This window comes from Lycium barbarum, chromosome 3, assembly GCF_019175385.1.
Source record: "Lycium barbarum isolate Lr01 chromosome 3, ASM1917538v2, whole genome shotgun sequence".
NCBI classification, from domain to species: domain Eukaryota; kingdom Viridiplantae; phylum Streptophyta; class Magnoliopsida; order Solanales; family Solanaceae; genus Lycium; species Lycium barbarum.
Window position 1 is genome coordinate 132,411,572 of NC_083339.1, and position 72,089 is coordinate 132,483,660.

The 72,089-nt window shown below is 34.5% G+C and overlaps 4 protein-coding genes across 8 annotated transcripts; 3 read left to right on the plus strand and 1 right to left on the minus strand.

The window, feature by feature from the left end:
* Positions 1-15,291: 15,291 nt before the first annotated feature.
* On the plus strand, positions 15,292-20,378 carry LOC132632615 (short-chain dehydrogenase TIC 32 B, chloroplastic-like). Its single transcript, XM_060348606.1, has 8 exons — positions 15,292-15,638; positions 17,062-17,293; positions 17,409-17,488; positions 17,984-18,140; positions 18,241-18,319; positions 19,108-19,195; positions 19,576-19,622; positions 19,883-20,378. The coding sequence occupies exons 1-8, from the start codon at positions 15,416-15,418 to the stop codon at positions 20,063-20,065; spliced, it is 1,089 nt and encodes a 362-aa protein (XP_060204589.1). The 5' UTR covers positions 15,292-15,415; the 3' UTR covers positions 20,066-20,378.
* A 321-nt stretch (positions 20,379-20,699) lies between these two features.
* LOC132632616 (kinetochore protein SPC25 homolog) lies at positions 20,700-29,176 on the minus strand. Of its 3 annotated transcripts, none has more exons than XM_060348607.1 (8): positions 28,771-29,176; positions 28,463-28,528; positions 27,018-27,164; positions 24,302-24,415; positions 24,029-24,118; positions 23,829-23,951; positions 22,815-23,251; positions 20,700-21,346 (listed from the first exon to the last, which is right to left on the minus strand). In XM_060348607.1, exons 1-8 carry the CDS (start codon positions 28,937-28,939, stop codon positions 21,296-21,298), a joined length of 1,197 nt encoding a protein of 398 aa, XP_060204590.1. In that variant the 5' UTR covers positions 28,940-29,176; the 3' UTR covers positions 20,700-21,295. The 3 variants fall into 3 exon arrangements, with proteins under 3 accessions (XP_060204590.1, XP_060204592.1, XP_060204591.1); XM_060348609.1 differs by having other exon boundaries at positions 20,700-21,228; positions 28,771-29,175; XM_060348608.1 differs by having other exon boundaries at positions 22,815-23,230; positions 28,771-29,173.
* A 385-nt stretch (positions 29,177-29,561) lies between these two features.
* Positions 29,562-33,795, plus strand: LOC132632617 (pentatricopeptide repeat-containing protein At1g80550, mitochondrial). Of its 3 annotated transcripts, none has more exons than XM_060348613.1 (3): positions 29,578-29,696; positions 30,679-31,203; positions 31,643-33,795. In XM_060348613.1, the coding sequence occupies exon 3, from the start codon at positions 31,724-31,726 to the stop codon at positions 33,134-33,136; it is 1,413 nt and encodes a 470-aa protein (XP_060204596.1). In that variant the 5' UTR covers positions 29,578-29,696; positions 30,679-31,203; positions 31,643-31,723; the 3' UTR covers positions 33,137-33,795. The 3 variants fall into 3 exon arrangements, with proteins under 3 accessions (XP_060204593.1, XP_060204596.1, XP_060204595.1); XM_060348612.1 differs by lacking the exon at positions 29,578-29,696 and adding an exon at positions 29,721-30,543; XM_060348610.1 differs by lacking the exon at positions 30,679-31,203 and having other exon boundaries at positions 29,562-29,696; positions 31,643-33,794.
* Positions 33,796-61,342: 27,547 nt separating this feature from the next.
* Positions 61,343-66,440, plus strand: LOC132632618 (uncharacterized). The gene is made up of 5 exons (XM_060348614.1): positions 61,343-61,559; positions 63,892-64,119; positions 64,408-64,492; positions 65,803-65,878; positions 65,976-66,440. Exons 1-5 carry the CDS (start codon positions 61,557-61,559, stop codon positions 66,025-66,027), a joined length of 444 nt encoding a protein of 147 aa, XP_060204597.1. The 5' UTR covers positions 61,343-61,556; the 3' UTR covers positions 66,028-66,440.
* Positions 66,441-72,089: the final 5,649 nt, after the last annotated feature.

A 72,089-nucleotide genomic window follows, 5' to 3' on the forward strand; every position in this document is an offset into this window, starting at 1 on the left:
GCCATGTTCACCGTCAAAGCGCACCCACACACACGCAGAAAATCATCCTTTACAACAGAGAAAGATTGTCAACCTGTTGATGACCTATCATGCGAGTTTTGGGGTGCTTGCTGACAGCAGGCTCCCATAGAAACATGGTGAAATCATCTGATCCTAAGAAAAAATAGGATTTAGTAGGGTTTTAAATTTGTCCAGCTTTGCGCGTCACTATTGAAAATTATCAAACTGACAAAACTGAAAAAGACACACCTGAAGCTTTGTGAAATGTTCACTTGGATCCTTAATATTTTTTCAAGCATTTTGCCAGTCAGCCAAAATAATTATATTCGCTAGTCAATATTTATTTATATATAGATTGTTATGTATCAAAAATGTATATCTTAGGTACATTATACATTGATAAACAAAAAATATGCATTTGGTGGACGACTATTTATGTCAATTTCTCATTATAATCTCATGTCCTATTTGGGATAGATAATATTAAGATTTTGATATAAAATTTATATGGTGTTAGCTAATACAAATAACTAAACATGAATAAATGCAATCTTAAATTTAATATCTGATTAACATCCTAATCCCCATAGCCAAACGACCCTTAAATGATATACTGCTCGTGGTTAAAAAGCATTCATGCTTAACATTTTGTTAACTTGAAATTTACCAATAAGGTTAGATATTACTAGTAAATCTTTGTTGTGAAAGTATAAAAATTTAAAGGGGTAAAATCACGGATGCCCCTTCAAATAAAAAAAATATCTGCCCACACCCCCATAATTTTCATGCCCCCAGAAAAAATTAAAAATATTTACCCAAGATGCCCCCAGTTATGATACCAACATGGTATATAAATATACTGAGATAGTATCATGGAAGATGCTTCAGTCCTTCTCTTAGTCCTCCATGATACAATCATGATATATACCTATACTGAGATGGTATCATGGAAGATGCTTCAGTCCTTCTCTTAGTCCTGTATGATACCATTATGGTATATAAATATACCGAGACGGTATTATGAATGATCATGTTCATTTATTAAAAATGACACACTTTTTTCGGAAAAAAAAAACTCTATGATACCATCGCCTTATACATATACCGTGATGGTATCAAGCAGTCCTTCAATGAGACACTCCTGAGGACCATGGTACCATCATGATATATAAATATACTAATATGGTATTATGGAGGATTGTTTCAGTCCTTCTCTTAGTCCTCCATGATATATAAATATACTGAGATAGTATCACGGAGAGGAAAAGGTTTTGGCCGAGGGGTATGCCGAGTAAATATTTTCAGCCGGTGGGGGTATAAGCGAAACCAATTTGGAAGGGGGCATGGACGGGTAAATATTTTGATTTTGAGGGCAAATAGTGATGTTTTCCCCAAATTTAAACTCATAGAGGAGGCTTAGAATAAAAAGGAGGAACATGTTTGTACAAACTTGAAAGGGGCAATTCGCAGGAATGCCCTTATTTTGGGGTGTTCTTTAATTTTTACCCTTCGCCTAACATCATAAGGTTTGGGGTTCCAACCCTGGCTCAGTAAAAAAAAAATCGCAAGGCAGAGTTTTGTAGTAAAGTTAGGGCTATTCCGGCCAAAGTTAGACCTGCAGACAGAATTTTGCATGCTTCAGCCAGAGTTTCAAAACTCTATCTTAAGGTAGAGTTTTAACTTCAAAATTCTGCCTTATCTTCAGGCAAATATCTGCCTTAAAATTCTGAATGAATTTTAAGGAAATATCTATCAAGAAAATGATAAAGGTTGAATGAATTCAGTTTCGCAATCACTCAGCTAACCAAGAGATGCTAACAATGAGATGATGCATTATCATTTAGTTGCATGAACGTTCGTATCTGTAGCTTCATGACGAGATATCAAGCACTGCATCTTATGAATTTCAGAGGAACTCAAACCTCAAAGTCACGACTGGCCACATAAATAGGAGCAGAGGGCTGGACATTATTAGTCTACTCGCGAGGCAAAATTTTAGGCAGAGTTTTGAAGACAAAGTTCTGCCTTGCGAATATAAATCTCTGCCTTGCGAATTTCTTCTTTTTTCTATTGAGCTAGAGTTCGAACCCAGAACCTCGGGGTATTAGCCGAAGGGCAAAAATTAAAGACCACCAATTTGAGGGACAAAAATTAAAGACCACCTCAAAAGAAGGGCGGAAATCCGCGCAAAAAAAAAAGACTTAGAAAGCACTCCAGTGCGCGACATTTTCACAAAACCTTTTTAGGCTGCCATTTAATGTGATTTTTAACCCGGTGTGATAGTTGGCATACATAAAAATTCATTCAACTACTTTAATTTTAGCCTATTGATATTGAGTTAGCTCATAACTGTTACAAAATTTAAAGAGCCTCAAGAAAGGCCATATCATGCAAACAATTCTTCCAGTTCTAAGCTGCACCAAAGGGGTCATTTGCACTTTTGTCCATATTTTGTGCTGGTCTTTAATTTTTGTCCTTCAAATGGCTTATCTAGAAATAAAGGAGTCATAAGTTACGCATCATAATATCCACAAGTTACGCCAACGCCCTTAAATCCACGAATTATGCCAGCGCTCTTAAAAAACTTACGGCCCGCTAAGTGTAAGTTCGATTTCGAAGGTACAAAAATTAAAGACCAGCCATTTTGAAGGGCAAAATTAAAGACCAGTCCATTTGAAGGGAAAACCGTGCAATTACCCCGTCAGACGGACTATGGGCCAGTTCTAACCTATCACACGCACCTTTTTTGATGATCTTTTTCACTTTGCTCATTATTCGTTATAGTAAAATCCTCATTTGTTTTATCTTTTTGCTCTCTAATTTCAGGTCTAGCTGTCTGTTTTATTATTCTTTTCTATATAGTTTTCAAATAACATAAAAACATCAATATAGATGATTGGTTTTTGGTGTGAGCATTATCTATTTCTCACAACTCAAGTACACCAATTACTCTACTGAACATAACTAAATATTAGCTTCAGTAGCCGTGTTAGAGCAGGCTTGATGCCTTCCACTATTTTCTTTGTTGCTCAGATTATATCTACCTAAGCTAATTTGATCTTACTTTAATCTATTTTTGGCAAATGGAACTGACTTTAACTTTAAACCCAGAAGTAAAATAAAATTAAAGAGTGACCACAGATTGTACCCCCCCACCCCCACACCCACGCCAAACCCGCTTTATTACGAAGTTTGAATTAAAATAAATATATAAGTTTTAAGATATTATCTCTAAATTAAACAGTACTGGATGGTTAAAAAAAGTTTGTTTTCTCAGAATTGAAATGTGTCAAATTTATCAATATTTAAAATTTAATGAATATGAAATTCAAATAAAATAATAACTAAATATTATATCAATTTGAAAAAGTTTAGAAATCTTGATTTGAATAATATTGTAAAATTGTTTGCTTGATGAAACACACTCCAAAAGTTAGCGGCGATTGATAGCGGACACCGACAACTATCAGTGGGGGTCGATGAAGATGATTATGAGACGGTGGATAGTGTTAGTGGTTGGCTATGGTGGTTAGTCGCAGTTGTGCGTTGGTAATTTGAGATGGTGATGATCAGAGGCGGATCCAAGATTTGAAAGTTTCGGGTGCCACACCGCTGTGAATAGTAGCTTACAACAACGGTATCCTAAGTTGCTCGAACTCTCCAAATATGTTGCCGCACCAGTGTCGTATTCTTTAAAAATGCACTACTTAATTTGGTAAACATGGAAAATCCTTGGCTTGTTGGTGTAATTTAGTCTTTAGTTCAAAGAGGTTGAGGGTTCAATTCTACTTAATTGCAAATTTTTAACAATAATAGTTCACTTGAATATTTGTCAAAAAAAAAAAAAGGTCAAAGCAAGGTTCGAACCACTAACCCCTATTAGCAAGATTAAAATTCTAACCAGCAAGGCAGAAAGCAATATTTAGCTTTCTTGTGTGCATCCAACAAATTACTAATGTCCTAGATGCACATCATGCTAAAATTGCTGGGTTCGAACTCGCGTCCTAGGATAGGAAAACCCAACTATTAACCACCGGCACCATACGCTGCATTGTTACTCTGGGTGGCACGGGTAATATTTATACCATTTCTCATGCATATGTACATGTATATACGAAGTTTCAACCGAGACATCCGAGTGCCGTGGCATCCCCAACCTGGTACACATATCCGCCCCCGGTGATGATTGACAGTAATAGTTTTGTGGTGGTGGAGTACAAAATGGTAACAGAAGGTCACCTTCGCACTAATTTTTAAGTAACAACGTCTTAATAATTTTGCATTTTGTACAAATTAAAACAAATGTAGCCTTGGTGTCTAAAACCATATACACTAGCTGCCTAGCTTTGGTTTAGATTTAAGCTATGATTTCTTTGCACTAATGTTGTAAGAAAACAAGACCACAAGAAAGTTGCTGCCACCCCTCACCTAGAAAATCAAGAATAAAGATTTGGCATCACACAAGTCCAAATATAATTATCCCTATGACATCATACCGCCTAAAGAATTGTCCCTAACTTCTCTACTCTTAGGTGACAAAATACAATCATTATTTATTTTAATTTTTTGATGAACCAGTTCACTTTTTTACTTCATGAGCCACATGAGCAAAGTTCCCCAAATCCAACCCTGGCTCACACAAAAAAGAAATCTTAAAAACCAAGAAGAGAAAAAAGGCCTATGCTATAATATGTCCGCCATTAAGATTCAAAAACACTATATGGGAGATCTTTTTATAAGATTGTCACAAGATCTACATTTGTACCAATGCCTCCATTTCACCACTCAAACTCCATAGCCTTTTTACCTTAGCACATGTTAGAATAATTCCTATTTTATCTCGTTTTTCTCTTAGGAAAAATGTTGGTCATTAGGAGGTAGCTAGTATTCAATGGATTTCTAATTTTTACAGGTTTTAAATTTTTAAAAATCTCATCCTACTTTTCCTGTTGGATAGAGAAGCATTACCATATAAAGACAAACATTTTATTCGCTAATAGTAAAGCAAAACAGGACCACCAAAAACTAGTCAATTAAGAATTAAGTAATGTTAATTATATTCCTTTCATTGGAAGCTGTGTGTGAAAGAGATCGATCGATCGACAAATTGATAGTGCTATCATTAGTATGTCCCGCTAATTCTCCGTAATTAACTTCGTTTGACACGTGTTATTCACTGGTTGGCCGTGGGCACGTGAGGACTAGATAAGTTTTTTCTCTTTTATTTTGTAGTGTGTTATCATTATTATGACTAAGGAAAAGAAAAAGAAGGCCAATTTCTAGCTTTGTCGGCAGTTGTGTCTTTAAACTGTTACTAATGGCATCAAGTCAGGTGGTAAATTTCATTGCTAGAGGGACACAAAGTAGTTACCCTTGGCCCATGGTAGGTTTCAGTCTTTCCCATCTTTTTCATTTAGAGCCCGTTTGGATTTGCTGAAAAGAAGTGACTTCTAAACATAATTGCTTAAAGTATTTTAAAGGGTCAACTACGTATATATACATCTTAAGAAGAAATATTTACGAAACGTGACGATAGTTTTATATTTACAAAACAGAACATTACAAACCCTATACAAAACATGCTTTTTTAAAAATTATTTTTTTTTTATTTTTTTTTAAATATTTTTTTTAAAAATTATTTGTGAAATGTGTATATCTCGCTCAAGGCTTAAAAAGTTCGCTCAAAATTTAGTGTATGAAATGTGTATATCTCGTTCATGGCTTAAAAAATCCGCTCAAAATTATGTGTATGAAAACAACATGAAATTTGTATTTCGCTCATATTTTCGTATATAAAGTTCATGTTAGATTTCTGTAAAATTAATACAACTATACCAACATTGCATACAACTTTGATACAACATTCAAGACTTAAAATAATCACTCAAATTTTTGTGTATGAAATGTGTATATCTTGCTCAAGGCTTTAAAAGTTCGCTCAAATTTTATGTATGAAGAACGTATGAAATGTGTATATCTCGATCAAGGCTTAAACATTACGCTCAAAATTTTATGCATGAGAATGGTATGAAATGTGTATATCTCGCCCAAGACTTAGAATTTCATTCACATTTTTCGTGTGTAAAGTTCATATTAGGTTTCTGGAAAATTAATACAACTACAACGACATTGTAACAACTTTCATACAATATTCAAGGCTTAAAGTTTTCGCTCACAATTTTGTGTATGGAAATTATATTAAAAATTTCGCTCACATATACACATTTCATACATGTTTCATACAGCTTTCATACACAAAAAATTGAGGTAATTTTTTAAGCCTTTGAGCAAAAAAACAAAAAATTAATTTTTTTAAAAAATATATAATTTTTTTTTAAAAAAAAAATTATATTTTCTGGAAAAAAAATAAAAAAACTAAAAATATATGAAAATCCATCATGTTTCGTAATATATCATTATGTTTTGTAAATAAGGAAAATTATCATCACGTTTCGTAAATATTTCTACTTAACATGTATATATATATATGTAGTTTTCCCCTATATTAAATGCTCAAAGTTATTTTATAAATAAGCAGTTACGTGTTTAGATAAAAGTGCTTAAAGGGTTTTTAGAAGTATGGTTAGTATTGGAATTAACAGAAAATATAAGGGATAAAAGCGTAAAGTTGTTGATCAAACCAAAATGACTTTTAAGTTAAAAAAAAAAAAATTGGGGGTTGAGCAACTTCTTGGTTTTGACATATTTTAAGCACTTTTTAATTTAATTTAAGTTATTTTCTATTTTTGTCAAACACTCAAATAAGTTAAAAATGATTTATAAGCTGGTTTGACCAGCTTATAAGCCAATCCAAACGAGCTCTTAATTCCTTTTCACCTTTCTCCTATTTTGTAAGTTGCTGAGCATTTTCACATTTGATCCTTAGGAGAAGTCTTATTTTTATTGATTGGATGGCTAAGAGATATATAGTTGAGTTTTTTTTTTTTTTTTTTCATTCGATGTTCGATACCTGCTTTGGAATCTTGATTAATCCAGATTCACGCCTTGTAAGACTCATTAAAGAAGGAAGCACCCCTTATAACATGTTTTTTTTTTTTGTAAAATTTTCACAAATAGCTACTTTTTAGCTGCTTCTAACAAGCTATAACTACAAGTTCATTATTTACATTTCGTAGCTGTTTTTCCTATATTTAAGTCCTGGACGCGTCACATAAATATAGACTAAATACACGGAACTGTTGAGCAAATAATGCCTCTATTTAAGGAAAAAAAAACTTTTTCAAACTAAACAGAAATCTGTTTTTAATGTTCCATAAATCATGCAAATCTCATTCTCTTCCATATCTAATCACATATCTCATTCAACATCTAATCATTCACATAAATTTTGAATTCAAAAACTCTCTTTATATTTTTTCCCAAAATATAACTAAAAAGAAAAATCTCTTTTTAATGTTCCATAAATCACGCAAAGCTTGATTTGTTCATCAACTGAATTGCATAGTGACAAGTTGAGATTGTCTCCTGATGCTATGACCATCGGTTTTGTGTTCATTATTAAAAATATTCTATGAAATTACATTATTAAAAATCAAAATGTTCGTTACAAAAAATATTAGCTATTGAGTGCAATAAGCTGATATTGAATATTATTTAGTAACTTTAATAAGATGGGAAAACTTGACTCCATAAAAAAAAATTAATCCCTAAGGGTGACTTTTGATTCACTGTATTTTATTTGTATTATGATTGTATTTTTGAGTGTATTCTAATTGATCCGTAAGATTTGAATTGTAATGAATATATTTACAATATATTTCACTTGTATTATGTATGTATTTTAGAAGTATTAAAATTGTTTTTTTAATTTTTGAAGTATATTTTACAGAAAGATGGATTTTATGGTTCAATAATGAATTCAAGTGTACCATGAATATATAGAGAAAATGCATAGAACTCTTCCTGGTTCATCAATAAAATATAGTGAAAACATGTAGGAAATACAAACTTGATATTGAAATGCACTTTGTAATTTTTTAGCAATAACTATCAAGAAAAATATAAATGTAATAAAAACATAATTCAAATCTACGATTAGACTATACAACAAGCGGGATCATTACTAAAATACATAAAACTTCTTCTAAAATCTTCATAAAAATAATGTCGCAACAGTGATGTTATACATCAAAAAAAAGTTGGAGAAAAAAAAAAAACTTAAAACATAAACTGTTTCGTCTACAAATCTACTCCTGAACATCTACTAAAATCACTACATCATAATCAACGGTAGCCTTAACAGGGTATTGGTGGTTGCTCGTTATCAATAAATGCATTCAGGGTTGCCTTGTCGATTTGCGTTGTATCTCATATGGAGAAACTTTGCATCAATTTCAGCTGGAATGCGTCAAGATATACTGAAACTTTACATTAACAAAACATGAAAAAATAACAACATAACAAATTAACCACAATAAATAACAACACATTCAAGATATACTGAAAATATACTATAAATATAATGCAAATATATCAATGTCAAATGCACTGTGGTTGTCACTACAACAGTGTGTGACTGTGCTGTAAAAATACACTTCAAATACACTGAATATATACTACAAAATATACTTTGATAAAAAGTAAACACAAATTCAAAATCGCATAAATTTACAAGTAACAAATTAGGTAGAAAAAATATATAACACACAATTAAAAACACAAACTAATTGAAATAATAAAAAATACGACAAAAATATACTTAAAATGTACGCAAAATACAGATCTGGTGAATTGAAAAAACAGGAATTAACTGAAGTTCAAAACACAAACTAATTGAAATAATAAAAAATACGACAAAAATATACTTAAAATGTATGCAAAATATAGATCTGGTGAATTGAAAAAACGGGAATTAACTGAAGTTCATCGAAAAATACGATAAAAATATACTTAAAATGCAAGTAAAATACATATATGGTGAAGTGAAAATAGGGTCATTAATAAGAAAAAATACCTCTTGGAGAACATGAACATTTTCACTCTTGTCCAATAACAAAAACTTCAGATTTGTATTCAAAAATTCCGGTGGCCGCCGGCGGAGGGCATCTAGGAACAGTCACGAAGCTCACTGTTAGGAGCAAAAGGAATTCCATAACAAACTCTGAAAACACCTACATAAATCAATTAACTAATGGTGGAATAAGTTTTAGCCAAAAATAGAAAATCAGAAAACTTAATTAGCATGAAACTAACTTACGGGAGGGATGGAAAATCCATAATGGACTTTGTGAGCACCAACATAAATCACTTAACTAATCACAGAAACCAGAAAACTTACTCCAGCATGGAAGTGATTAGTGAAGATCCATAACATACCTTACAACACCAAAGAAAAAAATACCTCTTGGAGAACATGAACATTTTTACTCTTGTCCAATAACAAAAGCTTCGGATCTGTATTCAAAAATTCTGGTGGCCGATGGCGGAGGGCATCTAGGAACAGTCATGGCGGTTAAATGATTTGGTCTTTAATATTTTCTGTTCAAATAGGCTGGTCTTTGTAATTGCTACAAATCTGACCATGCAATTGCTACAGATCTGACCAGAAAAGAGAAGACGACTGACGCCGATCAGATCACGCCGGAGAAGACGGTGGTCTAAAACGACATGAGGATGAATGATACATGGATCCCTCAAAAAAAAAAACCCTTTAAACTTCCACTGAATACAGGGAAAGATGAAATCAGTGGCTTAGTAAAGCCCAAAAAGAAACAAAGATGATGAGAGAGAACACAAAAATAACAGAAAATCTTACATATTTCAGGAAATAGAGTTGAATTTTGGCAGTAAAAGGTTGAAATTAATGAGCAGTTAATACAGAGTAAAAAAAGGAAGTGAAAGAAATCAGAAACTAATTTGAAAAACACGAAATTAGGGGAGATGGGAGTTAGAAACGCATATTTAGGAAAAGGGGAGAGAGAGAAAGTGTGCAGCTAAAAAATAGGGGTGTGGGGAGTGGTAAGTTAATTGGTAGAAAAGTGGGTAGCTATAAGTTGTAAAAATATAATATTATAGCTACTAAACTTAATTATTAAAAAGTATAGATATGTTCCATAAATATGTAACATAGTAAGCTATGCCAAGTAAAATTTACTTTTTTTTTTTCCATTTCAAGGAAGACCTTTAATTAAGAGTTACGGAAAACTTGAATTCTTTAAGCCATCCTTTAGATTTTGTCCATATTTTTAAAACTTGTACAAATTTAATCCTTGGACTGACGAAACATTAGATTAATGTTTGATATCTACAAAATTATAGATGGTGCTTTGATATTTTCTTAATAAGATTTTTAGTTTTCTCGAAAGAGATATTTAGGTCATGGTTTAAAATAGGGGTGTCAAAAAATATGAAAACCGACCGAACCGAACCATACCGAACGATTTATAGTGTTTTTTCAATAAAACCGTGGATTATTATTTAAGCTTATAACCGTCCCGAACAATTAGGGTGGTCTTTTTAATTTATACAAAAAACCGAAACATTCCCGAACCGAACCGAATAGCCTTACATGTATAAAATATATTTTATATATTACAAATATGTTAAATTGAATATATAAAATATATAGTTTATAAGTTCTGTTTGCAATATAAAAAAAGAATTTTGGCTACTAAATTTTGGGCCTTTAGTTGATTGGATTTAGTTTCAAAAGGATACCTCAAATACATAGTCATACGATCATAGATTTAGATGATTTAAGTAGGAATTTTTTGTTATAGTTAGCACTAACAGAAGTTTAACTCCCTTTTGGTCTCCTCTACCACGTTGCTTGATGTATATGTATCAAATTCAAGCTATGATTTCTGTGGCCTATAAGTTAATGTTTGTTTTGGCTCAATTCAACATTGTTGTCTTTGGCAAGTTATTTTTCTCCACGGCCAATCAGTGAGGATTTACGTCGCGATCATGCCATCGTTGTTGTCTTGCTACTTGATATAATACATTTCAGTTTAATTACTTTGTGTAGTTTTTCTAATAGCTTTTACATTAAATATTTCATAAGAAACAAATAGAAGCTTTATTTTGATGGTGTACTATAAATAGGTTTGCGTAGGTCTGTGTCGTTACATTTTAATGGTGGTGTATTCTTAGGTGACACTTTAAAACTACAATAATCGAAAATTAACCGAACCGTATCGATACCGAAGAAAAACCGAGATGATGGGACGGTCTCGAAAAGTTTAATTTTGGTTATACAAAATAAAATAACTGAAGAATTGGGATGGTATAATTTTTTAAAATAACCGATCGAACTGTCCCATTGACACCCCTAGTTTAAAAGATCCAAAAATTGCAAGAGAAATAAAAAGAGTCATTTACCAAACAATTCAATTATCACAAAAAGGCGACTATTGGCAATTTTTTGAAAATGAGGAGATATTCTATCTATTCCACCGCAACCCATAGTTTATATAGTTGCACCTATTATAGTGCTAGCTAGGTAATTTCCTTATAACCATTATTGAGTGTGTTTTACTCAAATCAGCCACAAAGGAAATAATGAATCATTTATGGTATTTGTCATTTGTCAAAAAGCAACCGAAGAAAGATGTTCCACAAAGATGATAGGGCTTTGAAATCTTTATCTCCAACAATTGGAATTTTAATTTTTTATGGTGTGAATGATTTCGAGTATCTATTAGTTTGTCATGCAGTTTTGTCAATATCCTCCAAAAGTACTATATCCAATAATGTTTAACAAGTATGTTAAAATTGTCACAAAATATTATAAGAGAATAAAAAAAGAAACTATTAGACTGGAATGTATCTTGCGAATCCACCTTTTCCTCTAAGCATTTAGTCAAACAAACGTGGAACCATATTGAAGGAATTATTAAATCTTAGCTTAAGAGTTGTTAGGATTTTGAATGGGACCTGTAGATACTTTCTATTTTATGTATAGCTAAGAATTAGTATAATTAGTTGTTTTTTAATAAAATTTCTTTTAATAACTTACACACGATCCACTCCATAATTTTCTTATTGCATTCCCAATATCCTTCTTGGCTTATCTACTTATCTAGAAACAACCTCCCCCACCCCCACCCCACCCTCTCTACCCCTCCTAAAAAAAGAAAGAAAGAGTAAACCAACAAAACCAAAAAAGGAAGGAAATTTGTTAGAGGTGTTTGTTTTGATGACCTTTAATTGAAAAATAAATATTCTCTCAATTCCAAAAATATTACATTATTTCCATATTAGCCTGATCTAAAAGAATTATATCTTTCTAATTTAAAAATATCTTAATTTGTAGTTTTGATTATACTTAATGGCAAACTTTTATATCCAAAAAGAAAAAGGTTATAGCATATTTAAAACCATAAGTTTCAAATCCTTTCTTTTTTAAATTTCATATGCAGTCAAACTAGGTCATATAAATTGAAAGGAGTATAGTATTTTTTTAATCCTTTTCTGAAAATGAGAAAATCATAGTAGTAGCTAATTCAAGAGTAATAATTAGGTTTCACTGATTAGGTGATTTGGCTTTTGTTCTTAATAAGCTTAATTAGTGTAGCATTATAAATGGATGTTCAATCAAACACATATATAACGCTTGATCTGCTAATTAAAATCCTATCTCTAATCCCCTACTTCTGCATCTTATTGTGGGGTTGAAATATTGAATGAGATTTTTTTTTTTTGACGAAGGTGAAAGATATATATCACATGTGAAACTACAAGATTAATGCCTCCAAAATTTGAGGCAAGTTAATGAGGCTTGTTTACCAATTAGGGAACTCATGGGACAAAAGTGCATAGCCAGTCCACAACTCCATATTGTTGAGGAGTCAACCTCAATGTTCTTTTTTAGTCCTAACCTCCAACATTTGCCATCATTTTTCAAAGGAAAAGCCCGGTAAATAAATAGTTTTTTTTAAATTAGAAACAAAAAAGGTATATATGAATGGCACGGTTGCACGCAACAAAAGTTATGCTCCTTCGTCCCTAAAGTGAAATTTCACTCGTTTTTGCCTTCTATTTCTCAATCAACTTCTCCACATAAAAAAAAAAAGAAGTAATTATTGTTCATAATATTTCTTGGCTCCATATATTATCATGGTTTTATCTTGATGCCCACGTGTGAGGACTATAAATGTACTTGAAATCAAAGGCCATGCCCTCTTCATTGTCAAGACCACCACATCCTAGAGACTTTTATGTCTTGTTGGGGACAAGCTTATTTGAGTAGAAGTATTTTTAAAGTAAGGAAATTGATGGGAAAAGTTTCTATTTTTGTATTATTAGAAGTATATTGGAACAAATTTTAAGAAATGTAGGAAGAACAAATTAAAAGTTGTTATAAGTTACGGGAATTTAAGATAAGAACATTAGTGTCTTTATTTATTAGAGGTAGTGTTTAATTACTTCTATACATCGCCAGTGTAATTTCTTATACTATTAGGCAATTACTCCTACCAAGTCCAATTAGTAATGTGGATAATAAGACAAGTAATCTTTTATAAGGTTAAATTGAACTGATAATGTAAAAGGTTTCATTACATTATAAACAGATATAATTAAATTAAATCGGGTGGGGGGGGGGGGGCTTTATAATATAACGAGCGGGGTCCTTACTCTTAGTAATATCTTTTCATTTTGCTGATGATAATATGTTTGAGTAAAAGGGGAATTAAGAAACTAATGATGCCGCGCTGTTATTTCTTTTTCTCTTCTTGCTTCAAGTTACAAATAAATTGATTGCAAATTTGCAATAACGTCATGCCTACTTTAATTGGAAGAGACACAAGTAACAAGAACAACAACAGAAACTACAAAGTGTAAATATGTTTAACTACAAGTCACCGTCAAATCTTCTTTCAACTACGAAGTGTTTTAATTTGCCTGTCATTTTCTGGACAAATTATGACGCAGGCATCAATTTTCTTCCTAATGTTCTTAACGTGCCTTATGGAATGTTTAATACGTACACACGCAACACGTGACATGCCTCACTGAATTAATCGGTTGATAGCTAATCCAGACAATTAGTTGAATTAATCGTCCTGACAAATGTGTGTACAAGAGATTGTATTGTCAAATTTCTTCTCATCCATCAGAAAGATGTGTAGCTTTCTTTTGTAACCATGGCCCATGCATGTGAGATTTCTACAAAGATTAGTCCTATTTCTCAACAAAAAATATATAGCACATTTCTTTCTTTTCTTAATAAAGATCAATGTGCTGTGTGCAAGCAGCTTTCTTTTTGTAATCGTGTGTGAAATAAATATACCAAGATTACTCATATTTCTCAAAGTCAGATAGCACATTTCTTTGCTCTTTTTTCTTTTCAGTAATGTTTATTGGAGATGACTTTTACCATTTGAAGGAAGAGCTGTAAAACAATTGCATTCTTATATCATAAATATTACAGTCATGACGCGTGAAGAAAAACTAGCAAAAAGACATCAGACGATGCATTATTTTTTTTTCTTAAAAAAAGAAAAAGAAAAAGGAAATACACACATGCAAGATACTATTGTACCGTTTGCCAATAGATAAAATTAAGATCACTTCCACCAAATACAACCACCCAAGCAACAGATACTAGAAGAAATATAACGACACATAAGAAGGCACTTCCTTAGCCCAAGGACTTGGACCACTTCTCTAATTCATTGGTGATATCAAATATGCTTCCATGGATGGTAATTACAAGGAAGCCAATAAATCCAGTGGCAATATCTGTTCGGCTAAGCTGGCTCAAGATATAGACGGAATCAGAACTTTGAGCTTATGGGTTATGAATTTTAGAAAAGATAGTTTGTTGCGTTTAGAATAATTTGTTTACACAAATTGAGGGATCAATGCCTTAACACAAATACATAAATTTGACTGAAATTATTGGGTTCTGCCAAATTATAATTTTCTTTCTAGCTCCGTCCAGCAAGATATATTTAACATGATATAATATTGTTCGGATTGGATCAAAGCTACTTGCTCAATTTCTCTTTTAAATATCTTATATCATTAAGAGGATTCCAACACTTATATGTAATTTTCTTTTTTAGCTACCAATATAAGTTTTTGTTCACGTCAAGTAATATCCCAAAACAAAAGAAGAAGAAAAATGAAGTATCCTTGGAAACAGCAAATTAAAGTGTGGTTGAAAGAAAGAAAGAAAAAAAAGGAGCGTAAAACTAATAAGGGCAGACAACAATAATTAGAAGTAAGAAAGAAAACTTTCACATAATTACGTGCGTGTGCTATGCAAAAAAGCTTCAGAAAAAGCATCGTTAACTAGTACTAGTCAACGACACCACCAAACTTTTTTATTTTTGGTCTCATCCTGACAATATAGTCTACACAAATATAGGGATCTGTTGTAATTGGTCGTAGGCAAAACATTTATGCACCCTCAATTTAAAATAAAGGGGTAGGTGTGTGTGGTGTATATATGGACTTCCACAAGTTTCATAGAGCATTTATATATACGTGGTTTTCAACTATAGCAGCAATATTGCAGTTCAAAATTCCAAGCTTTGCTCTCATGAAGGCTACTCTCAAGTATTTGGCTGGCATTGCTGGCCCTAGTGGTTATGGCTCTAAAACCACTGCTGAACAGGCCACTCGAGATTTCTCTAATTCCTCTAATTCTCACCTCACTGCAATTATCACCGGTAATAAATCTGAAATTCTCTTTTCTTTCCATCTCTTATATATGTTCTTGAGTTTTTTTGGGATGGTTGTAAGGCTAAACAAATTAGATCATTATGTGCCTGTCAAAGAATTAATAAGCCGGTAATTCATATAAAGTGGGTTGGTTTAGGCAACTACGGACAGTGAAAGCGAGTTTTATACGGCAATTGTCACTATTTGCTAATTTTATGCATGTTTTAGAAGAATTCATTGAAAAATATCATTGTGCTTTTTGTTTTTTCAGCTTTTCTTTTCTACTTCTTCTTGAAACTTTTGTTTCTTTTCTTTTAGTTGGTGGTGGTGTTGTTGTTGTTAGTATAGATAGGAGTCTATCTCAAGTAGATACTAGAGTAGATTTACACAAAGAAACACCAACAATTAATATCTGAAGACACCTATTGAATTCAAACCTTCTAAAACTCGAATTCTTTAGTTTTCTCGGGCACTAAGGAGGATTGCCTCCACAAAGAGCAACAGGAGATTAAAAAGGACTTCCAGCTTTCAAGTGGTTCTGAATAATCGACTGTCCGATGTAGTCATAAGTAATAAAAAAGTTATCGTGGTCTGGTCGACATGCATTAACTCTATTTAGTGGAGAATTTTGAACAAACTATATTGAGGATCAATTACTAAGGAATATTCGTGGAGTTAATTTTTCAGTATGAGGCTTTTGATAGTAATTGAATTAAGGATGTCTCAAATTGTAAAGACGCATGGAAGAGGGAGCAGTACTTTCGCAGACACTTTTTCTTCCACAAGAATTAAGAAGCATTTTTTTTAAAAAAACTTTCTCTACTTCCATAGTTCCATGGCCCATGTTTCAGAGTTTATTCCTAAGTTTTTCAGATGTAGGGTATTCTAAATTCAGGCCCCTCACCTTTTTCTATGTCACACGTACATTTTGCATAAAAAGAGAGAGAAAAAAAAAGAAAAAGAAAAGAGTGAGGGCTAATTAAGGGGTTAGGGATGGAGAAGAAGAAGAGGTTTAATTTCCTTTTCTTTTGCTTGTATATAAATTTTGAAGCTTATTAATTATTCAATTTCTCTCTCTTTTTAGTGCATATTGGTTCTTTTTGTTTGAAGGAAGATATTGTTTTGTCTCTAGCTAGCTATTGAATTTGTTTGTTGGTTAGAGAATAAGATTTCCCATCGGGACAGTACTAACTACTAATCATATGCCATCTTTATTAACACAGAAAAGTTCCAACATTAAAATATTCAAATACCCCAACTATAATTTTACCTTTAGTATTTTAATCACCATGCATTAGTGCAGAATCCAATATAGAAACCTAACTTAGTAGCATGTCATATAAAGATTAGACAAAGCATCATGATATTATATAATTTACCTTTAAGTTTTTTTTTTTTTTTGGTTTATTAATCATTCGTGAAAAATTACAGGCGCAACATCAGGGATTGGGGCAGAAACAGCAAGAGTACTAGCAAAAAGGGGTGTAAGAATAGTGATACCAGCAAGAGACTTAAAAAAAGCAGAAACTGTGAAGGAATTTATACAGAAAGAGACTCCAATGGCTGAGATTATATTATTAGAGATAGACTTGAGTTCTTTTGCTTCCATTCAGAGATTTTGTGCTCAGTTCTTGTCTTTAGGACTACCTCTTCACATTCTCATGTACGTATTTAATTTCCTTTTGGTATGTTTTTTTTTTTTTTTTTTCTTCTAGTTGTCTTTGTTTGTTTTTCTAAACAAAAAAACTGATGATTGGTTTGTATTTTTTATCACGTAGAAATAATGCAGGGAAATTCTCACAGAAACTGGAGTTCTCTGAAGACAAAATTGAGATGACTTTTGCCACTAACTACTTAGGTAACTATCCTCTCAATAATTTGGGGACCATATTCCTTTCGAGTTAAGTTATTGTCGGACTTTTTACACTATTAGATGGTCTAAAGTATAAAATATAACTCCTCGTAATAAGTGAAATTAGTAACTTTAGAAAAATAATGCACATAATCTACTACAACAGATTAAATTACACTTGCAATATAAAGATTCCTTTCACGATCAATAGTTGTAAATGCGGTATGTCTATTTAGTACAATTGAACCCCCAGTACTTTTGATATAGATTATATATATTTATGTGAAAAATTATTAAAATTTTGATAAATATTAAATTCTGAACCCATAATTCTAAGAGTGCAATAAGCTAAGTTGTAAAGAATCTTAAAAATTGAATCCACCAAGTTTAAATTTTGAATCCAACTCTAACTGACGGTGGATATAAGATGAAAAGGGCATCAATAATTAATAAAGTAAAACAAAGTATGAGGAATTAATAGAATGTTTCAATCTTTGGCAGGTCATTTTCTATTGACAGAGTTGTTATTAGAGAAAATGGTGGAGACAGCAGAAGCCACAGGGATTCAAGGAAGAATAGTGAATGTTACTTCAGTAGTTCACAATTGGGTGAAAAGAGATCAATTCCGCTTCTGCAAATTGCTGAATCCTAAGAAATAGTAATATTATAATCCTAACATTTAGCAAATATTTCATTACTTGCTATACAAGACTCATTATTACTAACTTTAATCTAACTTGTTAATGTTTGCCACACAGTTATAATGGTACTCGTGCATATGCTCAGTCAAAATTGGCCAACATTTTACATGCCAAGGAATTGTCGAGACAGCTAAAGGTAATTATTAATTCCCTATATTTACTTCATTCTAGCTACTTGTACATGTTAATTCACAATTTCTTGTCAGAACAGATAAGGGCTGTAAATAATCGAATTCTTTCATAACCTATTAGGTTTTCTATGCATATACCAGGGATAGTGGAGTGCCATACCAAAAAAAAGAGGCATATACATAAACCACCCTTAAACTTGATCAATTTTTTCATTCAGACACATGAAGTAAGAAATAACTATTAAACACTTAATGTTTGTTGAGAATGTATCTGTTGAACGCATTTTTTACAATCAGCCAAAACAGTTAAATACATAAACCTCACGTGTTTGACCTAAAATAGGTACAAACCTAAGTTACCTCTAAAAGATTATGTCCAATAAGAAGCAAACAAAACATGATCTTCGGTGTAAAAGTGGTAGCTCTGTAGTCAATTCACCAATAATTTTTTGTGGTAATTAAGCAATCTAATCATGTAAATGGATTTTGTACTAAGCTGTTTTTCTTACCACTTAATTATATCATGTGAATCTTGATTAGACAACTCACAGATAAATTCTATGCCAAAACTCAAAGACATGAAGAAATTAAAGTTGGGGTACTCGTTGTACCTCTCACTAGGGAATTGTCCATCTTTTAGAATCTGCCAGCTTTCATTTGCACTATTAGTACTGTAGACAAGATACTTCTCTTTTCTTCATTGGTCGCTATACTCTCCAAAAATATTTAATTGTTTTTGTCTTTATATATTTGTATAGTTGCTATACTGAAAATGTAACTTGGTATGGAACAGGCAAGAAATGCAAATGTAGCTATCAATTCAGTCCATCCTGGAATTGTAAAGACGGGAATTATCAGAGATCACAAGGGCTTTATCACAGGTATGTCTTTTTTGCCTTTCCTTTTTCATTTCGGATGTGTTTGGTGCAGAGGAAAATGTTTTCCAAATTTTCTATGTTTGTTTGGAAAATAATTTCCGTAAAGAACCTATTTTCCTCTAATTCCTGGAAAATAATTTTCCTGTCAAGAGGAGAGAAGTCATTTTCTGAAACTCTCCCATCGATTTCCAACTAATGGTTTCCACACACCCCACCCCAACTCGCCAAAAGTTATTTACTATTTCACGTATTATCTATTGGAAAAACTTTTATTTGCTTACTTACCAAAAACCAAATTCATACCAAATACAGTAGCCTTAATTTTGCTGCAATATCAAACAAAGATAACTATATTTACTGACTTCCCTTACAAACATAAACAGATTCTCTCTATTTTATGGCATCAAAGCTTCTAAAGTCAACATCACAGGTTCGTCTATTTATGCTTGTCTCTTTTACTCATTGAATATCCTCTGCCATTACATGTCTACTTCTTTTTTTGCAACTTTGGACTCACATGCTTTTTTCAAAAAAGGAGAGGATAAAAACCCCCCACTACGCTCCATAGCTACCAACAAAATAAAAATAAAAAAATAAGTAACAAGATTAATTATAAAAAGTAGAAAAATAATTTTATAGTTATTTTGGGGAAAAAAACAATAACGAGGTCAATTTTTTTGGGTATGACAGGGTGCAGCAACCACATGCTATGTAGCACTGAGCCCACAAGCAGAAGGGATGAGTGGGAAATACTTTGCAGACTGCAATGAAAGTCACTGTTCAGTTTTAGCAAATGATGAAACTGAAGCTCATAAGCTTTGGAAGGGCACTCGTGTTCTCATCCATAGAAGATTGCTTCCACCTGTAAATTGATCAACCATTTATTTTTTACTTTTGGGAAAGAGAGAGAAGGTATATGTAAATAAATAGATATACTCCTTTGTATATCCATGATCATAGAAGAAAATATCATACAAGTAGTCCAATTGTTAGCAAACTGACGGATAACAAATGTTAGTGGAATAATGAAGGTTCTTTTAGTGGTCCATTACTATATGGGCTACTGCACGCTTTCGTCCCTTTTTCTTGGAACTTTTGGCATAATATCCTAGATATGACAAATTCCTCTTGACGAAACTTTCAGCGTATACAATCATTTATCAAAATTCACCACCTTTCTTCCGCATTGCGCAATTAGATCCTCAGTTCCATTTTATAGTAGCAATATTTGACTAGATACTGAGTTTAAAAAAGAAAGGAATTCTTGAAACTTGCGGTCATGTCTATAAATTATTTCAATAAGGGTAAAATAAAAAGTTCAGAGTTAAATGGTTATGACTATAGAAAATATATCATTTTTTTTTTGACGTGTTAATTGCCACATAAATTGGGGTAGATGATGCAATTCCTAAACTTCATCAGAGATTGCCTTGACATCAACATTGCAAAGAACAGAAATCCCAAATTGATATTAAAGAGATAATTAACATCACAGCAAAATGCAAAATCCAGAATAAAAATGTTGGCTGCATACCAGTAAACTGTTCCACATACGGTTACATCAATCAAGTATACCATATTCCAAATCCATACCAAAACAAGCCCGAAAAAATAAGAGATAAAAGTAGAAGTGCAAAAATAATGCAGCATCTAAGCAATCTCCATTCTACAATACAAACATTTGATGATACATTACAATGTACAAAAAGAAAAAGGATCTGTCTTTTGTAGAGAAAAAAGAAGTAAAGACCATAAATAGCTACACGTAGAATAAAATGACTAACTCGAAAGTCATATGACGATATAATGGAGAAAAATCAACAGAGCTTGGACCTAAGAAATGAAGTCAGCTTCCAGAAATGTTAGGCAAAGACAGCAACTCATTGAGCATCTGCTCAGGTAACTATATGACTTCACTAGTCATTGATCCCAGTCTTTGCGTATAAATTAGATGTTTTGCTTATCAAGACTCGAGAACTTGTTGGCTAAGCAACTTCAAAATGAAAAGTTAACCGCGCAATCAGTCATCTTTTGACCTGCCAAAAAGTGAGTTTTGCACATTAGAAATGCATTGTGAGGTGCTTGCTCAAATTTAATCCTCATTCAATATATGCAATGATTGTTGAAACGAAGATATTGCACACCAGATATTTCCTGCAAAAAAGAACATTCACATGAAGGTACAATGAGTGAATTGTCATGAACAGTCCTGGTTCAGAAAAGTCAATCATCCAAAGTTGTAAATTAGAGAATCTTTCCGTATAACTACCCTATGTCTGTGATATTAGGTCTTTTCTAAGGGCACACTGAAATCATCCCAAGCATATGCTAATATTATGTTGGTTTATCCAGACAAGACAGTGAGAAAAGGTATCAAGTACAAATGCTTGTGAACCTTTAAAACAGCCCAGTAAATTGACCAACAGGACATAATCAGTTGCAATTGTTTTTTCATGTTAACAGTGACTTTTGGTTGTTTGGATTGGTATCATCTAACAATAACTTAGCATGTCAATGAGGGATTAAACATTTCTACATTGTATCATAGGAAAGCATGTATTTGATGATATGCTTAAAACCTAAGTGTAAAGGCAATGACACCTCCAGAATTGCTTATTAAATTTTTGTACGCGTCCCCCTCTGACAGTTAATGATAAAGTTCTCAACTTTTTTATGCAACATCAGTGTCCCACATTTCACTCATCATCAGGAGTGTCAACATTTTACTCATAAAATGGTAACGAGGTCGCCCCAAACGCCAACAGGTTGGATGTGTATATTTAAGAGTTCAATTGGTATAGCTCCAATCAACCCACCCAAAAGATTGGGTCAACTAACATTACATTATTAGAAAATTTTGCCCAAATTAACCTGTAAGAGAATTTGTTACAAATATAAAAGAAAAAAAGACAGAAAACAGTTTTTACCGTAGGTTAATATCACTTTCTTGCATGATAATTCTTTTCTTATGAACTCAATTGGATAGCAACAAATTAGAAGAAAACAAAAACAAACGGTAAAGTGGGTTTGAGTTGAGTAGGTTGGCCTATATTTTGGTCTGATTGGGTCAATGACTTGTTCTTTGACTCAACACATTTTAACCCGTCAAAACTTGGACCAAACATCCTCCACATTTGACACCCCTCATTCATCATATATGCTAACTGGCTTCCTTTAAGCACATGTGCATTTAATTTTTATCCCCTACTCTCTGTAGCAATAGAAATAGGAAGTAAATCATAAATTCATTTAAGCATAGGTAAATTTTGAAACTGCACTGAACCTTGCCGGATGACGGCAAAGTGGAAAATGATGTTGCTCAAGTGTCTAAGAGGGTGTGACCATTTAATTTGAGCGTTTCTTTTCTTCCTTCCTTTTCCTTTTTTCTTTCCTCTTCTGCTAACAAGTCCCATATAATTTGAGTTAAATTGGTCGAGTAAAATTTCTATCCACAGCAAGTCTCAAAGATTTTAAGAATAGAGAGAATACTCGTGGAAAACCACTACTGGAATTCAACACTAACATTTCTAAGCAAGGATAAAGTACATATAAAAGAAAAAGAAAGAAATACAGAAATCAGTTAAAGCTTGTTGTCCAAGTTTACAGAACTAATAAATGCTACCTTAAAACGAGGAGAACGCCGTAGAGATGAAGCAGATCCAGGAGATAAGACTGCTGCCCTACCCCCTTTGGCACGGTCAAGTTTCCTGGAATTTCTGTTATGTTCATCAAATTGAAGTTCCTGTTGCTGGGATGAAAACTCACTTCTACTTTCAGTTGAGATGGAAGAAACCGGGGCTGACATAGCAATCGTGGAAGTGACTTGATCACGAGATGCTGTGTCGGGAAATCTTTCTGGTGTCCTACCACCTTTGGCTCGGTCAAGTTTCCTGGAATTTCTGTTATGTTCATCAAATTGATGCTCCTGTTGCTGGGATGAAAATTCACTTCTACTTTCAGTTGAGATGGAAGAAACCGGGGCTGACATTGCGATCGCGGAAGTGACTTGATCACTAGATGCTCTGTCGGGAAATCTTTCTGGATGCATAGGAAACATAACTGCATTCAGAACCATTAAATAGAATTTGATGACAAGTTCCCTGTATATTTATTAATCAACTTACCTTTCAAGAGTATATTTATGCACTTGCTAATGATCATGGTTTAAATTAAATAGGTAGATTTTGTTGAAAAATTCAGGCAATAAATTTAGTTTCCTAATTGTGAAACATTTAATTACTTGGATCCAATGGTCTATCAGAAACAACCTCTCTACCTGCAAAGGTAGGGGTAAGGTCAGCGTACACTCTATCCTCCCCAGGCCCCACTTGTGAGATTACACTGGGTATGTTGTTGTTGTTGTTGTTAATTACTTGGATGTATCAACATAATCATTTTCTTATTTCTACTAATGATTCTAACAAAAATCCATTTTTGGGATGCAACAAGAGTTTGTATTCTCAAATGATATCAGAGGGATTTGCATTTATTGTGGAAATTCCTTGTAAGAACATGCAGTACTCAGGGGTCTTGCTAGCAGACAATACTCTTATGATTTCTTGCACAATTAGCAGTATACGACTCTGGTGTAACCAAATAAGTAACATAACATAGAGAAAAGAAAAACAAGGCATACCATGTGTTACGGCTGCTTGAAACTTTTCTCTCATAGTCCTGACGAACTTGAAAAGTCCATTGCTCTTATTTAACTCTCTGAGCAGCTCTTTTGCATCATTTAGTTGTGGATCACAATCAATCACTAAAAATCCAAGCCAAAACAATTAAAGTTCAGAACCATTTTCACTTGTGTATAGTTGATAAAGGTTCCACACTTACAAGTATATACATCATTCTCATGACGTACGGTAAAAAAGTACTCCTTATCCTGATTATTGGCATCAATGTTGGTCAATATGAATTTCACTCCTGTGGAAGACAAAGAAAATGAATGCTCAATGGACAAATCTAATGATAAAAGAATATCATATTTCTTTTACTGGAAATCCCATTGTTAATAATTAGAGCCTTTGGCGAGGTTATATGGTTCAGAAAGCAAAGTCTGCTCCTCTTGAATCTTAAATGTGTACAGAAGTTGAAGGATATACATACCACGGCCGCATTCAATACGTAAACCAAGCACCTTATTGTACCACGCAATAGCCTCTTCTATTTCCTCTCTTTGTTCAGCAGTCTGATTATGCTTTTCTTCACATGCTTTGAGTTCTACTCAAACAACAAAATAAAAAGAGAGAGAGAAGAAGAAGAAGAAGAAATGCACAGATCAGTTACCAACAGCATATGGTGTCACTTGGTAGAAACAGCAGAAACAGACACAATGTTATCGACATAGAAGAAGCAACAACATTAAAGGGCAGCCAGTGCACAAAGCATCCAGCATCAGCAGGGTCCGGGGAAGGGCCGCACAAGAAGCACCAACATTATTCACACAAAAAACAACTTTCACAGCGAAGTAGAGTTTGAAAAAGGGGGGCACAATTGAAGAAAAAGAAAAGAAATTTGAATTTTTCACATCCAACAGTAGTTTACGGCTTGAGGAATTTCAAAGGAAGAAGAGACAAATAATCTCTATTTTTAACGCCATCTTCCCACAGAATTAGGGGTCTTCATTTGACCAGGCACAAGCATTTAAACTAGAGTTTTTATTTTACTACATTAATCCAGAGGTGAATCTACATATAAAGATAAACTACACTTCTGATGAATTACAATTATAATCGGGTCTCATGTTACTTTCGTTTAGAATTATGTACTGAAATTGCTCTGAAGGGTCTAAAGAAAAAAAAATGAACATCGACAAACATCTCTAATCGGAGACAAGGGCAAGTGATAACAATAAGACTAGAGACTGAGGGTAAATAGCATTTCTTGATAAAAAATAATACTATATCAATTCGAGAAATTAACTAGGGGATTAGGTCAAATTTAATAGTTATAGGTACTAGCAAAACTAAGAGAAAAAAAAGCAGAAAGTATAAACCTAATTTTTTATCTGTTGTACAGTAATGATTAATGAGATTCCCACTTTCAAAGGTTAAGGTCATTTAACTGGTTATTTTTCTCCTCTTCCACAGACTACTGGAATTTACTTGTCATCTAGACAATTTCCATTGCTTTGCTGAACGATTTCTCAAACAAATTAAAGGCTCACAGCATACACCTCTTAACTATACAACATTTCAATATAAAACTCTGCATAACTAATACAATATTTTGTTTCCAACATAAAACTCTGGATTACTAATATAAGGATCGATTATCCTTCTCCTTTCATTTCAATTTTATGTGTTTTAATTTTCATTTTAGTCTGTTTCAGAAAAGAAAGTCATTTTTCTATATTTAGAAAGTTTTTTGTTACAATATTTCCGTTTCACCCTTAATGACACTCCCTTATAGGAAGTTAGGAACATGACATGTTTAAGACCACATGATTCAAAAGGTATTTTTACTATGTTGTACACATTTTTAGTTTAAGACCACAAGATTCAAAACTCTACATTACATTCTTAAATTTCGTGTTCAATCAAACCAGGACACATAAAATGAAATCAAGGGGATACATCCACAATCCATACAGAAATCTATGCATTCTTATGCAGAACAGAATGTGGAATAAGAATACTTGTGTGCCAAAAATGGATAAGCGAACCTAGGTTTACAAAATACCCTTAAATGGTGTCTTGTTTTAGTACTCCCTCTGTCCCAATTTTTGTGCCGATGTTTGAATAAGCACGAATTTTGAGAAAGAAAGAATCAAGAATGGCTTTTGAAACTTGTGGTTTTAAAACAAGTCATAGACATTTCTGTGGCTATATATTATCTCATTAGGATAAAAAGTAAAGTTTCAAGTTAAACAATTTCTACAATTTGATTTCCTCTTGCTAAAAGATATACTCCCTCCATTTCAATATTTGTGAACCTATTTACATTGTAGTTAGCTTAAAAAAGAATGATCTTTATCTAAATTTGAAAAGAATCTAACTTAAATTTCCCATACAAACTTTTATAACCTCACAATGTTGTGGGATTATGACATGTTTAAGAACACAAGTTTCAAAAGTCTTATAACCACTTAGGGGCATGTTCAAGATATGTTTCAGAAGTCTTCGTTTCTTTCTTAAAAATCTATGCGAGTCAAATAGGTTCACATAAATTGAAATGAGGGCGTGCTAGGTGTTTTTTGTCTGGTTCTCTCCAACGAGAAAAGTTTGGCAGAAGCCGAATTCAAAAATTAAGTGCTAAGAAGGATGGACCATCATAAAACAATGAGAACTAAAATGGCAAGTTCAGTAGCACATTCACATGGAAAAAATTAGTGAATGTGGTCATAAGAGGCAGTGGTTACTAATTACTATCCCAGTAAAAGAGGCAGTGATACAAGAGCCAATATCAAAATCCATTCGGTTAGAAAAGAGTAATTGTGTTTTTCCTCTCTCCCTTCCCTAAAATCTATCCAATGAATTGCTTTGCATACCACACAGAATCATTGGCTGGCAAACCGAGGGTATAGATTTAATTTTTATGGTAACTTTTGTCTTGAAATTTATTTGCTAACAGCACGCAGAAGCAAAAAATACTGCAATTAGATTCATGATCATAAAATCAGTTGGATGTATAAACAAATCATTTGAGCAGTCATCTCTTGCTATAACAAAATGGAATATTAGAAAATTGAAATTAAGAATAAATGATTCTTGAAACATCTCTCAATGCTATTTCTCTCATAGGAAGACTCCAAGGCATGAAGCATGTATTAGTTTGTCAAATGCATGAAAAGAGGGCCAACTTTTGCAGGGATAGATTTTACCATCAGTTTGTTGAGATATTATGGCTGCATATTCATCTTTCTTGGTCCTTTGGCTTTCCACAACCCCTCTAAGTTCTTCTACTCTATCTTTCGTAGCAGATATTGAATCTGCTACTGCTATCTGCTTTGCCTCTTTTCTGGTCTTCGCTGAAGATGACATAACATGTTAGAATTTTAAATCAAAGATAGAGACAAAATAATAATAATAATAATAATCCATTTTTTATAGAGAAAATGATCATTCAATATCAGTAGCATACAGAAAATAAAGGAGTAGTAATTCAATTTCTTTTCCAGAGGAAATTAGTAGTATACAAAAGTTCGCCAAATATTCAGGCTGGATATATGTAATTAGTGGCTGAGATCATTTCCTCTTAAGTCTCAAATATGAAAAGCAAATGAAGTTGAGATTAGAAAGAAGAGACTTCTGGAAAATACTATGGATGAAGACTAGCATGATAATTTGTGGTGAGTACCATATTGCAGCTACTTTGGATGTGAATCTTTTACACATACTTCCCATTGTCCGTCAATACAACAAGAAAACCAAAACAAATAATATATCAAATAACAGAAACCATGTTACAATATACCCTTTAAACTTTGGAAGTGCTGTTACTCAAAACTTCAGACTCAGTGTTTATTGCCTCTTATTGTCACTACTATAAGGATCTTCAGAGTTAAAAGAAACAGTTTATTCACGTACTTGGTTCTTAGGTCATCACATATGCAAGTTCATTTTTGCAAGAAAGGCAATGAGAAGTTCACTAGCCACGTCAACGAGATTAGACATCAACCTAAATTCAAATGGTATATGGTTCTGCAATCACAAATATGAATGCAGGTTCCACTGCCACTAATAAAATGATGCTATTTTCACCAATAAGTTTGTTGTATACAGAATATTTACTCCCTTCACATCAACAATCTTAAAACCCATGACATTTTTTTTCTAACCGAAAACAAATTCCTCATATTTGGCTGTCATCAAACTCCTCCTCTCTATGGATACAGCGATACATATTGTTGAACATAACCATCATTTTGAACAAGAACCGTGCTTTATTAGCTAATCCACAAGCACCTGCAAGCTATGTTGCTCGGACACTTCAAAAATGTCGACGGGTGCTTGTCGGATCCTCCATTTTTTGAGGATCCGACACGAGCGCTGCGGCATTTTTGAGAGTCCGAGCAACATAGCATATTCATCCTCTTTCTCAATGTGATACTTTTATGAAGAAGCAATAGCAAAATGCAATCCGCTAAATTCATTCTCAAATGTGGTAGCACTGATATAAACAACAACAACTCAAATGAAGACACTCTATAGTCTATACCCTGAAGGAATTCGTACTTAATACTATCCAGAGGTTTGACCGTCAACGAAGAATAGCAGCATACATAAAGACGACGAGTACACCAAACAACGGAAAAGAGTGACAGACCTGCAAGTGCTTTCACCAATTTGTCTTCCAATTCCCTCAGCTCAACTTTTAACTTCCCAAGTTTTTCTGCAGCAACCCATCAATTAAATCAAATAATCAAATGAATAAGATCCCACATGAAAAAAGTTCTAATCTTGGAGATATAATCTTGCTCCCTTTGTTTCAATTTTTGTCTGGTTTTGACTTGACACAGAGTTTAAGAAAGTAAAAAAAAATTGAATCTTATGATCTTAAACAAATACCAGAATATCTTTTATCTTTTAATCTTGGGGTCTTAGAAATGTCACGTGGAAAGTTAAAAAACATACCCTGGAATTGAAGAGTTTGTTGTGTTTTGGCCTTAGTTGAATCTAGGGATTTCTTGAAGGAGAGAGCGGCAGCATCAATTTTATGATGTTGAATGGGAATCTCAGTGTCACAAACCAATCTAAGTTCTTCCATTTTCTTCCTCATACTTTCCCCTACGTTGCTCTTCATCCCAATCTCAAACACTCACTCTCTGATTGTCTTTCTTTGTGAGTGTGAGTGTGAGAGATTCTGAGATTTGAATATGCTTACCCCGCCATTTTCATTTCTTTTTTCCTTTTTAAAATACAAGGTGCCCAGCGCTGTACACTTTTCTTTCTGACGATTGATTAAAAGTGCACTTCTTTCAAAATGTGTTTAAAGCTTTTCAAAATATTTACGATTTAGGTGACATTTTTCAAATTTGGAGATTAAAGTGAATTTTTCTTTGACGGTCTTTTTATATGTTTTTAAATTAGCAATTTTCACTATCTGAATATATTTTTATTTTAAAATACTTAAACATTTCATACAAAGCTACCTTTTCTAATTTATGTGGCACGTTTTAAATTTCGAGAGTCAAGTAATTTAATTTTAACTGTGACTTCGAACGTGAAATGTTTAAATTTTTTGAAATAAATTTACATATTTAAAAATTACTATAAGTCATAAATATTAATTATTATAAAAAATCAAAGTTAACTTTTTTTTTTTTTTTAATTTGAATGTTCGAAATCCGATAGGTGGCGTGCTAGTAAATAGAGGCGGAGGGAGTAATATTATTAAATAAATAAAAAGGAGTATTATTTTAAGCTACTTGGTTATATGTTGGGGGGTGCAAAGTGTAAAAAAAGAAGTCATTCATAACGAGTGCTTCAGAAAACAAACTCTCTGCTTCGACTACGAGTCCATTCCATCCTGAGGAACTGGCAACGGCTGCGGCTCACTGGTATTCTTTTGATTTGAAATAAAGTCTTGATTCCCTTTTCTTGTTGCTGGTTGAACTTGGTTTTCGGGGCGGGTACCAACAATTCCTCTTGCTCTTAATCTGTATCTCATAGTGGCTACTTTAACTAAGGACTTACATAAAACTTGTTGTGCTCGATTATTGGACTTGTTTGATACCTTTGGTTAATTTGTAAGAAAAGATCATACTCCCTTACATTACAATGTAGTGTTTCTTGATTTTGCCTGTATATTCGTGAAAATAATTAGGTTTGTTTCTTGATAAATGAATAATTGAATGTTTTCCTATTCCTCTTCGACCATTCTAATTACAGTTGTTGCAATGAAGGTTCAGTTATCTAATTATGTCGTGAACACCAGGAAAAAAGTCTTCTCGTTCTGCATCATTTAGAGATAAAAAAAATAAAAAAAAAAAGGATTTGAGAATTTCCCTCGGCCTCTAGAAATATCGAGTCATGACTTGGGATATACTCACTCTCTTTTTCTCAACGCTACCTAGTTACTTGACTTCAGACATGTGTTCAGCTCTTGTTTATAAGGAATTATATGCCATTTTGTAATGTAAAACAAATGGACCTATATCCTTATTTAGGGCAACTTTGGCTGTCACTTCCAACCCTTGTGGTTTCTATGCTAACCGGCTAAAATAGAGTCCAAGGTTTTAATCCTATCCTATATCTGGATTTAGCATGCTTAAATGGTAGCCTGAATTCTCATGATCTTGGTATGCTACTCTCGTAATCTAACACTTCGGTACTATGGCTTCCGATGCGGTCATTCTCAGGGGAAGTTTTTAAGGTGCCAAATTGTTTCTCAAGTTTCTGATCTATGTAGGTCTTTCAACTCTCTTCTCTAGTAATTTGTTGATAGCTTTACATTTTACATCATACCAGTTAGGAGGCCTGTCCCGCTCAGGAAAATTTGATGAAATGATCCAATTAATTAGACTATGATTTGAATTGTAGGCTAATGGTACTGGGGCTCATAAACATTTGCTTCTTATTGAGAGGCCCTGATCAGTTACTTTTGTGGGCTGACACTGATAATTGGAATTGACCATCAACAAAGTCGATGCACAAATATAAGACTCTCCACCACACTGTTACTGCTGCTGTGATTGCCCATTAACTTCACATGGATGTGTTTTTCCAGACTACTCTTGGTCACTACCCAGTGTAATCCCACAATAGTGGGGTCTGGGGAGGGTAAGATGTACGCAGCCTTACCCCTACCTGGGTAGGGAGGCTGTTTCCGATTGACCCTCGGCAACCCTCCTCCTTTATCCGGGCTTGGGACCGGCAATGTGAGCGAGCTCACACAGGCGGAGTTTTTTTCCAGACTACTCTTGAGAAAGTAAAATATTCTGGCACATCAAGCCTCTAAAGTCTAAACTACTATTACTGTAAAACATGTATGGACAATATTAATTGAAAGCCAATACTCTAAAGGATATTCTTTCAAGACGGAAAACCAACTACTCAACTTTGCAGGTAATGGTCTTAAGATGTACTTACCAATAAAATAATAATACTCCTAACAACTTTAAGATGTGCAATTGAATTACATTGTTCTAAATCTGAAATGGAGTCCGTTTATAAACATGTAAAGTAGTTTCTTTTTTCAATTGTAGCAGTATATATACACGGGTTTTCAGGCTTAAATAGAGATAATGGAATGAATAATTATATTATTAGAGATATAAGTTTTTAATATGATCCTCTGTTTTCGTTTTTCTTGTCGGTATGTCTAATTGGGTTCCTCTGATTTGTCCATTACAAGTATTAACACCAATGATAAGTCAAGAACAAACTAACATTTTCCAAAATGCAATCTTGGATTATTGGAAAAATTCAATATGCTTAATTTTTAGATAATCCTTTCTTGGTGATGCTAAACTAACATTTTTTATCACTGTAATTTACTTTACAGGACAATCGTTAACTCCGGCAGTCCTGTGAACCACAAAATTACTGCAGATTATATTCGAAAACTAGTTCCTACTCTTCTAGAATGCTTTCGTCAGTTATTTCTCGATATTCAACTTTCTTACCTTCTTCTTTGCTTCTTGCCCAATTCGAGAACTTGCTTCACCATCACTTTTATCACTCCAAACCCTTAAATTCCACTTCCTTTCCCAACTATGATGACCCAAATTCATCCCCACTTCTCAATCTTCCCACCAGTTCAATAAGTGCTTCCTTTGAACCCCTAAATCCCACCATCGTTCTAGAAACCCTCTCTTGTTACAACAATGACTGGAGAAGAGCTTTAGAGTTCTTCAACTGGGCAGAGGCACAGTGTGGCTTTCATCACACCAACCAAACTTGCAACCAGCTTATTGACATTCTGGGTAAGTTCTTTGAATTTGATGCAGCTTGGAATTTGATTGAGAAAATGAGAAGTGTATCGTCCATGCCTGACCATACCACTTTCCGGGTGTTGTTCAAACGTTATGTGTCTGCTCACATGGTTAAAGAAGCAATTGATACGTTTGATAAGACGGAGGAATTTAATTTAAAAGATCAAGTTTCATTCTCAAATCTAATTGATGCTTTATGTGAGTATAAGCATGTAATAGAGGCCGAAGACTTGTGCCTCCCTAAGAACAAGAATGACGTGAAGTATTCATGTTTTAAGGTGGACACAAAAATATGTAATATGCTTCTTCGTGGGTGGTTCAAAATGAGTTGGTGGGGTAAGTGTAGAGAGTTTTGGGAAGAGATGGATACAAGGGGTGTGCAAAAGGATCTATATTCGTACTCTATTTACATGGATGTACAGTGCAAGAGCGGAAAGCCATGGAAAGCTGTAAAATTATACAAAGAAATGAAGAAGAAGGGAATTGACTTGGATGTGATCGCGTATAATACTGTCATTCGTGCTATTGGGATTTCAGATGGTGTTGATGTAGCAGCTAAGCTATGTCAAGAGATGATTGAGTTGGGGTGCAAACCAAATGTTTCTACATACAACACACTCATTAAGCTCATGTGTGAAAATGGGCGGTACAGAGACGCATATAAAGTACTTAATCAAATGCCTAGCAAGGGTTGCGAGCCTAATGTCATTACATACAACAGCTTTTTCGGATGCCTTGAGAAGCCCAGAGAGATTCTCAAGTTGTTTGATAGAATGGTCGAAAGCGGAGTGCGACCTAGGATTGACACCTATGTCATGCTTATGAGGAAATTTGGAAGATGGGGATTTCTTCGACCAGTCTTTATTCTTTGGGAAAAGATGGAAAAACAGGGGTTGCGTCCGGATGCGTCTGCTTATAATGCATTAATTGATGCGTTGGTGCAAAAGGGTATGGTTGATATGGCACGCAAATATGATGAAGAGATGTTAGCAAAGGACCTTTCAGCTAAGCCGAGGGTAGAACTGGGGACAAAGTTGACTAGTGCTGACTGTGGAGGCAGCTGATGTTTTATGGATGCACGTGAGACAGTGGTCAAGATGTAAAACCCCATGATAAACTTCAACAGTTCTTTGTCATCCTTGTGCTTGGTGGCAGCAGAGCATCTTCCAAACGTATAAAAGGATGTCTCATCAATTGGCATTCTTTGAAGATATCAGAATGCGTTTCAGTGAGCTACGTGTTTGTGGCTGGATTGTATCAGGTCTTCCGCATTTAAATCTGACAATCCCTCCGTAAAGCTCAAGTCATTTTGCCCTATGCTGAACTGAAAGTTCAAGAAACAACATGCACAGAGCAAATTAGAATGCTTATTTGACCTTGCTGGAAAGAAAGAATCAAACTGTGGTCTCTATTTGTTGGGATTCTTTTCAATGCACGCACCTATCTTAAAAGATGGTGAATGGTAGTGACACAGGTCTTGTTTCAGATTATGTGTGTTGAATGTTGATTGAGGACCTTGAAAGTCTTGTGCCAATTTCAAAGGCACCGTGAGATTCTATTGTGAAGGATAACAAGTAACCTCTTTTTTTCTTCAAAAAAACCAGAGGTTTTCTTTTGAACTCAACAAACTTGTATTTAAAAAAAAAAAAAAAAAAAAAAAACTTGTATTGTGCGTGTATTCTAAGTTCTTCGTTGGTGATCTGTTTTAAGAAAGAGTATGCTATACTTCAAATGGGAACTGATATCGCACAGGTTATAGCTTGAAATGTTGTTCGTAAATGCTACTGCTACTCCTTATCAGTAAGCGCGAGGCAGTAGCACAAAGGTAAATATTTACGCGCATAAAGTGTTTACACCAAACCAATAAAAACATAATATGTGTATTGTGCGTCCTCTTTAATCACCATAGTACAAGTGTAGAACTAATTGATTGCAGTCTGCTTAAGAACGGCTACTAAAACTATCTAGTCAAAGCAAACATCAAATGGTATCATATGGCAATCACATTCTAATTTAGCAAACAAGCTCTGTGACTCCTATTTTAACAACTCTTTTAAGATAGACCGCTACGCAGAAAATTTCACACGCCAAAGATTTTTGGTTCTATGATGATATCACGCATGTTAAAAATTTGAAGAAAACAATCACGAAAGTAAATGCAATATTATAGGGTTATAAGAATATTATTTTTTGTAGAGTAGCTGTAATTACAGTAATTTGTCCTTGTTAAAACTAGTTACTAAATAATTTAACTTAAATGGTAGCGTATACATTAATATATATCGAACATGCTGGAAGGTAGCTGATAATCTACCTGCAATTTGTGGAATCATGATATTCCAATTAGAGAAGTCAAAGAAAAAAAGGTAAACATGGTAGAAATTTTAATATATGGCATATTAAATTTACCTAGTTATACAGTATATTTTTTTTACGGTAAAAGGGTGTTATTGGGCAAAGATGGCTAATTTGAAAAATTAGGTAGGAAGCGATAACAATAACAATAACAATTTAAAAGGAAGTAATAAATGCAACTTATACCATCTTGCTGCTTCTTTCCTTTTTTTTTTTTTTTTTTTTTTCTCCTTACCATCTTATTCTTACTTCTTCATAGCAGTGAAAGTACACACAAATTAGGGAAAAGGCATAAGTACCCCTTGAACTTGAGTCATTCTCAACTATACACCTAATTTTTGCGGGTCTATTACCCACTTAAATTTTTTTAAAACGAAATAAATATTTCACTGAAAAGTCATGACTAGATCTGTGTCAAAGTGGTGAAACATATGCGCTCTCCACGTGTGTCTCATTTTTCTAATTGTTTTTATTATTTTCCTTTCTTTCTTGTTCTTTTCCATTTTTCTTTTTTTCCTCCGTTCTTATCGTCACCGATCAAACTTCAACCTTAACATTTGCCATTTCCCTTTTTTTTTTTTTTTTTTTTTATATTCTATGCTTTTTCTCTCTTCTTTCTTTTTCAGTTTTCTTTCTCTTTCTTCGTTAGGAAAATTCCATCATCGACATTATCACTAACTGCAAAGTGGTCTCGATCTCTGCGGTGCACGGACTGCAATAACGTCGAGTTCAATGACGGAGAGGGAAGACATGTCTACCGTCCACGTGAATCGACCAACGAAAGTTCGACTGAGATAAACAATGGTAGCTCTTTTCTTCAAACTCAACTACCCCTTGCATTTGATCGAAATCAAAAGGGATCAAGTTTGATGTTAGGGTATTTTTATTGTCTTTTGTGAATTGACGATGGTGGACTGTGAAGGAGGAGATGAGTTTTATGGAGGTCTTATGTAGTGTTTTGTGGTGGTGTTATTATGAGTTCTTTTTGTAGTTGATAGGGGATGGGCTGGTGGTAGACGGGGAGGTGTGGTGGCTACTAATCAGAAAACAATAAACGAAGAAAGATGGTAAGCGAATGATTTGTTGATGGAGTTGGAGGGAAAGTTCGTGATGATTTTTCCGGTGGCTGCCATCAACTTGGTATTTTCACAAAAGGAAAGAAAAAGAATATTTAACTCTATTTCACCAAAAAAAAAAAAAAGGAAAAAAATTATAAAATTATTTTAAGTTATAATGTTAATTAGTTCACATAATATTTTGGGCATAATACATAAACATACCCTCAAACTTGACTTCAGCTGGCAAGTATGCCCTCCAACTTTGGGTGTGCACAAGTAGACACCTTAACTTATCTCCACTTTGTCAGTTGAACACTCTAACTTACAAAATGATCATCTACATACCTTCAAAATTTATGTGCTTCAACAAATTAGGGAAAAGACATAAGTACCCTCTTGGACTTGAGTCAATTCTCAACTACACATCTAATTTTTACTGGTCTATTACCCACCTAAACTAATAAATACTTCCCTAAAAAGCCATGACTAGATCTGTGTCAAATTGGTGAAACATATGCGCTCTCCACATGTGTATATCATTTTTCTAATTGTTTTTATTATTTTCCTTTCTTTCTTGTTCTTGTTCTTTTCCATTTTCTTCGTTCTTATCGTCGCCGACCAAACTTCAATCTTTACATTTTTCATTTTTTCCCATATTCTATGTCGTTTCTCTCTTCTTTCTTTTTCAGTTTTCTTTCTCTTTGTTTGTTAGGGAAATGCTATCACCGACATTATTACTAACTGAAAAGTGGTCTCGATCTTTGCTGTGCTTGGGCTACAACAGCGTCGAGTTCAACAACGGAGAGAGAAGAAAAGCCTATCGTCTGCGTGAATCGACCAAGGAAAGTCCGATTGAGGTAGGCAATGTAGCTCTTTTCTTCAAACTCAACTACCCCCTGCATCTGATCAAAATCAACAAGACTCAAGTCAGATGTTTGTTGACACCCAATTTTGCCCCTCCTTTATTTTGATTCATTCTTTTTCTGGAGTTTCTAATACTTTAAATATCTTATTTTCACTATCACTACATTATTATTAAAATATTATTACTTATTAATACTTCGTACATTGTCATTTATTTATTACATATTAATCGTAAAACTAACCTAGACAATATCTCTACTTTATTGTTACCTTACCTATATATTTATAGTTTCTCTATTATTAGTAAATTTATATTATTAAATTATAGCTTATTACTATTAATTACTAATTGCATGTTTATTCCAAAAGGAAAAGGACCAAATTCGGATCCCACCAGCCTACATTTTACCTCAAAATGAGCCCATACTTTAATTAATTTCGAACCAGCCCAAATCAGCCCACTATCCATTCCACCCGTCCAGCCCACACCCGCTTCCGACCCGACCCGGCCCACTATCTCAATTAAATCCCTAAGTCTTTAAATGAAAATACAGACGCGCCTCTTGTCTTCTTCTTCCTCCTTCCGTTTCAAGGAATGGTCCAAATCTTTCTCAGCCATGGCAGAACTTTGCCATGCTAATGATACGAATCTCTCCTCTCTCTTTATCTCAACGTTCACAAACTTCTCTCTCTCTCTGATCTTCGACAATTAAGGGCAAGAGGACAAGTTACTTTTCTTCGATCTGAAAAATGCACAAATGATTTCATTCAAAATCCAAACAGCTATTCACTTTGAAATCCCGCCCAAACGAAACCCTAGAGTTTTAGCTTCACTTATAAATAATCTCAAGTCCTCAGCCGAAGAGGGAGATTTTTTTTTGGTCCACAGCTTACTCCAAAATTTCATACGACTTGATAAGTCATTTTAGTTTACTCTTGAACACTTCTGATAGAGAAGAACTTCTGGGTTGTTTCAATCCGAGTTTCAAAATCGTTCATGAGTTAAAAGAGTAGATCCCACGCCGACGACCTTTTTCACTGCACTCATAAAAGGTCGGTAAACCTGAAGCTTCAATCTTTTCTCTATTTTCTGGTACTGTTAGTGTAATGAATCTGCCGTTTGAAATAAAATCATGAATCAGAGTTTTTTTTTGTGTAAAATCATGCCTCTGGAATATGTTAATGTCGTGTATTTGGTGCTTGTGTTGATATTTTGACACCTGTTATATCGATGTGTCGTGAGAATAGACGTCGAACACCCCTCTTGTCGATACCTGTGTTGTTTGGATTTATTTCATCTTTTCTTTAAAAATCATGTATCAATGTACTGGTAACCCCTGTCCTGTTCCCTTTAAAGAATAATGTGTTGCGACGAGTTCGTTTCCAGTTATATAGTGTCAAAATGTGATTATTAGGTGGTCAGCCAAATACGTTATGTTCTATGTACATTGCAAGGATATCGTTAGCTGCATACATTTTGTTGATTTACGATGCTTCAAAGTTCCCTGTCATCATTTTAGCTGTTCTGGTTTTACTCATTTAGATGTCATAAAAATCAAATATTCATTGTTCTTCTTTGTTGGTCTAAGATTAAACCATAACCGGTGATTTAATTGTTCAGAGGTGAAATTATTTCTTATGTCGAAATACCCAGAAATCAAGCCCCTGCAGTTCCATCACTCATGCTATGCGAATACATGCTCTACTATATATAGTGGAGTTAAAATCATGTGTAGGCTCTGTTTTCATATGTAAATGAATCTGTTTACAGAAATCCTATAACCAAAAATTGTGTTAGTGTTACATCTTTTGTAGTTTCGTACTGGGTGGTTTTCTTTGTTCGCATTCTATCCTGGTTAGATTAATTTCATACATGCTGAAATGTTTCGTTTTCACTGAGGTCGTTGTTATGTATCTCTTTATGTTTATATTGAAATATTAAATGAGCTAAGTCAGGTTGTAAGAGGATTAAAATGTATTATGTTCATGCTTTCTTGATAAAAGAAGTTAGATATCACTGTGTGCCTAAGCCATGTATTGGGGAAATTATCTGTTATTCACATAATAGTACATTGTGTGTCTAACTCGGTTCACATCTTTTTTTTTGACACTTCACTTTGCCCATTTTCCATGAGATACATGCCATATGTAGGTGAAATGTTTTCTATTAGTAACAAAAAAAGGCTTCCAAGATCATATGAGGAAATGTTTGTTCTCAACTAGTATAAACATCTATGTGTAGAATTTCCTTTTAAGTTTGGTAAGTTGAATGCACAATATGTACTAGAGCCCGAGAGGTTGGCAAATTGTATCAGCCGTGTATCATTGATGTTATCAAGAGATATAATTTAAAAGTTTGCCCTCTAGCTATGTTCGAATCTAACTTGTTGTGATCCTATTGCTTGAGCATTCACTGCCAAAAGGAAAAATTATTCATTGAAGCCAATTTTTTTTTTTTAAATCTCTTATTTCTTGTTTCTCTTTGAATCTTGTTAGATATTTTGCGGGTCACATTCTAATGATGTCATCTCATCTATTTATTTTCCATATCTGGATCTGCTTCTCGTTCTAATCTTTTCCTTTTTTTTCATTTTGTTTCGCATGTACACCGGAGCCGAAGAGTTTCATTTGAGACTCAACGACACCACTTACGGAAGCCCGCACATCATTCACTATCTTCTCTCTTGAGTGGAAAATTGCAGAACATTATCATCTTGCGAAAGCCAAAAATGGCATTTATCATTTACGTCACTTTGGCCTACTTCTTATAGTGTTCAAAATTTCCTCTGTGACTAATCCTTTATTTTGTTTTGTGATTGACTGTTAAGATCTACGTTAATTTATAATTTATAATTAAGTTTCCCTTTAAGGTTTCACTTTAACTAATAATAGACTAATTAGTTCTTACATGTGATATGCCATTAGATGTAAGGAACTTGAAGCTAGTAATCAGTTTATGTCTAACAATATTTGGACCATAGGCAAGTCAATATTTTTTTAAGATTTGGACATAAAACAGGGGTCTAAAACTTTTCCCAGTTCTTTTCTATTTAGGTCCACTTCAAATTGTTCTAGTTATGAGTTTGGTCTTTGGAATTTGAAACAGTCGCATCGTCTTGTCATATACTCTTAAAAAAAAAAACAAATCATTTTCCTTCAGTTTTTGGTCATTTCGTTACAATTGCCTACAAATCAACTTTTGCAAATTCAAAGGATTTGACCTTTTACAATTTGAAACCAATTCTCTAAAGTTTCTTTTGGTAGTGTCTTAGCTGCTTTACACTTTAAATTTATTTTTTAAAGTCTAATTAATTAACGTAAGTCCGGTCGGTTAACCATTGTTAATGGGTCTTAAAGGATGCCTAACACCTTCCCTTTAGATTAGTTGAACCCTTACCTAGAATCTTAAGTCAGTAAACCTTAAAACGGAGTTAACTTTAGACAATTACTTTAATTAACCTTAGGTGCCCTAATTCACCATAAATAATTAGGTGGCGACTCCCTAACTTTAATTAACCCCGAAATTACCGGGATGTTGTAAACCATTTCGACTCCGATTAAAATAGGGTATAACAATGTTAAGGGATTTTTATTATCTTTTGTGATGAATTGAATATAGTGGATCGTGAAGGAGGAGATGGCTACTAATCATAAAACAATGGAGGAAGGAAGATAGTAAGCGGAGAATTTGTTGATGTAGGTGGAGGAAAAGTTGCTAATGGTTTCTTCGGTGGCTTCCATGAACTCGGTATGTTTCACAAAAGAAATAGGAAAAAAAATAATATTTAACCCTATTTCACCAAAAAAAAAAAAAAAAACGAAGGAAGATGGTAAGTGAAGTATTTGTTGATGGAGGTGGAGGAAAAGTTCATAATGATTTTTCCGGTGGCCGCCATGGACTGGGTATTTTTCACAAAAGAAAAAGAATATTTAACTCTACTTCACCCAAAAAAAAAAAATACAAACTTATTTTAAGTTATAATGTTAATTAGTCCACATAATATTTTGGGCATTATACATAAACAAGCCCTCAAACTTGGCCTCAACTGACAAGTATGCCCTCCTACTTTAGGTGTGCACAAGTAGACACCTCAACTTGTCTCTACTTTGTCAGTTGTAATGCTCCTACTTATAAAATGATCATCTAGATACCTCTAAAATTTATGTGCTATGTCAGTGTCACGTCAGTGCCACCTATTTGGGAAAAGACATAATCAATTCTCAACTACAAACATAAGTTTTGCATGTCTATCACCCACCTAAACTTTTTTAAAACGGAATAAATACTTCCCTAAAAAGCCATGACTAGATCTGTGTCAAAGTGGTGAAACATATGCGCTCTTCACGTATGTATCTCATATTTCTAATTATTTTCCTTTCTGGTTCTTGTTCTTTTCCATTTTCTTCGTTCTTATTGTCGCCGACCAAACTTCAATCTTTACATTTGTCATTTCCCTTTTTCCCCATATTCTATGCTCTTTCTTTTTCAATTAATTTCTTTCTTTTTCTTCGTTAGGAAAATTCTATCACCGTCATTATCATTAAGGCGGAATAGTCTGGTAGGCCCCTGTACTTGTCCATTTTTGACATCCCGGTGTTTGTACTCTACGAAGTTTCATCTGAACCCCCAAACCTGTTCAAAATAGGTCATTTAAACCCCTCTAACGATGTGTGTCTCTCAATCGCGCTAATGTCACAATCCACATCAGATAAATCTATGCCACATCATTTTTATTTTTGTCAAAAATAATAAATAACCTTTTGTCTTTTTCTTTATTTTGTGCCTCATTTTTTCAACATTTTCTTTGAAAAAAAGGGGCAAAATCCCCACTATTTTCATCTTCTTCATCCTCAGACACGTTAAACCATTCTCCGGCGAAGAAATTGAAGTTGTAGTCACTTCAAAACGCATAAATTTTCACAAATCAAGAAATTGGTTTTACAATACAAGAATAAATATACCATTCATCAGCCAAACATTTTCCGGGAATGACCCGATTTCAATGGTACAGTTTGGATTTTTCGATTATCCAAAGTCCACTCTACATAAGAAAACAAAAATATAGAAATCCAATTCTGCAAAATATATTTGGTATTTTGAGCACACCCACATCATTTGCCCCCTCAAATTCCCACAATGAGAAAGGAAACCACGGACGGGGGGGGGGGGGGGGGGGGGGGGGGAGGGGACGAGATTTGAAGAAGAAGAGAAAAAGGGGGGGGGGGGGGGGGATTTTGAAGAAGAAGAAGAATAGAAGGGGGGTGGGCAGAACCACAAGGGGTAAGGGGTGGAGGTGGTGTTTTATTTATTCATTTATTTTTCTGATTTTTATTTTTCAAAATAAGCAAAATGATTGATTCACGCACCAAATGTGCGTGTAGATCACGATTTTGTCCACTTCAACCATATTAATGACACATCAGCTCGGTCAACGGTCAGAGGGGTTTAAATGACCTGTTTTGAACAAGTTCGAGGGTTTAGATGAAATTCCGTAGAGTACAAACACCGGGATGTTAAAAATGGACAAGTATTGGGGCCTACCAGACTATTCCGCCTATCATTAACTGTAAAGTAGTCTCCATATTTGCGGTGCACGGACTACGACAATGTCGAGTTCAAAGATGAAGAGACAAGAAAAGCCTATCATCCGCGTGAATCGACCAACAAAAGTCCGATTGAGGTGAGCAATGTAACTCTTTTTTTCAAGCTCAACTACCCCTTGCATTTGAAACAAGATTCAAGTAAGATGTTAAGGTATTTTCACTACTAAAAAACTGGCAAAATTCGACGGATAAAAAACCGACGGACTGTGTCTCTTTGAAAAACCGACGGAAAACCGACTCAGTGCGTCGGTTTTGTGTATTTCTATTTTTTTTTTTAATTAAAAAACCAACGGACAACGTCGGTTTTTTCGCAAAATTTTGAAATTATATATCCGCCAAAAAAAAAAACCGACGTCCCACGTCGGTTTTATTAAAAAAATAATAATAATAACTAATATAAAACCGACGGACGACATCGGTTTTATTTTTAAAAATATTTTAAATAATATGCAATTCAATTTGTTTTTTTTTTAAAATAATAATCAATTTTTTTTTTAGGAAACTGACGGACAGGGTCGGTTTCCTATTTTTTTTTTTAATTTTTGGGTCAAATCTGGTCAAACGTGCGGGAAAAACCGACGGACAGGGTCGGTTTTGTCCGTTGGTTTTTCTTTAAAAACATTCCAGACGGGTTTTCATACCCATTTCTTCTCCTCTTCCCAATTAAACTCCCATTCCCCTCAAACCCTAGCTACCCGCCGCCCCCCTCCCCTCCGCCCAGCCCCACCGCCCATTTCCCCGCCGCCCAGCGCCGCTGCCTGCGCAGCCCGTCCCCACCAACCCCAGACCCGTTTTGAAGTTAATTAATTGAGGTTAGTTTCTCTTAAATTAGGGCTTTTAAAATTCTGTCAATTTTAGTTTTATTTTTAGATTTTAGGCCTAATGCTAATCTATTTAGCTTTGTTAAACATCATTTGCAATGTTATTAATGATGAATTTGTGAAAAAATGTAAACTTTATTTGACTAGTTTAGTTGTCATTTTTTTTTTTTGGCTTGAGATTGTGCTATATTTCATGTTCTTTGTCAATGTATTTGTGTTAGCTTAGTTATCATTCTTTGTAATATTATTGATGTTGAATATGTGCAAAAATGTATACTTTAATTATTTGACTAGTTTTTTTTTTTTTTTGGATTGTGCTTTTTGTTAGAATTCCATAAGTTATTAGAATTGTTATTGATCATTTCAAATTAGAATTGGTTGAGATTGTGCTTTTCAAAGTTAGAATTGTTAAGTTATAGTATTTCTATAACCTCAATACTAAAATGTAGATTTTATTTCTCTAGATTTACTTTTCAATTTTTAGAATTGGTTGGAATTGTGCTTTTCAAACTTAGAATTATTAAGTTATGTTAGAATTATTAAGTTATAATATTTCTATAACCTCAAAACTAAAATGTAGACTTTATTTGACTAGATTTACTTTTCAATTTTTAGAATTAAAGTTAGAATCCATAAGTTATTAAAGTTAGAATTGTTATTGAGAATTCAAAGTTAGAATTGGTTGGGATTGTGCTTTTCAAAGTTAGAATTATTAAGTTATGTTAGAATTATTAAGTTATAATATTTCTATAACCTCAAAACTAAAATGTAGACTTTATTTGACTAGATTTACTTTTCAATTTTTAGAATTAAAGTTAGAATCCATAAGTTATTAAAGTTAGAATTGTTATTGAGAATTCAAAGTTAGAATTGGTTGAGATTGTGTTTTTCAAAGTTAGAATTGTTAAGTTATAGTATTTCTATAACCTCAATACTAAAATGTAGATTTTATTTCTCTAGATTTACTTTTCAATTTTTTAAATTGGTTGGGATTGTGCTTTTCAAAGTTAGAATTATTAAGTTATAATATTTCTATAACCTCAAAACTAAAATGTAGACTTTATTTGACTAGATTTACTTTTCAATTTTTAGAATTAAAGTTAGAATCGATAAGTTATTAAAGTTAGAATTGTTATTGAGAATTCAAAGTTAGAATTGGTTGAAATTGTGCTTTTCAAAGTTAGAATTGTTAAGTTATACTATTTCTATAACCACAATACTAAAATGTAGATTTTATTTCTCTAGATTTACTTTTCAATTTTTAGAATTGGTTGGAATTGTGCTTTTCAAACTTAGAATTATTAAGTTATAATATTTCTATAATCTCAAAACTAAAATGTAGACTTTATTTGACTAGATTTACTTTTCAATTTTTAGAATTAAAGTTAGAATTGTTATTGAGAATTCAAAGTTAGAATTGGTTGGACATTTAAATATTTCTGAACTTTGAAGGTCTATTTAGATCATATTTGATGTGTTTAGATAGTGTTTGATGTGTTTTATTATTACTTAGGATGATTTTATGTGTTGTAGCTCTTTTAGAATTGATTTGGAGCATTTTAATGCTAGTTTTGAGCAGCTTTTGTTACTGGTTTTTGAGCAGCTTTTGGTACTGGTTTCTGTGCAGGTGTGGTTGCAGAAAATGCATGATTTGCATGCTAGAAATTTTCTAGAAAACCGACGGAAAACCGACTCAGTCCGTCGGTTTTCTGGAAATTAATTTTGCAGATTTTCCAGAAAATCGATGGAAAACCGACTCTGTCCGTCGGTTTTCTGGAAATTAATTCTTAAATTTTATAAAAAAACTGACGCACTGTGTCGGTTTTTTAATTAAAATAAAAAAATTTATATGAAAAACCGACGCAGTGCGTCGTTTTTTTCATAAAATATATATTATTTATATATAAGATAAAAAATCAGAAATTAATAAAACCGACTCTGTCTGTCGGTTTTTTTATTTTTTTTATTTTTTAAAATTTTTGAATAAAACCCTACGGACTACGTAACCGACGCAATCCGTCGGAAAAAACCGACGTGGTCCGTCGGTTTTCCAAAAGCGAGGCTATGAAAACTGACGGACTTTAAAAGGTCGGTTTCCCGTTGGTTTCATTAAAAAAATCGACGCTGGACGTCGGTTTTTGTCAACGATTTTTTCTGTTTTTTTTAGTAGTGTTTTATTATTTTTTATAATTAATTGACTACGGCGGACCTTGAAGGAGGAGATGGGTTTAATGGAGGTCTTAGGTAATGTTTTGATATGGTGTTATTATGAGTTCTTCTTGTGGTTGATAGGGGATAGGCTGGTGGTAGACGGGTAGGTGCAGTGGCTACTAATCAGAAAACAATTGAGGAAGAAAGATGGTAAACGGAGGATTTGTTGATGGAAGTGGAGGGAAAGTTGTCGATGATTTTTCTAGTCGCTGCCATGAGCTTGGTATTTTTCACAGAAGGAAAATGAAAAAAAAAGAATGTTGAACTCTATTTCACCAAAAAAAAAAAAAGGAAAAAAAATACAACATTATTTTAAGTTATAATGTTATCTAGTCCACATAATATTTTGGGCATAATACAAAACAGGCTCTCATGCCTCAGTTGACAAGTATTCCCTCCAACTTTTGGTGTACACAAGTAGACACCTCAACTTGTCTCCACTTTGTCTGTTGTAATACTCCAACTTACAAAATGATCATCTAGACACCTCTAAAATTTATGTGCCACGTCAGTGCCACAAATTAGAGAAAAGACATAAGTATCCTCTTGAACTTGAGTTAATTCTCAACTACACACCAAATTATTGCGGGTCTATTACCCACCTAAACTTTTTTTAAAACGGAATAAATACTTCCCTAAAAAGCCATGACTAGATTTGTGTCAAAGTGGTGAAACATATGCGCTCTCCATGCGCATGCAATCTCATTTTTCTACTTGTTTTTATTATTTTCCTTTCTTTCTTGTTCTTTTCCATTTTTCTTCATTCTTATCGGTACAGAACAAACTTCAATCTTTACATTTGTCATTTCCTTTTTTTTCTTCCATAATCTATGCTCTTTCTCTCTTTTTTCTTCTTCAATTTTCTTTCTCTTCTTCGTTAGGGAAATTTTGCCATCGACGTTATCACTAACTCAAAGTGGTATCGATCTTTGCGGTGCACGGACTACAACAACGTCAAGTTCAACGACGGAGAGAAAAGAAAACTTATCGTCCGCATTAATCAACCAACGAAAGTACGATTGAGGTAAGAAATAGTAGATCTTTTCTTCAAACTCAACTACCCCTTGCATCTGATCAAAATCAACAAGACTCAAGTCAAATTTTAAGGTATTTTTATTATCTTTTGTGATGAATTGACTATGATGGACCATGAAGGAGGAGTTGGGTTTTATGGAGATCTTAGGTAGTGTTTTGTGGTGGTGTTATTATGAGTTCTTCTTGTGGCTGATAAGGGATGGGCTGGTAGTAGACGAGTAGCTAGATGTGGTGGCTACTAATCAGAAAACAATGGAAGAAGGGAGATGGTAAGCGGAGGATTTGTTGATGGAGGTGTAGGGAAAGTTGCTAATGGTTTCTCCGGTGTTTGCCATGAACTTGGAACTTTTCACAAAAGGAAAATGAAAAAAAAAAGAATATTTAACTGTACTTGTCACGCCCCAAAACCCACCCTAGACGTGACCGGCATCCGACGTCATGAACGATTATGTGGGCTCACCAAATAGATGAATGGTTGTGGGTAGTGGATTGGTGTTGGTGGGTAAAGGAACTAGCGATTGATTTGGTGGGTTGACGGGTGGTGGATTATGAGTAGCATAGGTAGTGTAGGTGGGTGGTTGATTTTGTGGAGGAGTATAGCTAGTGTAAGCGGGTGGTTGACTTTGTGGGAGAGTATAGTTAGTGTAAGTGGGCGGTTGACTTTGTGGGGGAGTATAGCTAGTGTAAGTGGGTGGTTGACTTTGTGGGGGAGTATAGGCGGATGATGGATTTGGTGGATTTGCGGGGGTGATCGGAGGTAAGTTGTTGTTGGTAGGTGCATTGTTTTGGGGAGGAAAATGCTCAGGAACTGGGGATTCGAGTGATGGGAAACGAGGTGGGTCTGGTGCAGTATTGCTAGGTTCAGCAGGTGAATTTTGGAGTGTGATGGATAAATTGGTCAAGTCTCTAACCCGATTTAGTTCTCCTCGTAGATTCTCAATTTCTTGAGTCAGGCGGGCGATATGTTCATCCCGTTGAATAGTAGTTCCGTGTTCGGAAGTCTCGGGCGGATCGCTAGAGATCACGATGTTTTCTACACCAGTTGGAATAGATGCGGCTGGATCAGACATAGTAATTTCATTTCCTTGGACAACCCAACTACGTTCCGATAACGATGACGTCTTTGATCTCGTGACGTAAGGATGGTCGGCCATCGAGTGTCAACACGAATCAACTCTCTGTTTGGGAATAAGATAAAATAGACATACAGCATAAACGATGTTAATTTCATGAACATATTTAGGCAAAGTCATGGTTACGTAAAGGCATGTAGCACATAATCCATCAAGTAGAGTCAAGCAAGTTGTCAAACAAATGTAAACGATTATATTAAAACAAATAACGCGTCCTAATATGCATGTGACCTCTTTGTGCCAGAGGTGGGCCTAACGTTGTTTGAAGGGTAAAGTGTGCAATAATATGTCATTCCGTTGCTTTGATTAATTAAACAGATTCCGTTTCTCAAAAAAAAAAAAGTACAAAATAACGTAATATTTATTACATGTCAAATGAATACACCATAAAGTGTTTCCTAATCTAAACAAAGTAAATACAATTTCTATGCCTAACTTCTAGCTCCATTTGTGATGCCCTTGATTTTCGTCATTTGTTGTACTCCGATGCAAATGTATACCTGTCATAGAAACGTTAGTCATTCCCTCCCTCCTAAAGTTTAATTAATTAGAGCAAATAGTCAATATTTAGGCACAATTATCCTTCAAACATGCACATAAAGTATGATTGGTGTCACTCGAGGTCGTGAACCCGCTTGGACGTTTAGGTAAAGTCATCTAATGGATTTAATACACCAAGGGTATTAAACCTCCTAGGTCATGAAATGTATGCTCTTAATAAAGTTTGTTGGTTTAGCTCTATCTTAGGTTGACTAAGAGTTGGCTTCTTATGACACAAGGTTCCCCCAAGCGGACAACTTGGGAGTGGAAAGTCAGTGGCCGTCCACAAGATCAATCCAACTAAAGGGGTAATTTAGTAGTGAACGGGCGCGAACCGCGAAACCGTTTCAAGTGTGTGAATATGTGTGAGTTTTCCAGAAGTGGAGGAAATATGAACGGAATGAAAATTTTATAAAAGCAGTAACACATAAACAGTTTATATCAAACAAACAGTTTATATCAAATAAACAATTAGTAGCATGTAAAAAATATCTAACAAATAAATAAAGTAATTTCGAATAAGCACACCAAGCCTATTTAAACTAAGCCCATTATGGTTAGAACCTAAGTATTCCCCAGCAGAGTCGCCAAGCTGTCACACCCCATTTTAACCCCGGAGAGTTAAAGTAGAAGTACGACATATTGGAGATTCCTGTTTTTTGTTTATTTGTTTTAAGGAGTCGCCACCTAATTATTTACGGTGAATTAGGACACCTAAAGTTTATTAAAGTTATGTTTAAAGTAACTCTTTTTAAGGTCTGCGAAACTTAAGATTCTGGGTAAGGGTTCAATTAGTCTAAAGGGAAGGTATTAGGCACCCTTTAAGACCCATTAACAATGGTTAACCGACCGGACTAAAAATTAATTAGGTTAAATGTAAATACAGTATTATAGAAAAAGGAAAGTAATTTTGTAAGTATGGCTAAAGTTATAGATAAATATGCAAGAATGCTATTTAAAATAGAACTTGTAAAAATAATAATAATTTGTATAAGAGAGTACTTTTAATGCTATTTTGAAATACGACTTATAAATGTTGTTAAGGTTTTAAGACGAAAGTATAATAGCGTTGTTTAAAATAATACTTGTTGAAAATAGCAATTGCATAAAAGAGTTTAGTTAAAAATAAACTAAAAGAGACGGAATGAATAATGTTCATATGTATTCAGAATATGAATTACACCAACTAGCGAATTAAACTGTATTTTTTAAAGTTATTGCAAGTTAATGTTTTAACAAAAGATGTATTTCAAGTGTTTTGAGGCAATGAGAGAAAATATTGATTCCTTTAGCTTAAAAGCATATAGTCATGGCAGTAAAAAAAAATCAGTTATCCTAGAAGTAAATGTTGTAAACATGATAAATCATTTGATGTAAAAAGGAGAAAATAAAGCTTGTAGAGTTAATCGATAGTTTGACTACCCATTACTAAACTAAAATCCCTTATATCACTAAGGTCTACCTAAACTAACAAACGAGCACTAAAATGTTAGTCCCATAATACGCATAAAATGCACACAAACATAAAAATAGCTAAGTGGATAACTTGGGCTCAGCCCACTTTCTTGGGCTGCTGTGATCTGTTTGTTGTGGGGCTTCGGCCCAGTAAGGCTGCTGCGAACAAAACTGGTAGGATGACTCAAGAGAAGTTATGTTGGGCTTTTAGCCCAACGCCAAATGCGGGAAAAGACGACGAGTCGCTTGGGCTCGTATGCGATGTTCATGCATAAGAAAAAATGAAAGGAAAAAGGATTAGTATGTGATTAACAAAACAAAGCTAAAATATATAACGCAAGCTCAACACCGACCAATGAATTGTATATATTCAATGCATATCTCATATGTACACATTCGTATGGATGTATAGAAGGTCAATATCGGTTAAGAGGAATTATAGCAACAAATTTGGGAATTCAAACAAAACAACCAAAGGGCTACTGAAACTTAACATAGGCATCAGTGAAGAAACCAAGCAGAGATGACAACTTGTATTAAACGTGGTGGATATTTCGACCACATGTAGGACAAACCTATCGAATGTAATGTCCATTCTTTACAGAACAAACCAGTAGGCAACTAATTTCCCCTCAAAGTGTAGTGTTTGTTCTGTCAAAGTAGCAACAGAATAAACAACAAACAGCCATAATGCATAGTAAACTAGCTGAACCTTTCCAGATTATAAAAGATTATGCTGAGATAGTAATTAAAATGCAGACAGAGTTTTTAAATTCAGCAAACCAACACAGTAGCAATAAGGCAAAACCATGCGAGTGATAATCTGGTCCTAATTGAGTGTAGACAATAGAGGGATTGGGGACTAGATGAGACTGACATTTAAACAAAGAAATAGAAGAGAAGATAAACATAACAGCAACACTGTTATTATACTTAAGCCAATGAGCATATGAAAAGAATCTAAATCAGAAGAAAACAGTGGCCCAGGACAAGATGGATATGCAGCAGCCGAGATGAGAGAAGGATAGACAAGTTACTGCATGCCTGAAAGGGATGGGTTATGCAAAATTCACTCAATGGTACATGAGGACCTATTTAGAACAGAGAGAATAGTAAACCATAATCACTAATGTAGGATTCAAAGGGTAAAACAGGACAGAGATAAGGTTTGATATTCATGATGAGGGAAGATATCCAAAATGCAATGCAATGTCACAGAATTTCCATATGGAAAGAAATAACTATGCAAAACGAAACGAGAATGCACTATTAATATAGAATTCATGGTAGTGCAAAAAAGCAAATCCTCCAGGTACTGAGGGTCATACATAACCAGGTTCAATACTAGGATTATATAGTGGTCATATGTGAATTGGGTTGAGAGGCAATAGAACCATATAGTGTCACCAAGTTGAATTATGTCATTCATTTGTTTGGAAAAGACAAGTAGGAGTGTTTGAAATCTGATCCCTATATGAAAGTTTAGATCACTGTCCACATTCATGCAATCTGATAGGCCTCAGCTGCTTCCACACACACATGATCTTAATACTGACAGAATATTCACAACATATCCATGTGCCATCAAACAACAGATTCAACCAACAACTAAGTGGACATAGGCAAACATAAGGCTCAGATGTTTAGTCTTAAGTAAGCCACAAAAAAAAGTATAAAGCAGTGCAAACCACACTTAGGCACAAACCAGACCTTAAACTATCATTGTCATATCATAAATCATTTCATCGTATCTAAACCAAGCGGATTATATTTATATCAAGGCATATTATTTGAACAAAATAGAGTAAAAGAGAGACAATGCTGGCCTGTTCTAATTCATATACGTAATATACCTAAGATATACACACAGTGGTGTGTATATAAGATGTATATCGAATGTATATCTTCCTCTTACCTTGACGACCATTGTATATCCTATGTATATTCTGCTCTAGATAGGTTCTAAGTCCTAGAAATTCAGTCTAAACATCTAAACTACAGTAAACGTCGTTCGAATTCGTTTTTAGCAATTAATATCCTATCCTAACAGATTCCCAAACATCAAACAAATAATTGAACAACAAAGAAATTACATAATTACCATAAAAATGACAGAAATAAGCTAAGATTTTAACTAAAGCAGAAATTAAAGACTAAATCAATAAGGGTATCGGGGTTCACCTTTTTTATGCGCAGTGAACTGAGGTCGTCGGGATCTCGAATCTATGCTCGAACACGAACGAACCCGAAATCATTTAGATTGGACAAAGTTCGAATCGAAAGCTAAAATATGGTAGTTTGAGGATAATATGTGGCTGTAAAACTTATGTTTTGTAAGGAATTTTGTAGATTCCAGATTTTTCTCCCTATTCGTTCCCCTGTTGATTCGGATTTCTTGCTAATCCGCCCTCCTTAAACGATTCAACTCCCCTGTTTTTTATAGAATGGGGAGAGAGGAGCGGTGTGAGGTAAGGAATGATGAAGGAAGATGAGGCGGAGAAAAGGGATTGAAAAGTGGGGGACAAGGGTGAGTGGGGAGCGAAGAAGAAGGAGGGAAAGGGGGGGTGAGTGGGAGCGGCGGCGAGGAGGAGCGGGAATGGAGGAGAAGAAGAGAAAGAAGAAAAGAGGGAAAGGGATGGAGGCGGTGGAGTATATGAAAATGAAGGGGAAACCCTAAAAGGGTTTCCCTTATTTGGACGAAAAAATGTATCGGACCCGATCCATTTGTGGACCGGGTCAAATTTTAGACTGGGTATTAAAAGGATGGACTAGTAAATTAAACATGGACTGGTCTAAAAATTGAGACAAAAAATATGGTCTTGTCCAAAAAAATATTAGGAGTTAATCGGACTTTGATTTGGGGTCCGGTAAGTCAAAATACGGACCGAGTGTAAAAAATAGTTTGGCTTCTAAATTTGAATAAGAGACCCATTTTGATTAACGATGTACTAAGGGTGCTAGAATATCACCTAATACGTAAATATGTAATTATAAAAGATCCAGATAATATTATATGATGTCGCAAATGACCCGTGCAATAATATTTAATAACAAACGCTATCATTTAAATGTGCGAAATAAATGCGATGTGTGTGCGGAAGTTGGTAGAAATGTCGAGAAATGCAAGTTTCAATAATACTAAATAATAGTAGCAAATAAATAGCGGTAGTAATACTGCTGAATAACAATGATAATGGTAATAATGATAATGTTGATGATAATGGTGATAATAGATATAATAATAATGGTAAATAACAAACATTTATAATTAAAAAATGATAATAATTAATAATAATAATAAAGATGATAGTAATTAATAAATAAAAATAATAACGATAAATAACAATTATTGATAATAACAAAAATGATAATAAATTAATAATAATAACAATAATGGGGTAATAATAAAATAATAATGATAATAATAATAAGAAATAATAATTATGATAATAATAATAAATAACAATTATTGATAAAAATAATGATAATAATTAATAATAAAAAATAACGATGATAATGATGATTAATAATTGATAACAAATAACGCTGATAATAATGATTAGTAATTAATAATAATAATGATAATGATAATGATAATGGAAATAACAAGAAATAATAATTAATGACAATTATAATAAAAATGATAATTTAAGAATAATAATAATAATAATAATAACAATAATAATAATAATGATAATAATAAACTGCAGAAGAATAAATAAAACGTGGGCGTTAATAAAAGACTAATAATTATAGTAAAACTTAAATGCATATTTTTTTAATTTCTCGAAATACCAGAAGTATAAATAGGTATTTCGGAGGAGATGCGGGACAAAATTGGGTGTCAACAGATGCCCCTCTTCGACCGGAGGTGATGTAAGAATCTTCGGGCGAAGAAGTTGACGTAGTAGCCAATTTTGTTTGGACCGACGAGTATGAGTTTGTAAGAAAGTATGATTTAGGAAAATTGATGGAAAATGTTATGAGGGCCGAAGGAATTATGGAAAATTATGGCCGAATCTCAGTTTCGAGTTGCCTACATATCTCGGGTTGCACGAGAATCAGGCCATGTGTAGTTCGAAAGTTTTTGTGGATTCACAATCTTGCAGGGGGTTGTAGACAAGTGACGAGACGTTCAAGAATGGAACACGTGTTTATAGCCTCCTAATTATAAATGTGATGCACAACACACCCATAAGTAGGACTCTACTAGACACGGTGTAAATTCTTCAAAGATGCCCCAGTGTTGAGTTATGGAAACGCTGGGGATGTAGAAAGGAATATAAGATGGTGAGAAGAGTAGATTTAGTAGAGTTTTAGCGGAGGATGTGAAAGAAAAATTAACCTATGTATCACGTGTTTGTGGACATAGGCGGAATTGAGTTCGAGAGTAGATTCGTGACCTTTGCGGGTGAGTTTGGTATTCCTCTTCAGCAAATTTGCCCCAGTTCACTGCGTAAGATAAAGTTCCACGTTGTGTTGCGTCCCTGCAGGTTGTATTTTCTGCCAAAACTGAAATTCATGTCAAAATTATAATAAAGTTGAGAGAGTAAAATTATAAAGAGTGTAAAATTATAAAGAGTGAAAATGAAAAGGAAGCCGTGTGGCCAATGTTGTCTCTGGTTGTCTTCAGGGACTCGAATGAATGTGTGATGTGTATGCTGGGGGTGTGATAATATCTCTAGTTGCATTGGAAGATGATAGTGATAAGGTCTCCGGCTGTCTTCCGGGACTCGATGATAAATGATATCTGCGAATTTTAAGGTAAATTTATTAAAGTGGTAAGGTAGATGATGAAATAAAGGAATGAAGTAAGGAGTAAAAATAAGTGTATAGCCGTTTGGCTTTATGCAGGTGAGGCCGTGTAGACATGCGATGTCTCCGGTTGTCTTCGGGGACTTGATGCTATGTCTCCGGTTGTTTTCGGGACTTGATGCTATGTCTCCGGTTGTTTTCGGGGACTTGATGTTATGTCTCCGGTTGTTTTCGGGGACTTGATGCTATGTCTCCGGTTGTTTTCGGAGATTTGATGATGATTCCCGTAAAGTCCAGGATAAAGTTGTAAAGTGGATGATGTCTCCGGTTGTTTTCGGAGGCTCAATGATAATTCCTGTAAAGTTCAGGTTAAAGTTGTTAAAATCAGTAAAGTAAATGATGAAGTATGAGGTAAAGTCGTAGTGTAGCCGTCCGGCTCATGCATGTGAGGCTGTATAGCCGAATGATGTCTCTGGTTGTCTTCGGAGACTTGATGCTATGTCTCCGGTTGTTTTCGGGGACTTAATGCTAGGTCTCCGGTTGTCTTCGGGGACTTAATGCTAATTCCTGTAAAGTTCAGGATAAAATAGAGGGTAAAGTCATAGTGTAGCCGTCCGGCTTATGCATGTGAGGCTGTATAGCCATGCAATGTCTCCGGTTGTCTTCGGGACTTGATGCCGTGTCTCCGGTTGTCTTCGGGGACTTGATGTTGTGTCTCCGGTTGTTTTCGGGGACTTGATGCTAATTCCTGTAAAGTTCAGGATAAAGTTGTAAAGTGGATGATGTCTCCGGTTGTTTTCGGAGGCTCAATGATAATTCCTGTAAAGTTCAGGGTAAAGTTGTTAAAATCGGTAAAGTAAATGATAAAGTATGAGGTAAAGTTGTAGTGTAGCCGTCCGGCTTATGCATGTGAGGCTGTATAGCCGAATGATGTCTCCGGTTGTCTTCGGAGACTTGATGCTATGTCTCTCCGGTTGTCTTCGGAGACTTAATGTTGATTCCTGTAAAGTTCAGGGCAAAGTGGTTAAAGCAGGTAAAGAAAGCAATAAAGTATGGAGTAAAGTAATATCATATCCATTTGACTGATGATGTCGACGGTATTGTGACAGGCTGAATTAATGACGCGTAATCCTGATTTGATTCGTCTTTAACCTACAACAACAAAAAAATGTATGAAGTTATAAAGTTGTTGTGATAAAATAAAATTAAAGATAGGATTAGGAATAAAGCCGCTTGGCTTTTGAGATGAGGCCCTAATGAGCCAGATGATGCTTTTTGTCGTGATTGATAGACTTGATTATTGATCTTGCGGTCCTTTAATTCCTGCACTCAAAGAAAAATTCTTAGTTTGGGAGGGGGAAGTTGATTCGTGTTGACTCGAAGCTTGACGTTGTTGGCATTCCATTTGTCTTGTTTGTTTGGGTCTTGTGATCTTCGTTCAAGCCTCGGTAGATGAACAGTAGTGAAATAATTGAAAGAAAGTATTTCATTTGAAAGGTAGGTATGTAAGTATATGTATAAGGAAATGTAACTATACGTATATAAGTTGTGAAATATGTATATGTAAATGTATGTATGTAAGGAAAGATATATATGTAAATGTATATCTATGTAAGTTGTAAAATATTCTGCCAACTTCGGATTGTGACACCTCTAAAGTAATTGGTCTATAATACTTCCTGTCTGATAGCCTCAATATTGTCGATGTCCAACCGTTCTTTCGTCTATATCTTTTCAAAATATGCCCCAGTTTTGGGTTCAAAAGGGTATGCTAAACTTATGTTGTGGTGTGACCGAACCTTGTATAGGTTGCCTACGTATTCACCAAGGAATCAGGTCAGAACGTAGTTCATGAGTACATAAAAAATGGTTCGAATTTTCTAATAAAGGGACCGAACCCGATATGGATTGCCTACGTATCCCGCCATGGGAATCAGGTCAGCGTAGTTCTGTTATATAAACGGTAAAAGGTTTGTTGGATTTTATCTAGGTGTGACGGATCTGTATGTTGATAGTTTACGAATCCCGCCGAGGGAATCAGGCCCTATGTGGTTTTCCTTGTATGAGGATTTTTTTTTGGATTTTCTGTTATAATGCAACCGAACCCTATGTTGGCTGCCTACGTATCTCACCATGAGAATCAGGTCAGAACGTAGTTCGTATGCATAAGATATTTTGGACCTTTTGTTCTAAATGCAACCGAACCCTATGTGGGCTGCCTACGTATCCCCCATGGGAATCAGGTCGGAACGTAGTTCGTATGGTGGTTGTTAAAGGAAAGGTTGCAAACTAACGTCGTCCTTTGCTAGCTTTCAGGCTTATGTTATCACCTATCAGCTATTTCAATTCTTTTGAGTGAAATCTTGTCTTGTCCCCTAGTTTCTTTGTTACTGTATGTTGTCTTATTCGTTCATTTCATGTCACAATCGTAGAGTTGACAGATTTGATAAGTAGGAAATAACAATAATAGATGATTAAGGGAAATAGTAGATGATTAAGGAAAATCAGAAATGCATTCATAGTTTTCACGATTAAGCTTCCAAAAGATGAAGCAAAACAAACAAAGTTTTGGGTGCGGTTCAAACATCAATAAAAGAAAACAAGTTCACTACATGCTCATGCTACCAAGACTCCCGGCGAATCGGGGACGGAGCACAAATCCAACTCTTCAGAATTTCCCCTGGTTTGGCACTTCATGCGATAGGTGTCTCGGCGTTGTGAGCAGCTGTAGCAGGAATCTTCATGTGTGTTTGTCTTTGGATTGTTTATGGGAACAACAAAAGTTGATGTCATGTCTCTTTTCCACCCTCCAATCGACACACTAGATTCATTTAAATCTTGGTATCTTCGTGAGTAGGCAAAGGATTGTTGACCACATTGGGCTTAGCTTCAGCGAGCTGGATTACTCCTTCCTTAATCAGGGCTTCGATTTTGTTTTTGAACCCATAACAATCTTCAATGGCGTGCCCAGCAACTCCAGAATGGTATGCACAGCGCTTGGAACCATCAAACCATTTTAGGATAGGATCGGGAATTTTTCCTTCAATCGGTTGTATTACGCCCGCTGCTTTCATTCTTTCAAACAATTGAGCCAAGGGTTCAGCGATCGGAGTGTAGTTACGGGGGTTTTTGGTATCAAGGTTTGGACGGGCTCTAGGTGCAGCATGTGGTCGACTTTGGTAAGTCGGAGCTTGGACGGGTTGATATGGACGTGGGTTTTGATGTGGGGGTGCTCGGGGTTGGTAATAGTTAGCTTGGGTGTTGTAGACAGGGTGAGGAGATAGTGGTGCTTGGTAGGGTTCAGGGTAGTGGTAAGGGTAGAAAGGTTGTTGTGGGTGGTTAAAGTATGGAATGGTTTGGCTCGGCTCATGTCCTTGGGCGTTCATGACTGCAGCGACATCTTCCTTCTTCTTTTTAATCCCGTTGATAGAACCAGATTGTATAGCTTTGTTCATTGCTTGTAAAGCGATAAGATCCTGAATTTTCCCCGATTTGATTCCTTCTTCCAAGACTTCTCCCATTCGAACAACTTCTGTGAATTTTTGTCCCATCATACCTATCATTTTCTCGTAAAATAGTCTCGAAAACAGCAAGTTCTCTTAAGTTGTAGGCGTATCACGAACCTGCTCCTCAATGATACCTAACATACCATAAAAAACAACAATGGTATGCCTGAGTACTGGGTACTCAGTGATTGTCTAAGGGGCAATAGTTAACAAAACAAGATACAGTGAATAAAATCAATAAAATGATATCAATGAAAATAACAGTTCAAACCCAGGAATAAAGTGAGTCAGCAACATTAAAGAGTCATCAAAGAACCCAACAATGACAGACACATTAACTTAACTCCTTACCATTTAGCAGGCCAAGTATTTCACTTACGAATTCAATATCACCACAAGCCACTCACAGGCAACAGGATACGAAACAAGCCACTCATAGGCAAACTAATCAATCAATCGATGCTCCGGGTTAGGAAACCACGGAGGCTAATCGTCCTCTGGACTAGCACAGCCTTAGATACTCCGGTCTAGGAAGATACAGAGGCTAATCGTCCTCTGGACTAGCACAGCAATAGATACTCCGATCTAGGAAGATACGGAGGCTAATCGTTCTCTGGACTAGCACAACATTAGATACTCCGCGCTAGGAAGCAACGGAGGTCAATCGTCCTCTGGACTGACACAACAATACTCGTATCAATACATTAGGATCCATAACGGCTAATCGTTCTCTGGATTAGCACAACTTGCCCATACAGGCCCAAACACCAACAAAATACAAATCATGGCATATTACCGAATCATCAATCATGGCTTAGAGCCGAATCTCACTTCTCAAGTCATCATCTCAAAATGGAGGCATTTCAAGTCATAACTGATTTAGAATCTTATTCAAATCTCTTATTCAATTTCAAGTTCAAGAAACCCATTCAACAACAAAACAAGTTTAAGGTCCAACCTTTAGAAGATTAAGTTCAATCATCCAATAATGGGAAAAGCGAGTTTCACAAAGTAGTATAGTTCGTATAAGGTTCGATGTGGGCTTGACCCTACACACGCATGACCTTGTCTAAAAGAAATCATCTTTAATTCCAGAATAAATTCTACCAAACAAGAGTTATAACTTATACAAACAATCAAGTAAGGATTCTCAAATACAATTCATGCTTTCACAATATAAGCGTACTTCACAAGTAGACATAGTTGAAAAGACGAATTTTGAAATATAGACATACAAAAACCTTCATAGTCAAAAGGATTTTCTTTAAAAGAGACATAAAAATTACCTTTATAGTCAAAGAGGATTTTATTTTTAAAGAGACATACATTAGGGTTTTGTATGAGAAGTTCACACTTTTTATTCAATAAAGAACTTTCGAGAAAAAGATGTATATCCATAATAAGGTTTTTAAAAGAGAGACATACCTTAATTTGTTAAACAAGGTTTAACAAATCACTTTTCTAATGAAGAACACCCAAACCCTAGCTTGAATCACTTTGGGAAGAATTATGTTGCAAACCCTAGGTTTTGGTCATAAAATCATGTTAGAAAGGGATTAGGAACTTGAATTCAACCTAGAATCATGATAACACTTACCTTGTATGGTTCTTGAGGCTTGGGACTTGTTCTTATTGACTCTAGGGTAATTTTTCGTGAATGGGGTGCTGGGGAAATAAACCTCAAACCTTAAATATAACTTAAAACGCGTAAACCCGACTTTTTGACCCAAACCCGACCCGTTACGCGATGGGTCCGTGATGCGGGGCCATCGCGCGATGTTCTGCAGCTCAATACTCAGACTTGCGCGATCGGCCCACGATGCAGGGCCATCGTACGAGCCCCCACGCGCCTGAAAAAGCGACCTGTGTCGTTCTGCACAGTGTTCAGTAAAATGGACATAACTTCTTGTACGTAAGTTTTCTTGGGCTGGGCGACCTACCGTTGGAAAGTTATTTCAAAGATCTACAACTTTCATGAAGGAAGTTTTTCCAAATTCGCAACACATTATCATGAAAATCGCCTAGAAGACAGACCTAATAAAACTTAGGCGAATTTAAGGGGCCTTAAGAACTTCACTAGTTGGTTTGACTTCAAAAGGACCATCTTCCACCCGAATTCATCAAGAATGGATTCATATAGATATAATATCATCTTAATACTAGATTTTTACACATTCACACCTAATTCAAGTTTGCGAGGTGTTACAGTACTTCACCCAAAAAGGAAAAAAATTACAAAATTATTGTAAGTTATAATGTTGAATAGTGTACTTAATATTTTGGACATAAACATAAATAGGCTCTCAAATTTGGCTTTAGCTGAAAAGTATGTCCTCCAATTTTGGGTATGCACAACTAGACACCTCAACTTTTATAAAGCTAAGACATAAACACAAATGCTGACATGACGCATAAATTTTGTATGTTGGAGTGTGAATTGACAAAGTGAAGACAAATTAAGGTGCCTACTTGTGCACACCCATAGTTGGAATGCATATTTGCTAGCTAAGACCAATTTTGATGACCTGTTTATGTATTATGCCTAATATGAAGTATTCATTTAAAAATAACATTTGCCTATATTAATCATTTTTTTTTTTTTTTAATCTCTCCCACTATTTCAAAAGAGTGAACAAGCTCGAGAAAAGGACCAAAATCATACATTATGTTTGGGTTTGGATCAAAATCATACATATTCTTTCACATGGAGCACTAATAGTACATTATGTTTGCATAAGTGGTACACTTTTAGTCAAATTCCCAAATATTTTTTTAGAAATTTAACGGAAAAGAACAAAAATGCCCCTGAACTTTTAGAAAAGGTATAAAAATACCCTTTATTCATCTATTTTGCTAAAACTACCACTCAATTCAACTTTTTGGCTCATTTACTCCCTTGACTAACGGACAACACCAATTTTTTTTTAAAATATTTAAATTGCACATGACATTTTATTACTGAAAAATTGATTTATTTTTTTAAAAAGAAATCTGAAAAATAGTTATTTGTAGAATAAGGAAAAATAATTTTTCAACATCCGTTTCTTTAAAAAACAAATGTAGTAAGCCTTTTATATATATGAAAAAAAAAACAGAATTGGATTTTCATTAAAACATGTGAAATTTTTTTAAATTTGGAAAAAAAAATTTAACGAGTAAAACCTTGACTAACGAACAACACTATTTTTTTTTTCTTTTCAAAATGTGAAAAACTGTGTTTAAAAAAAAAACCAGAAAACTATCTTTTTTTAAATCTAGAAGAAAATTATGGAGTATTAGTTTTGCACATTTTACTTAAAAAAACAATCAGTTTTTCAGATTTAAAAATTGAATTTTCTAAAAAAAATGGGGTTTCCACCCATTAAAAAAAAGTTTTCCAAATTTAAAAAAATTCTACATGTTTTAATGAAAATCCAATTCTGTTATTTTTTTTTTATATATATAAAAGGCTTACTACATTTGTTTTTTAAAGAAACGGGTGTTGAAAAATTATTTTTCCTTATTCTACAAATAACGATTTTTCAGATTTATTTTAAAAAAAATAAATCAATATTTCAGTAATAAAATGTCATGTGCAATTTAAATATTTTTTTTAAAAAAAATTAGTGTTGTCCGTTAGTCAAGGGGAATAAATGAGCCAAAAAGTTGAATTGAGGGGTAGTTTTAGCAAAATAGATGAATAAAGGGTATTTTTATACCTTTTCTAAAAGTTCAGGGGTATTTTTGTTCTTTTCCGTTAAATTTCTAAAAAAATATTTGGAAGTTTGACTAAAAGTGCACCACTTATGCAAACATAATGTACTATTAGTGCTCCATGTGAAATAATATGTATGATTTTGATCCAAACCCATAATGTATGATTTTGGTGCTTTTCTCGAACAAGCTCTATGCCATCATAGTCGGTATTCATTCCGTTTTTAAAAAATTGAAAAGGAGGGGTAATAAAATTCCTAGAAAGATTAGGTGTGTGATTGAAAATCCGACTCAAGTTGGAGGTACTTGTGCCTTTTCCCACAAATTACGGAGTACAGTAACATAAGAGCAGAATAGAGTGCTCTATGCTTAGTCTACGAGTCTCTATCTTTGCAGTTTGCTGAGGAGTTTGGCACCTGCCTATCCCAAGGAGACCAACCACTTCCGTGGCACAATGGTATTCTTTTAATGTCAATAAATATTTAATCTGATTGTTCTAGCTTCTTTTTTTTCTTTTTTTGTTCGAAAAAAAGAAATTACACCTTATATTTGCTTTCCTTTTTTTTCTTTTTTCGGATATTGAAATCTTGTTTCACTTGCTTTGATACCTTTAAGTTAAATCGTAAGCAAAGATGATACCTTTAGTAAAAGACGCAATAATTCTTGAATTTACCTTAACGTTTGTGAAAACAATTAGGTTTGTGCTTGCTTAATCCTTTTACAGTGACTGTATTATCATCTAATTATGTTGTAAATTGTGCATCATTATGTATATGAACAAAGTAATTGGGAATTTCACAGTAGAGTTATCACTTGGGATATATTCACTCTCTTTTCTCAAAAGAAATTGTGGACTTACCTTCTCCTTAATTGAATACCCTTATAAATTGAATGCCATTTTGTGATGTAGATCAAATGGCTTCATGTACCTTTTTCCTTAAGGGGGGTTGTTTGGTTCAAAACAAGGTTATCCCATGATTATAATCCTAGGATTATAACCATGATATATAATACCACCTTCTATATGGGATAAGTAATCCCATGATTTTGGTATAAATTGTATCTTGGTTTTAGCTAATAACGATAACGAAAAACTTAGACAAATTTATACTGGGATAAACCCCCCTAATCCCATGTAACCAAACGACCTAGCATCTATGCTAACTGTTCCTTATAAAAAAGAAGGATCTATGCTGACTGCCTAAATTTAGTCCAAGGTTTTAATACCTGCTCCTATAAAAGTGGATATTGTTGTAATTTTTCGTGGTACCAATAAAAGGTAAAATAAAAGCTAACTCCTATTAGTTTTTATTTTTCGTGGCTTTAGCATGCTTAAATGGTAGCTGAAATTCTCATGATCTTAATTTGTTACTCTCATAATCTAACACTTTGACTCTGTGGCTTCACATGCTTTCATTATCAAAGGATTTTTTGTAAGGTGCCAATTTTTATTTATTCAATTTTCTGGTTTAACAATATATCTCTTTCAACTCTCTCTTCTGTGTTAATTTGTTGATGCTTTACATTTTACATCATATTGGTTAGGCAGCCTATCCCACTCAAGAAAATGTGATGAAATGATCCGTCAATTAGACTGTGATTTGAATTGTAGGCTTATGATACTGGGTTTCATAAATTCCTGAGCACCTACCCTACCCTTCAAGAACCAATTTAAACTCAGATCTCCATTTTACTTAAAGCCTGAAGTTCCTTAAACATCCCTTCTTGTCTTAATCCTTTATAATCAACCTGTTATTGATTATGCACATTCTTGGCCCTACCAGATGAGCGTCTATATATGTGGTTGCAAGCGGTCTCGCTTCTTTTGATTTTTGTGAAGTAGTCATCGTATTACACTTTAATCTCTTTATTAGTTTCCCAGGTTTATAAGCTATCTTATCAGCTTTTGTATATGTGTCTGTATTTAGACACACTCTAGATGAGTGAGTATAGATTGTGAGTTGGTGAATGTGAATGAGTGAAAAGACGCCATAGCTGATAAATATGTAGAGAGATACTTCAATGATACTTCATAAAATATAGTGTAGAGAAAAACTCAATAACACTTCATACAATGTATTCACGCTTTCTGTTTTTGTGCTTTCGAGATTGTTTTTTGTATTATCCTGGGAAGATGCATGTGTTCGTAGTTTATTAAGTTAAAAGCAGAAATTGATTGATTGGCAGAATAGACATTATAGCTTGTAGAACCCCAAGGGTGTGGCCTAGTGGTCAATGAAGTGGATGAAATCCCAAGGTTCAGATCCTAGCAGAAACAAAATGACTAGGCTATTTCTTTCCATCTGCTTATGTTTTGGTGGGTGGAGTTATCCGGCACCCGTGCTGGTGGGATGTAGCAGGTAACAGGTGGAATAGTTGAGGTGCGCACAAGCTGGCCTGGACACTGCTGTTACTAAAATATAAAAAAAGTGTATCTTGTATACAATGACTAAAAGTTTCATCTAAATAAGATCTCCAGGAGCCATAAATCAACCAGCATTTTACAAATTGGCATGTAAATAATAATGCTATACTTTGCTGTAATCCAACAGAACGATAATGCTAAAAATTGCCTATTTTAGGAATCATTGCCAAGTCCCAGTTAACTTTCTTAGTTAATTTTTACTGTTGTATTCGTCTAATTTGTACATGTTTAATTGTTACTTAAATATTTAGTGTGTTCTTTTCACAGTGGTTCTTGCCCAGTGTTTGATTTAATTTTGTGTCAACCAATATATTACTTTGTGGTAGATGACTAGCAATTTATTCCTAGAATCCTTTCATGACAGGAAAATTATGATCATCGATTTCAACGAACTGATCAGTGGATGCCTGTTTATTCCTGGTTAGAGACTCTAGACACGGATGAGGTGGTTAAATCAAAAGAAATTATAGACTGGCTTACTGAGAATCCTGATGTGAGAGAACAATTAAATTCAAGGCATTCGCGTTACCATTTGATGCATTACATAAAAAAATGCCACATGAAAATTCTGAAGAGAAAGGAGAAGAAGAAGGTATAATATCTAGTTTATCGGAAGTTGAGTAGGATTTATTGCAGTAATGTTGTGTTCGTGTTTCCACTATCTCAGTTTCTTCATCCACTGTTTGAAAGAGGAATTCAGTAATACCGTATGTCTGATCATGCATGCTTTTGTGTCTACATTGTCAATATTTAATTCTCTAACTATCATGCTTTAGTCAGCATTAAACCTACTATTGATGATTTGTTCTACCCCAACTTGTGGGAATATCCTGGGTATTTCTGTTGCTGTTGTTGTATTAACGATTTGTTCTGTTGGCAGGGACCAGAATTCACCAAAAACATGTCTTTGTCAGAAGTTCAGGAAAGTGAAGAGGTGAAGAAATCTGTTCCACTTCAAACTGCAGGTGAATTCCGTTGCTACATAGAATGTGGTGCATAACAAGAGTAAGCACTGTCTAAGTTGTCAGGATAATTAATCAGTACTAGAATCAGGACCGAGGAGTTATATTTAGTCAGTGCTGGAAGAGCATTCCTATAGAATAGGAGATCCTGCTTAATCCATGAATCAAATAGCATTTTCACATTACTTCAAAAGCAGACCTATCCTAAACGATGAACCTATGCGTAATTACCTTTTCTATTCGCTTGTACTTCTCCCTGTGCATGTACTCCAGACATCCATCTGCCCGTTGTGACATTTCTTTTATTACTCCATGATCCTTGTGGTTTAAGGTATCTTCTTAATAATTATTGCCACATTGAACGTCTCCACTGCGTCCTCTTGTCAGGAATTGGCGGTAAAATATTAGAAATTAGATTATTTACTTTAAATCATACTTTGATTTTACCATGGAAACTATGGTGTTCTTTGAGGGCGTGTATGATGAGAGATTTAAGTATTGAGATTAGGTGTTTAAGTGATGAGGTACTTGGTGGTGGGGGCTGTAGATGGTTTGGCATTCGGAATCAGTAATGTTAATTGATTTTAGATTCTTAAGAGTTCTTACCCTGCTATGGTAAATGAAGGACATGTTGAAAGTAGTAAGTTATGGGGGTATGTCCTGTTTAGTCGATGGCTGGGTTGTTGGCAGTGGCAGGCGGCAGGCCATTGATGATTTTCCAGACACCTGGAGAATGACTTAAGTTGGGTATTGCATTATTGCTTGCTTAGGTGGCGGTTGATTCTTAAGGTTTTAATTATTATCTTTTTAGGTTTATTTTAGATGCAAATTGCATTTTTTGGGTTATTACACTGCTTTGACCTTGTCAATTGGTTTTGGTGTTTTGACATAACAGAGATGGTTGTCGGGATTTTCTTGGAGGGTAGTTTACTGAGATATAAAGACTCTGTAGCTAGCACCTTTTTTTCCGGGTGTTGGGTAGAGCGGATGGTGAATAACTGAGCTAGCATTTGATGACGCAAATACTTTTTGAGCTAATTTGCTATTTGCTACTCTGACATGGAAAACTGACTTGATTTTCATAACTGTGGAATGACATATACCACTTAAGAGAGGGTTCAGGTTCAGCAGGAATGGGTTGGAGCACAGTGAAAGTTTTGTCCATTCTGTAGTCCACTTTACAGGTCTACAGATTGTGCATGAATATGCTTCTTATTCTTCTTCTGTTGAATATTTTTAGTGAATGCCTAAGTCTTGTTGTCTTCTCCATCATCAATTCTGTTGCTGATGGGTTTTGTGGTCCAACTTTGTAGCTAATTTGAGCACAGTACCTAAGGACAGCAAAATCTATAAAGCAAAGCAAACAGAAGCTTTGCAAAAATATGAGATGTAAGACAATTGTTCCATCTAAATTCTTTGCGTTCAATCTTCAAAGATATTTGTTTACTTTGACGCAATCTTCCTTCTCATCTTTATGGTTTTTCAGTCTAGTGGAGTTGGAGAAACAACTTTCGATGCACTTGCCAAAGCCAACTTGAGAGGAAACTGATCACTGCATGGTCAACATGCAGAGTAGCATGGATTTCAAGCTGATTTTGCACATTGATTCAATTCAGTAGACCGAGTAATAGAGGCAGAATGGTGGAGTTTTAGTGTAATGACTATAATTACAATTCCGGTTTTGCTGGCCCAATGCTTTGTTTCATCAATTCTGCAAATTCCCGCGATGACATATAGAAACTAGTTTTAGAAACTAATTTCTTTTGTAATTGTTGCTTTTGCTCCCCACCCCGCACTTGCCCTTTCTCTCACTTCGATCTCCCTGTCCTTTTTGCCAAATATCCTTGATTCTATGGTAATGTAAGAAGTACGGAATATTAAGTTGGCAATTAGTTCATCCGCCAATTCTCATATGTATAAAATGTCTTGCTAGTTTTTAATGCCTCAAAAATGGTGGAATGAAAGGCCTCTTATCATTTATATTACTTGTTTCTTGTTTCATGTTGGTGGGTTGGCTTATAAGTAGTATATGGTACGAGTTTATATATGAAGCTAAAATTCTCGTGACTGCTCAGAGTAGTACGCACTTTATAATCCTCTATATTTTTGGCCATTTGAACATTAACTTTTCGATGATTGGACTATAAGTAGTATATGGTTCATTATAAAGTGCTTTATACGGTTTTACTGCACAAGTTTTTACATAGTGCACAAAGAATCATATTGCCAGTCTAATGAGTAGCAAATAAGGTCGATTCTCTTGAACTTTATGCTGGTAATAACCAATTGTTGACACTCGACATTAATGAAAAAAGAAGAAAATTAGGAATCTGAATTTTAGACTATGAGACTATGTTTAGTTCCATAAAAGAGAGTAAATGGGTAAAGAGTAACATTGCTTATATCTTCCCACTTTCGGAGGGATTGAAAATACTTACCATCAGGTTAAATTAACCTTCAATATAAGTTCAATTTATAAAATAAAGCAGATGATATGCCATAACCAGAGTCTTAGATCAACGTTTTCCTCGGGTAACATGTTTAAAGCAATCACTGGCACTAAACCAAACAATTCTCAGAATTCGCTATTGCACTTTGAATTCCTTCATCATCTTAACAAGTATGTTGTCAATCTAGTCTAGAATTAACATTCCCATTGTTCTACCAATGGGTTCTAAAATTGATTCATGTTTATAACTATCAATTCAACGACAACAAGATACCCAGTGTAATCAGGGGATCACTACCAATTCAATAAATAGAATTATGGAAACTTGTATGCCTATTTATTGAGCATCCCGATAATTCCCTTTTTATTTTCCCTTTAATGAAGGACATCATTGTGGTTGTGTGAGTAGAGTTGTAAACGTGGGAAGTAAAAGTGCGATAGCGAAAAAGAAAGAAATTAAAAAAAGACGCCATTTTGTAAAACAGACAAATTGTTAATTAATTCAATTATTGTATCTTTAGAGCCGAAAGTAAAAAAGTTAACGAGATCATTAACCTTGGAATTGAAGAACATTCTGAGAAGCTAATTAAAAGAGAAAGTATTAAAATTTACAGAAATAATTTGGTTTAACAAATGCAAGAAGAAGCAAAGCACATATCAAAGTTGGGGGAAAGCACACTAAAGACCTAAAAGAAGTTACATACCAACATGAAAAAGATGTGTTGTCTTTTTCCCTTTTTTGTTTTAGTCTTTTTTCTCTTGTTTTATAATAAAAGGTAATGCAATATGCGTTCTTCCCGTGGTCTACATGTCAACAAAGTGTGTAAAAATTTCTAAAGAATAGAGTTTAAATTTCAATAGAGACAAAAACGTTAGATAATTTTTAGTTATTTAATCCAATATGTTCTAGTGAGAATTAAGTAGTAGGCAAATGATGAATTAGTCGAGGTGCGTATAAATTAAATCGAACATATATATTAATATAAAATGAAAGACAATGCGGCCTTAAAACATGAAATGCATCACATTATTAGCTTTCATTAGTTCGTACTTCATATACATCGTCCAGTTGTGGGGTAATGAGCCCTGCAGTAGACTGATATGTGCCATTCTTGTTGAAAGAAAAAGAGTACTCCCTCCGTCCCATATTAATTATCACCTTAGCTAAAATTTTTTGTCCCATAATAAGTGTTATCTTTGGAAACCAAGACATAAATTGACTAGTTTTTTTCAATTCTACCCTTGGACAATAAAGTAGTAACATCTAAATGATGATTAGAAAAACCACATAGTAACTTGGTATTATTGAATTCTCAATGTCAAAATGTTTACTTCTTGTGCATGCTCTAATCAAGAGGTAAAAGTAATTTGTTCTTCTTATATAGGGCTAATTTGGTAAACTTTATATTGCATTATTTTTTTTTTAGTATGCGTGTTTTTGGCTAACGTGACACTTATTATGGGACGGAGGGCGTAGTATATAAGATTTGGAATGATTAGAGAGAAGCTTTCTAATTGGGATTTGTTTCATAATCCCATATAATCAAGAAATGCACAATCCCTGCCCCACCACCACACACGCGCACACACACAAAGACAGAACTCAGAACGTAGCTAGGTTAAAAGAATTAAGTGAAAATCCCCTTTCCTCCCTATATACCAACAAAATGAAGAATTAAATAATTGCTAAAAACTAAAGTACCACATCAAGTATACCTTACTTTGATTCATTGTTCTTGACTTGATCCTCCAATTACACTTTTTGTTGAAAATAGTTTATTTGTTCCCCGTGACCTGTCTTCCAGAAAGTAAATACTTGAGATAATGCCTCAATATTGATTTATTTAGCTGTAGAATAGTAAACAGTATATATAAACCTTCTTTAATTTTTGTAATCGATTCATAAGTTGCTGCAGTAAATCGACCTAACACAGTAAGAAAATTGCTAACTTCTTATAGAAATTTATGACGAAATTCGTCGGAATTTGGCTTTTTGGTAATATTTCTGATGATTTTTATTTTTTTTGTTGAAAATTTCATAACGAACCAAATTCTGACTGAACGTACGTTCGAAATTTAGTAATATTTTGGTAGTGTAAGCATATAACGTATATTTGAGACACTATTATTCTAATACAAAAGCTATTAAAGAATGAAGGGGCAAATAGAAATGATTTGGGTGTCAAGGATGTTGCATGCAAACTTTAGAACTATTCTAATAAAACAAAGAAAACATTCCTCACCAATATCTCAACTTTGGTAGTCAAATTTCTCATTAAAAAAAAAAGAATTTTAAAAGATCAAAGTACGTTCTAACAACTCCAATTCTCCAATCATACCTAAACTTTTAAGGAACTTATGACTACACGTCTACACCACTAAAGCAGCATTAAAAGGGCTTTATTTCGAACAAAGCCGATATATCGGCATTTTAAATTGAATACCTAATTGAATGAAAAATGACGTTAGTGCTTCTTTTTTTTTTTTTTTTTTTTAAATTAACGTTTTTTCCTTAATCACTTTTTGACTGATAATTTGTAATGGAGCAAAACATACGTTTGGGAGAAGATTCCACCAAAAGTAGAGCCAAGAAGAGTTTTGCTTGACCAATGCATCCAATAATCCAACTTAATTAATGAAAATAAAGTTTAGGAAACGATAAGAAAAAAGAAATGACACTTGCTTGGTCTAAATGATAATGTGATTTAGTGGTCTGTTCAACCAAATTGTAAATCTTATCACAAAATTTAGTTGAACGATTTTAAGCTTTTTCTTAAATGAATAGAATAGAAGAAGAAAAAAATCAAATAATTTATGCACAATATGGCAGAGGCGAGATTTTTGAGTAAGGGAGTGAAGCTTTTTGACACACAACTAGTAGAAATCTAGAACCTAAAAATTGGCATTGAAATCATTGAAATGATTTTTTTTTCCCTATTAAAAGACAGCTCACGGGGACTAAAAACAAGAAAAATATATGTTCCGAAAGTAGAGAACAATTTAAAAGATATATATTTATGTTCTTTTACTCATTGAACAGTTTAACACACATCATAGTCTTGATTCTGAGTTTAAATACAAAATCTATAGAATTAAACTTTGGTAAATGTGCCATTATCTCAACAACTAATTAACTTCTGAATCACTAATACCTAACATCGAATGTATAAAAAAAAATCTCGTCATTACCTAAAGATATTTAAACTTGCGATCTCGACACCAAATTACCTCCATTTCAAATTTAAATTTGCCGATCGGCGGTTGATTTATTAATTTGCTTCATTACTATTTTGGCAACTTTCTAGCTATTTCACATTATGTGCAGTTAATTAAGTCGATCTGTCATCATCCTTCTTAGACCCTTGTATCAATAAGAATGCAGCTTTGAAATTCAGAAATCAAATGTGGGGTGGGGGGTGGGGAATAGAAAATAAATCTTTTAAAGAGGAATGAGAAAACCAACTAAAGTAGATTTATTGTAAAAGTACAAAAGCTAGAACCATATATATGAGGTGTTTGTTAGGATTTGAATCCCAAATCCGACCTTTGTAAGCAGGTTCCCAGGAAAGATTGGAGGGTCACAGCTGGACCACTTAAATACCAACCTCCTTAGATAGAACCTACTTACGCCGTGATGTAAGCGAAGAATAAATAGCACACACAGATTTATAGTGGTTCACCCTCAATGTGAGAGCTACGTCCACGTTGCTGCTGCAGATCTTATTAAAGAAGAAATATTACAAGTGTTTACAACACTCAACCTCACAACCCCAATCCCAATTACACTCAAGAATTTTACCACAGAAAATTCTCTCAAAGACCTCTTACTTAGGCCTTTCACTAAGAGTATTTCTCTTAGATTTTTCTCTCTCTTTGGGATGTGTTGTCTTCTTCAATTTGGTGTGTTTACAAATGAACCATAAGCTACCTATTTATAGGAATGAATTTCCTATGATGAGGTAAGCGCTTACATCACGACTATCATGAGGTAAGCGCTTACATCACGACTATGTGAACAAAAGAATTGACTTGTTTGGACAATTCCACACCTAACAAATCTCCCACTTGAAGACTAATTTTAATTTGTCTTCACACTTTGATCGATGCAACAGCTCTTTCCTACTTTCATACTTCGTGCAGGCCAACTGAAGTTGAGCATAGCTTCAGTTTGTCTATCGTCACTGCCTTTGTCAGCATGTCTGCTGGATTCTGACTCCCTGCGATCTTCTCAAGCACTAGCGCTCCATCTTCCAAAGCTGATCTAATGAAATGGTACCGGAGTTGTATGTGCTTCGTTCGAGCATGGTAAACCGGGTTCTTTGCCAAATGAATGGCGCTTTGGCTATCACAATATAGCACACTTCCCTCGTGGTCCTGATCCAATTCCCGCAGAAAAGATTGTAGCCACATCATTTCCTTTGTGGCCTCCGTCACAGCAACGTACTCAGCCTCACAACTAGAGAGAGCTACTATCTTTTGCAACTTGGAAACCCAAGAGATTGCAGTACCTCCGAAGGTGTAAACATACCCGGATGTGCTCTTTCTGCTATCAATATCACCACCGTTGTCAGCATCAACATACCCTTGCAATCTTGTTTTTGATTTTCGGAAATACAGAGCGGAACTCGAGCTGCCTTTCAGATATCTGAATATCCACTTCACAGCCTCCCAGTGTTGCTTTCCCGGATTGCTCATAAATCGGCTGACAACTCCCACTACATGTGCAATGTCTGGCCTTGTACATATCATTGCATACATAAGACTACCGATTGCAGATGCATAAGGTATCTTGTCCATCTGCTTCTTCTCATCCTCGGTTGTCGGCGACTGATCCTTTGACAACCGAAAGTGTCCAGCCAAGGGAGTGCTGACTGGCTTGGCATCATGCATGTTAAACCTTTTGATAACTTTCCTCACATATTCTTCTTGTGAGAGTTTGATGCCCTCCTTGCTTCGGTCGATTCTCATCCCAAGGATTTGCTTTGCAGCTCCCAAATCCTTCATTGCAAACTCTTCCGATAACCCTTTTTTCAACCGATCAATCTCCTGTAGGTTTGCTCCTACGATTAGCATGTCGTCGACATAGAGTAGCAGTATCATGTACGAGTCTTCAAATTTTTTGAAGTAACAGCAGTGATCTGCCTCGCACCT

Bases quoted from the DNA above. Each gene is read 5' to 3' on its own strand.
- LOC132632618 (XM_060348614.1), top strand. The intron at 64,493-65,802 runs GTGAATTCCGTT...CCAACTTTGTAG, and splicing joins TGTTCCACTTCAAACTGCAG to CTAATTTGAGCACAGTACCT. The intron at 65,879-65,975 runs GTAAGACAATTG...ATGGTTTTTCAG, and splicing joins GCTTTGCAAAAATATGAGAT to TCTAGTGGAGTTGGAGAAAC.
- LOC132632617 (XM_060348610.1), top strand. From the start codon at position 31,724: ATGCTTTCGTCAGTTATTTCTCGATATTCAACTTTCTTACCTTCTTCT.
- LOC132632615 (XM_060348606.1), top strand. From the start codon at position 15,416: ATGGACTTCCACAAGTTTCATAGAGCATTTATATATACGTGGTTTTCA. The intron at 15,639-17,061 runs GTAATAAATCTG...GAAAAATTACAG, and splicing joins CCTCACTGCAATTATCACCG to GCGCAACATCAGGGATTGGG. The intron at 18,141-18,240 runs GTAATATTATAA...TTTGCCACACAG, and splicing joins TTGCTGAATCCTAAGAAATA to TTATAATGGTACTCGTGCAT.
- LOC132632616 (XM_060348607.1), bottom strand. From the start codon at position 28,939: ATGAAGAGCAACGTAGGGGAAAGTATGAGGAAGAAAATGGAAGAACTT. The intron at 27,165-28,462 runs GTCTGTCACTCT...TGTCATCTTCAG, and splicing joins ATTGGTGAAAGCACTTGCAG to CGAAGACCAGAAAAGAGGCA. The intron at 21,347-22,814 runs GTAGCATTTATT...TCTTTTTTGCAG, and splicing joins GGCGTTCTCCTCGTTTTAAG to GAAATATCTGGTGTGCAATA.